General features: G+C 43.4%; 4 protein-coding genes across 4 annotated transcripts in view; 2 read left to right on the top strand and 2 right to left on the bottom strand.

Moving 5' to 3' along the window:
• kdr (kinase insert domain receptor (a type III receptor tyrosine kinase)) overlaps positions 1 to 15881 on the bottom strand; it is a 20411-nt gene extending 4530 nt beyond the window's left edge. The window contains exons 1-19 of the mRNA XM_083646999.1: positions 15766 to 15881; positions 14553 to 14646; positions 14259 to 14461; positions 13226 to 13347; positions 12568 to 12736; positions 11674 to 11813; positions 10994 to 11159; positions 9170 to 9293; positions 8783 to 8952; positions 8078 to 8234; positions 5700 to 5820; positions 5412 to 5523; positions 4957 to 5301; positions 4361 to 4507; positions 4114 to 4251; positions 2912 to 3018; positions 1014 to 1149; positions 580 to 684; positions 1 to 63 (exon numbers count right to left, since the gene is read on the bottom strand). The exon at positions 1 to 63 is cut by the window's left edge and continues 51 nt beyond it. Coding sequence (XP_083503125.1) covers positions 1 to 63; positions 580 to 684; positions 1014 to 1149; positions 2912 to 3018; positions 4114 to 4251; positions 4361 to 4507; positions 4957 to 5301; positions 5412 to 5523; positions 5700 to 5820; positions 8078 to 8234; positions 8783 to 8952; positions 9170 to 9293; positions 10994 to 11159; positions 11674 to 11813; positions 12568 to 12736; positions 13226 to 13347; positions 14259 to 14461; positions 14553 to 14646; positions 15766 to 15835 — 2689 coding nt within the window. The 5' untranslated portion in view covers positions 15836 to 15881. The remainder of the gene's footprint in view (positions 64 to 579; positions 685 to 1013; positions 1150 to 2911; positions 3019 to 4113; positions 4252 to 4360; positions 4508 to 4956; positions 5302 to 5411; positions 5524 to 5699; positions 5821 to 8077; positions 8235 to 8782; positions 8953 to 9169; positions 9294 to 10993; positions 11160 to 11673; positions 11814 to 12567; positions 12737 to 13225; positions 13348 to 14258; positions 14462 to 14552; positions 14647 to 15765) is intronic.
• Positions 15882 to 28597: 12716 nt separating this feature from the next.
• On the top strand, positions 28598 to 31588 carry srd5a3 (steroid 5 alpha-reductase 3). Its single transcript, XM_083648405.1, has 4 exons — positions 28598 to 28713; positions 28807 to 28998; positions 29079 to 29204; positions 30144 to 31588. Exons 2-4 carry the CDS (start codon positions 28908 to 28910, stop codon positions 30401 to 30403), a joined length of 477 nt encoding a protein of 158 aa, XP_083504531.1. The 5' UTR covers positions 28598 to 28713; positions 28807 to 28907; the 3' UTR covers positions 30404 to 31588.
• Positions 31589 to 33979: 2391 nt separating this feature from the next.
• Positions 33980 to 39408, top strand: tmem165 (transmembrane protein 165). The gene is made up of 6 exons (XM_083646984.1): positions 33980 to 34300; positions 35722 to 35947; positions 36041 to 36216; positions 37383 to 37565; positions 37839 to 37944; positions 38189 to 39408. Exons 1-6 carry the CDS (start codon positions 34139 to 34141, stop codon positions 38263 to 38265), a joined length of 930 nt encoding a protein of 309 aa, XP_083503110.1. The 5' UTR covers positions 33980 to 34138; the 3' UTR covers positions 38266 to 39408.
• Positions 39409 to 45971: 6563 nt separating this feature from the next.
• Positions 45972 to 60308, bottom strand: clocka (clock circadian regulator a). Its single transcript, XM_083648377.1, has 21 exons — positions 60202 to 60308; positions 59989 to 60080; positions 56262 to 56321; positions 55651 to 55799; positions 55424 to 55515; positions 55252 to 55341; positions 54512 to 54632; positions 54223 to 54336; positions 54016 to 54134; positions 53786 to 53868; positions 53309 to 53415; positions 52635 to 52782; positions 51306 to 51381; positions 51018 to 51162; positions 49948 to 50060; positions 49480 to 49815; positions 47658 to 47816; positions 47231 to 47434; positions 46861 to 47048; positions 46329 to 46590; positions 45972 to 46208 (listed from the first exon to the last, which is right to left on the bottom strand). Exons 2-21 carry the CDS (start codon positions 60006 to 60008, stop codon positions 46005 to 46007), a joined length of 2790 nt encoding a protein of 929 aa, XP_083504503.1. The 5' UTR covers positions 60009 to 60080; positions 60202 to 60308; the 3' UTR covers positions 45972 to 46004.
• Between the last annotated feature and the right edge of the window lie 11414 nt (positions 60309 to 71722).

The raw sequence follows: 71722 nt of genomic DNA, 5'->3' as shown, positions 1-71722 counted from the left end.
CGATGTGGATGAGGATTTTCAGCTCGGACATCAAGGCACGGAACTCGCTAGATGTGCCACCCTCTGAAACAGACAGAGACAAATTTAAAAACTTAATTCTATGGGTACAGTGTGTGTGTGTGTGTGTGTGTGTGTGTGTGTGTGTGTGTGTGTGTGTGTGTGTGTGTGTGTGTGTGTGTGTGTGTGTGTGTGTGTGTGTGTCTTTACACTACCAGTCAAAAGTTTGGGCACACCACATTTTTCTTTATTTTTATTATTACCGTTTTCCACATTTTAGAATTTTAGATAAATAGTAAAAACTCTGAAATAACACAAATGGAATTACCGTATGCAACTGGGGGGATGTCAGGCATTTAAGCATAAGCCTTTAGATCATAATCAATCAATCAATCAATTTGATATTTATATAGCGCCAAATCACAACAAGAGTTATCTCAAGGCAATTAATAGCTTTAAAATAACAAAAAACATACGGCATTCAATCAAAATGCATCCAAACTTTTGAATGGTACTATTGTTATACAGTATAGTAGTTGCATTTATGTGTTTAGAGAAACAGAAACAAGAGAGAATACTAACCCTTGAGCATCTTGACTGCGACAGTAGTACATGTGGTGGCTTTCTCAATGCCGAAGGCGGCTGCCTCTACCACTTGACCAAATGCTCCTCGTCCCAATGGGTCGCCTTTGAGACAGAACATTAGCCATCACTATAAAGCTTGAGTTTCACCTTCTCGCAGCTGATAACTTCATTGCCGATATTTTCGTCTCAGATTGTCTATTGTATGTCAACTCTGTGTCCATTCTAACGTAATGTGATATATTGGGAGATTCTCTTCGCTTGCCCAAGGAGGTCAGAGTCAGGGTTCAGCTATAGAACAGGGATTCAACATCTCATTCAAGGACATTTCACCAGAGCAGATGCTTGCTTACATTGGCTGAGCAGTCCACCACCCTGCTGCCAATTCCCGGTATTTCATAAGATTCATATCAGCGATCTTTTTGACACCTCACCTAGCTTCAGGCGGTCGCGAGGGAACTCCCACTTGTTAGCATCATAGGTGAGCCTTTCGCACTGCTCATCCATGGGCATGTCCTCCGAGTCCAGGATCATGGACAGGTAGCCAGCTGTCTTCAAGTCATTACTTGGCTGAAGCAGAGAGAGAGTATGAGAGACAAGGAGAGATCTGATGTGTGGATTAATGACATGTTATGTGTCTCTATGGCAGTGCTGTCCTTTCCCTATAATGTAACTGTCTATATCCCTACAATGTAACTGTCTATCCCTACATTCATTGTAACTGTCTATCTCTACAATGTAACTGTCTATCCCTACAATGTAACTGAATATTCAAGATTCAAGATTATTTGATTGATCCTAAGGGAAATGTGTCTTGGACATACAGGCTGCCACATACAGTACAGCAGAAGAACAAAGAAGAACAACAAGAACAAGTAGTGCATAGCACAAGTGCCGACATGCAAACATACAGATAAAGTGCGTTCATTCATTCAATCAACATTGCTTATGACCTGAGTTTAGGAGACTAACTGATAATGGGATTAAAGGAGTTTTTGTATCTGTTGATACAAAAACAATGTAACCGTATATCCCTACAATGTAACCGTATATCCCTACAATGCAGACCTGGGCAAAAGGCGGCCCGCGGGTCACATGCGGCCCGCGAGCGCCCCCTGTGTGGCCCGCGCTGGAATTGAATTTTTTTTTTTTTTTTTTTTTTACAGTGCACCTGAATGCAACATGCAAGGTACCCGCTGAATAAGTGTCCAAATGTTCATGTTATTCTGGGCAATACTCCACTTCTGTTATAACATTTCAGTGTGGTATGGAATATCTTTCAGTAATCTTTATGACTAAAAGGCTAAAAGTAATCTAATGTGTAAGAAATGACTGTTCTACATTGAAGTAAAAATGGAAATAATTAACTTGTTGGTTTTGGATTTATTTAGCTTCAAGAGTGGATTTTTGTTTGTGTGACCCTCAACACAGGCTTTGAGAATCCCGGGCCACTTACTGATACTTATGCTTAAATTAACACTCATATTCTGGTTTATTTAAAGAAAAACATTTTGGCTAGTGGAAATTCTAATTGGCTGGTAACTTTAAAATATAGCAGCCATATTGGCAGGTGGTCAAAAAAGTTAATGACATAGGAGTGAGTGAGAAAAGGATCAAATATTGGTGTTTAAGACTGAATAATGACATCACAACTGTTAATTTAAAATGAGGTATTCCTCTAAACCTGACTTCAAATGCCCCCAAAAAATTTGCGCCGGCGCCATTCGGCCCCCAACGCTCAGCAAAATCTGGCCCTCTGGTAGCGAGGACATTTTTTTGTAGCCCTCTCTATCATCAAAGTTCCTGGGGTACGGCATGACAATATTTGTTCGGCCCCCGGCAACAATCTGGGTTTCTCATGTGGCCCCCTATGAAAAATAATTGCCCACCCCTGCTACAATGTAACTTTCTATGAGTTTTTCCAGTGACTCCGGTGGCCCTTGTGGTAAAAGGGGCCATGTCTGTCTTGTGGGTGTACGTGACTTATGAGAGCAGAAAGTGGCCCTGTTGTTCCTGGATACAAAGGAGCCCGGTCAGAGAGAGCCAGGCCAGTCAGCTCCAATCAGTCAGACAGATCCAGTGTGTGTGCCTGTGTGCTTAAAGGGTGTGTGTGTGTGTGTGTGTGTGTGTGTGTGTGTGTGTGTGTGTGTGTGTGTGTGTGTGTGTGTGTGTGTGGGTGTGTGTGTGTGTGTGTGTGTGTGTGTGCGTGCGTGTGCATGTGCGTGCACACACACGTACGTGGATTGTTCTTTTTTATTCAATATAACTTCATTATAAAGCCACATTAAAATAACAACCCCATCACATAAAAACAAGATGAGGAAGTTCTTACTCTCTTTCTTCCGCGGATGACAAAGACGATCAGTAACCAGAAAAACATGGCGATGACCACTGACCCAATAGGAACAATCAGCTCCACATTGGTCTTTTCCTCTGCACCTAGAATGAGCACAGCAATATCATTTGAAAGAGTTCTTCACAGCCCACTTGGGTCTTCCGCCTGTAGAATTATGAAAGTATCAAATAACTAGATTATTCAACTGATACAAATTTGGGGGCACATTTGTTAGGAAAAAGCTGGAATAGTCACACTGAAATGTGGAATAATATGATGTTCAGTGATGTGCCTTGGCAGCACACAGCTCAGACAGGTTGGTCTTCTTTGGCGTCTGTATTGTACATCTGTGTGTCTGTGTTTGGGTTGGAGGAAGGAGGCATTTGGAATTTGAACTGTAAGCAGACTGATATTTTATCTAGTCATAACAAATGTTCACAAGTCAGCAGGAATAAGTGCTGCCAAAGCCAACTTGGAAAAGGGCTGCCACACGATACAGATCCTTACCCATTAGTTACAGTAGGACCGTCTCTCCCTCCTCTCTCCTTTCTGACATTCTAACACTCATTTTGACTCCCCAGTTCTTCCCCCATATGCGGGGAGCTCCTCGTTAGAGTGGCTCTGTCCTCTGCCCTCCCTTGTTAACAGGGCTATCTGGCGCCTGGGAGCTAACAGGCGGTGGGAGGGGGTTGGGGGGGGGGGGGGGTTTGGGGACAGGCTGGTGGCAGGGAACAGGTCACGTAGGCCTCGGCTCCAGTTAGCACATTTGTTTGTTTGTGGCTGTTGTGTTCAGGACAGAACAGGGCGGAGAGGGGGAGCGAGGCCGGGGCAGGGCTGTGTCCTGCCCTCTCCTCATTGTTTTGGATGGAGGATGTGTGTTAACAGGTCCAGCTTCCTGCCACGCGGAACTTCACTTATTCTTGCGCTTCATCTTTGATATCAGAAGTGTGGTATGTGTGATGTGAATCAGGGAAACCTTGAGGGCAGATATAAATACCTGGTCTTTGTAAAAGTATGCGTGTACACTGAGGGGTTAAGGGTAAACTCTGGGTAAAAATAATGGATTTATTATATTCTTTATAATACCAGCAACCCGGAAAAATTATATCATTCCACACTACAGCATTTCGGTTGAATAATTATAGTTTCCTGCTTGGCACAAATAGCCTATCTAGTTTTGTGGGACGGGCGGGGCTAACCTTCAGTAGTCAAATAGGCCTGCGAGGCGTCACAGCCGCGGCTGTTGCAGGCAGTGCAGATGTACAGACCGTTGTCCTCTTTCTTGACTCGCTGAATCGTCAAAATCGATGATCCGGGACGGTGGCTGGGAATCACGCCTGGTGGGGACGGGACGGGACAACGACACATTATACAGTAGTTTAGCAGCTGTCCCAGAGTAGCAACTTATGAAGTGAATGGATTTTCAGTGAAAAGCCACACGCTCACCTGAACCCTGCTGCACCGTGTGGTTGTCTTTGGTCCACACCACAGTTGGGCTGGGCGTACCGGTGACATTACAGACGAGCCGGGTCGTTTCACTCACGTTTACCTTTTGGTCAGTTAAATTATTCAGGATCCTTGCTGCTTCGAGACCTAAAACAAAGTCAAATGTTATTAATTGGAAATAAATAAAAATAAATAAATATATATATATATACTGTATATTCAAGTAATTTAGTACTGATTTAGCGTATTTCTCTTAAAACAAGGGGGAGGGGATCTGTCAAACTGGAATGATTTTACAAATCATCTGGCTTGAAGAATTTCCTTCACTCAACTGATCTAGTGTAGATTCTTGAGTAATCTGCCATATTATTCTGCTTTGTTTTAAGATACCTTTTCTAGAAAATTCCTGAAACAAGCAGAATTAGCTCACCCATCAGGCCGAATGTTTTATTTGTTTTAAGAAAAATAGGATGTTGAGACTGAATAAGACACTAAATGACCCCTTAAGGTGTGAGAGGTATGTCATGTATACAGTCATTACAGTCGACAAAGTTAACGCCAAGAGTGAGCGTTTTTTTCTCCAGCTGTGGTTGTACCTCTGAGAGAGAGGTGGCGCAGCAGGCATGTCCTGTCCCCAGTTTTGATGTTCTCCACCTGACAAGCATACAGCCCCTCATCCTGACGGGACGCGTTGGGCAGCGGCAGCTCCAGGGTCACGTTAGCTCCCTGCAGGCCGGACAGCACAGCCTGGGGCAGAGGGTGCTGAGGCAGGGACAGCGAGCGGCAGGGCTGCACCAGCGCCACCCGCTCAGAGGCTGAGATGTTGGACAAACGGAACCAGGCGAGGTTCTCATAGATCAGCCTGTCCGCCTTGCACCTCAGAACCACATGGTCCTCCTCCAGGGGCTCACTGGACGGAGACACACTCAGCTCAAGGCCACCTGAGAGGGGAGAGATGAACACACAAGTGAGAATCACAATTGCCTAATTAATAGAAATGGCCATGCAGGAATGATGAGAAAAAAGAAACAAAGGAGAGTGCTGTGCTTACGTGTCACATGGAAAAGGATGATGCGTGAATCCTCTCCTGCTTTGTTGGCAGCCAGGCATCTGTAGAGGCTGTGGACCTGAGCTTTCTGAATCTTCAGAGAACTTACTGTTTTCTATGGAAACACATTTAACCTTGTTAATCGTAATTATTAATTTGAATTGAATTTAACGCAGTCCAACAAAAAAAACATACCAAATAACTGCTAGGTAGTTTTTGGGATTAGCATAGAGGGGAGATTGGGTTGTGCTCTGTGTGTAGATGGTTGTGTTGTGGTCAAGAGGAATTTACCTTTTGTGCATGATCGGTATCAGTGATGATTGGCTCAATAGGGTTCTGACCAGTGCTATTGCTGATGTCTCTCCATTTAGTACACTCCTCCAGCCTGACCTCAGACTTCCTCGACCCCGACCTGTCCAAATGAAGAGAAATACAAACACTTCAGTTGACACGTTACTGTAGGTGCAGTACCATACTACTCTCACTCACACATACACATACAAATCACACCCAGGTGCTGAAGTAAGCAGTGCAGGTTGCGCAGGTCGGCCCCTTCTTCCCTGCCCCCCTCTCCATAATGCATAGGCTACTCTCATGCTGCAAATGATCATCGTGCTGCAAACCGACACCGGTTTCCCAAGCCCCGCACCTTCCTTGCCGCACTACCACCACCACCACCACCCACATCCACCTAGCCACTCCCCCTAGCCACCCCTCGGATGTCTTTCTATCAACCTTCCAATCACTAGCTATGGCCCCTCTTCCCGCTTCCCTAGCCCCGCCCCCTATTCTCATGCTACAAACATCTCATGCTACGAACTGACATCTCCTGATACTGTACAAACAGACGGACTGACACCGATGTTACATATAGAAGCGGCTGCACCGCTTCAAATAAAAAGTAAAATGCGAATTCAATGTATATAGAGAACTACGACTTTTGTGATGGCAAACTACTGTATTATAGATTCACAATCACGAAGACTTGACTTTCAAAGCTAAATGATTTATTAACAAGCTGGCTGACAAGTTGGCACCATCTCAAGAAAGACAGAGTCAAAATGTGTGTCCCAACAAAGATTTACACCCAAGTTACAGTATACATGTTAACCACAGAGCAACCACCACACCTGCTGTCTTTCTTTACCTCCTCCAGAGGTGAACCGGAGGTGACACCCGCAGGTGTTCCAACCCCAAATGACAGTTGCGAGCGGCCCTGTCAGCTGGAAGGTCTCATCTTAAATGTCAAACTGCCTCTATATATATATATATATATATATATATATATATATATATATATATATATATATTGTAATTAAAATCTAACAATTATTTGTGATTTTGAAACCCCTTCACAGCCCTCACAAGAAGCATCACAACTGTCTTTCAAAATTAGGGTAATGTATTGGTTTTCCCCCAAAGCGGAAAGCATATATTTGCTGGGTTATGCAATTTATTTCTTTTGAATTGGTTGTGTGTGTGTGTGTGTGTGTGTGTGTGTTTGTGTGCACACACGCGCCACGCGTGTGCATGTGTGTGTGGTGGGGGGAGCATGTCCACACGCACACACAGACTGCTGTCAATCCAGATTACAACCGTAATGATAGAAACACTTCTCTAGAATACAACCTACAGGATGATTGAGGGAACAGCATCCATGAAAAAAAGCAAAGAGAATGTGTATGATTGGGTGCATGATAATGAGTGCAGGAAGGCATACAAGCAGAGAGGCAGCTCTGACGGGAAGAAGCCCTTTTTGAGAGAGAGCACAACCAGAACAACAGGAAACATAGTGCAGGACTGAGGAAGTGCTCTGATGTGCAGGCTGGAGATAAGACTCCGCTGATGTCTGCTCTGGTCAAAGCCTACCCTTTCTATCAACAATCTACAAATCACTGCATACCTGAGGAGGTTATTGTGTAATCAATGTTGCCAATGGCCTCCTATATGCCCCACTCCTTGTTGCATGTGCCAATAATATCTTATGGTTCATATGGAGAGGTATTTAGTAACTGCATTCTGAATCGGAATAATTCATGTTTGAGGGCATCCGGGTAGTGTAGCGGTAGATTCCCTGCCTAGCAACACGAGGGTTGCGGGTTCGCGCCGGATTGAGGGTATTTTCCCTGGTCGCTGCAATAGCACCTCCTCTGGTCGGTCGGGGCGCCTGTTTGGGGTGGAAGGGAACTGGTGGGAATAGCATGATCCTCCCACGTGCAACGTCCTGCCGGTGAAGCTCCCCGCTGTCAGGTGAAAAGAAGCGGCTGGCAACTGCGCATGTGTTAGAGGAAGCATGGTGCTCGTCTACGGCGCTCCCCAAATCTGCAGAGGGGGTGGAGCAGCGCCCAGGGTAGCAGGGGGAAATTGGCCAAGTACAAATAGGGAGAAAATGGGGGAAAAGAATAATTCACATTTGCCTAAAAATGGACAATGTGAAGAACATGAATCACATCCGCTGATTTGCATCGGGTCACAGTTTGTTCTCATTGTCTCTTCTTTTTTTTTTTTTTATCAACATCACGAAAGCTGCTAGTCCTCCACTAAATCAACAACCTGTTGACAATGAGTGTTTGGGAGGTTCTCTCTCTCACACACACACACACACACACACACACACACACACACACACACACACACACACACACACACACAGAAGAGCGGTGACTTACAGGAAGGCATCTGGACAGTCCTCTTTTGACATCCACTGCCACTGGATACGTGCAGGTGTGGGGATTCCACGGGCGGTGCAGCGTAGGGTGGGGCTGCTGTCGTAGGTGTAGACATCAGTGTCCATAGCCACCTCCTTCTCAATGATGTGGGGAGGCACTGCAGGAGAAGACATCCAGAGTTAAACAAGGTGGGCGCTTGCTGCCATAGGGTGCTTACAGATGAAGGAGGGTCTCGTAATCACCTGCCTTGGGGAAATAGGCCAACCCCTCGCTCAATAGTCCCTTTTCACGGGGACCATTTTGTGTGGAAAAGGCAGAATAAACACAGGTGCAAGCAAAACACTAATGCGGGTTTCCAAACTCCAATCATGGAAGTTGGAAACCCTCATTAGTGTTTTGCTTGCACCTGTGTTTACCCTGCCTTTTCAACACAAAATGGCCCCCATAGGCGGCTCGATTGACCAGAGGAGGCACTAGTGCAGCGACCAGAACACATACCCTTAATCTGGCTTCCCACCCGCAGACACGGCCAATTGTGCCTGTATGGACACCCGACCAAGGTAACACTGGGGCGCAAACCTGTGACCCTCGTGTTGGTAGGCAGGGAATCTACCGCTACACTACCCGGACACCCAAGATGCCCTGATGTTGACCAACAGGGTCAGGGAGCTCCAGAAGGAACAGGAAAGAGCAGAGGATACTTGCCGTTGACCAACAGTTGCAGAGAGCGTTTCTGTTCCTGCTTGGTAATCTTATTGGTTAAGACTACTGTGTAATTCCCTGCATCCTTCTCTGTGATGCCGCGGATCATGAGGGCATCGCTCCTCGGTCTTATTCTGTAATCGTCCTTACGAATCAGATGGTCATTCTTAAACCTGGACAAGACAGAGGAGGGTCACGCCATAAAATAATCCGTAATACATCTGGGGAATGACAGATTTTATGAACGACCTGGTATCGATATAAGAAGACCGCAGTCAGTGGATAAGTCATTTCTGTGTTTGCCCGGGCAAGAAGCTACATGTTTATGTTTAACAGTCAGATAAAGTATGACTACTACCGCTGCAACAACTACTTCTACTGTGAACATACCATCTTACAATCGGCTCAGGGTAGGCTGAGTACCTCACAGGAATCAGGGACTCAGATGTTTGATCACCCACATTTATCTCCAAAACCTTCATCCATGGCTCCTTCATCTCAATGAAAGGTTTTTCTGGGAACAGGAGAAAAATCACAAAATACATAGACCATCATCCTGGTCCACATCAGCATTACGGATGCCCTCAAAGGGCCGGTTGTAAATGTAACATAAATGTATCTAGCCTACTTGTTATCATATTACATAATTGTCTCTGATTCAATTATTATTGGTTTTTAGTAATACATTTATCATTAATGACTAACTCTGAAAGTAGAAGTATAGGAAAAATAATGGCAAACAGACAAATTAGCCCACAACTATTACAACTAATTAGAATTAGCCTGATCCCGGCAGCCATAGCTGCTCTGAACAGCAGGCCCCGCTGACGTGTTGTCTGTCTTGCCACATTGTTATTGTCTCTGTTGATGTCATGTATGTTGCTGTTTTTGTTATGTCCTCTCTGCACACTGGCGTAAGAATTTTCTCCTTACAATGTACAGGACAGTGAAAATGAATTTCCCTTCCGGGACAAATAAAAATAAGTCTAATAAGTCTAAGTCTTAGAATTGTATTGTGCAAATTGTATTCTTTGCTAGCTCTCGCGGGCCACATAAAATGAGGTGTCAGGCCAGATTTGGCCCCCGGGTCTTGAGTTTGACACATGTGGCCCCAAAACTAACACATTATAATATATAGATTCTATATATTCTAGGTTTGTTAGTTTTGGGGCCAAAGGTCTCACTCATCTCTACAGAGTTGTCATTGCCCCTGAGAAGATTGTTGACACCTGTGGTATGTCTTCAGTGTTTGCCCAATTACTGCAAGGAAAATAGTACAGTACTAAATTACATAAACAGGACCATGTGGGGGTTTTCATTGGTAGCCCTGGATGTGCATGTAGACTGTTTCCTGCAGTGCTTTGAAGACTCACATGACACATCCATCCAGAGGAGGAGGGGGGGGGGGGGGGGGGGGCAGAAATAAACCATGTTCATGTTTATCAGAAAAAGAGGTCAAACTGAATGGAAGGTTTGTACCTTGACTGGTTATGGAAAAATGATATAAAATACCTGGTATGAGTGAATGCAGCATGCAAAGCATTTAAAGACTGGAGCAACTTCTTGCCGACCTGCTTACAGCAGTCAGCTTGAACCACAATTGTCAAACATGGCAACGTCCTCTACATGTGTATGTGAGTGAAACAGCATAGAGGCCTACTGTAGAACAAGAATCTCTAATCCAAGCTGAGGCTCAGTGAATGGAAGTGAAAAAATATTACATTAGTTATCAAAAGGAGATCACATATATTAATAATAGCCTAAATGTGTGTGATTTGGTTAAAGAGATAGTTCAGAGATACAGTAGTTTTTGTGGAATTTTACTGTTTCCCCCACTTTTGTATGTATTTGGTGTAGTCTGAAGTATGTCAAACAGCAATATCAGGCTATCTTGGCACAATTGTTGAGTTTCTGTGGGACCAAATAACATAATCATGATCCCATAGGCATCCAGGAATTGAGTGAGGGGGGCTCCTTTTTCCAACCTTTGTCTGGGGACAGTCTCAGACTTTGAAAACCCCCTGCTCTAATCTATCCTTTAAAGAAAGTTAAATCATCGTTATTAAGGCATGACATATTCCATGGAAGTTCAAATCACCAAAATATTCAGGGTTTCAGGAAGGGAGGAAAATGTTTGTCAAAATTTGACAAACATTTGTTTGCCAAACCTACTGTGCGCTGTGTGCTATTACAGTATTATTTCGGTGTACCTACCATAAACCTTGAGAACTGCGGAGGTGCTTTTTTCCATCTGACCACTAGAGGCCGTGCAGGTGTATTCTCCGGTGTGATTGACAGTCACATTATTCACTATGAGTGTGTTGGTCAGTACTAGAGAGTTCCACAGCTTCGTCTTGTGGGAGGTCGTGTTCACTGAAGTCTGACAGTAGAGGAGACATGTGAGGAATGCATTGTATATTTATACATGTTAAAAAAGTACAATTCATAGCTCATGTGGACATTTCATAGTAATTGTGAAAATTCCGAGGGGCGCGCACGCGCACGCATGCACGCACACGCACACACACACACACACACACACACACACACACACACACACACACACACACACACACACACACACACACACACACACACACACACACACACACACACACACACACACACAGAGTCATGTAAGCTACAGAGTCTATGCAACCAGAACATAAAAGACATCTGGTCAACCTTGCACTTTCACCTGGTGCGGAGATAAGTTGAAGGATTCCGGTGAGCAAGGAATATTTGCAAGGAGAAATGGAAGGAAAAGATATGGCCTTTCTGGTATCTCTTCCCTGAATTTACAGTATCACGTCTAAATGGATTGTTTCACTATCAGATAAACCTCTGTGGCATATTTCACAGAAGCAAACAGCAGAACAGGCTTGGGCACTGACCAGGGCCTGAGCAGAGTGCGTCCAGTTGAATTCGATGGCCACGTTGAGCTCGGTGGAGGCGGTGCAGCTGAACACCAGCCGCTCCCCCACAGACAGCCTGACTTGCGCGGGGGTCAGGGTGAGGTCATGGATCTTGTATCCTGCGGAAAAGGGAGGGAAGACACGGCGAGTGAGTCCACGGCCTATTGTTCTCACCAGACTACTGACTCTCTCTCTCTCTCTCTCCCTGCTTCTCTCTCTCACTCGCTCAGTAACTCTGTCTCCCTTGATCCATTTTTTTTATTCAATTTAATCTTTATTGGCATGATAAAGCATAGAGGGGGAATAGATACAGAAAAACATCTGGTAATGACAATAAAAGAAAAGTACCAAGTGACCATCAAAAATTAAATCTGATCAAATGATTCAATACACAGATCTCTCTCTCTTAGAGACACACACACACACACACACACACACACACACAATGAAGGCTCCAGAGATGGTCCTTCTATACTATGTAGATACACATTCAGTACAAACACACACACACACACACACACACACACACACACACACACACACACACACACACACACACACACACACACACACACACACACACACACACACACACACACACACACACACACACACACACACAATGAAGGCTCCAGAGATGGTCCTTTTATACTATGTAGATACACATTCAGTACAAACACACACACACACACACACACACACACACACACGCACACACACACACACACACACACACACACACACACACACACACACACAATGAAGGCTCCAGACATGGTCCTTCTATACTATCTAGATACACATTCAGTACACACACACACACACTACAGTCTCTGTTAGATATCGACTAACAAAAATCATTTTCCGCCTTACCAACAACAGCAACTATGTAGAGAGGGGACTTGAACGTCTCATTGCCTATTTGAGTCTGGCAGAACACGACTCCAGCATAGCTGATCAGATGACTGGGGACAGTAAAGCCCGTCTTGGCGTCCCACAGAGAATCCTTCCCGTCTGGATACAGTTCCTTCTTTGGATAATTCTGACAGACACAGAAAATTAGAAATGTGTCATATAATTGGGTCTCATGTTTACATTTTTACTTGTCAATTCTTGAGACAATTTCTATTATGCACTTTCCATGTCACCTAGAATTAAAAATCAGAATCCATCAGAATCTTGTTGTTTATGAACAGCCTGTATCTGGTTTACTATTGATTGCATTACTATTCAAAACACCACATTATGTAAACGAGCTCAATAAGACTGCTATTGACTGTAATGCCACAGTTACTGACAATAATAATCTTGAGTATGTAGTATGTATATTTCAGTGTGTTACCTGGGGTGAAATAAAATGTACCCCATCTCTTATGAGACAATGAAACCAAAGTTGTTGTCTGCTGGTATGCCTTTAGTTTCATCCTGCAAAAACCTTCTGATTACACAATATGTCTCTATTGTCAAGTTAGCCTCATGAAGGAGAACGTTAAGGGAACAGAAATACAATTCCAACACAGTTCTTCCTTACAGTGTGGAGCGTAACGTTGAGATTCTCCACGGAGCCACGGCACGGTATGACGACCCACTCTCCTTCCCTGATAAACACCACTTCATATTCTTTCTCAGATGGCACAAATGGCACCTTGTAATCTAAAATCAAAAACACATGTAAGTTAGAAGACAGTAACAACACACCACATGATAACACAACACAACAAGCAAACAACAACAAACACAAGACATAAACTGGTGCATTCCAGACAGTGCTGAGCCCATTTCTTTACACTCTACACACACAAATGTGTGGCAAAGCCCATCTCCCACTACCATCTAGGGTCAAATGCAGATGACTCTCTCTCTGCCTACCAGCACTGCACCTCCTACTTCAGCACAGTGTGACAATGGCATCTCAGAAACTACAGCTCATAAGCCCTCCTGCAACACTCTACTATATACCCCCAGTCACACCATGAGTAAGGGGGTTGAGGCATTTGATTCAAACTTGGAATCACATTGTTGATTCCAAGCCAATACCGGCCACATTAGGCAAGTAGAGCTGTCTGCTGAGTGTGCAGAACAGGTTTCACGAGCAAAAATGTAAAAAACAACAGGAGAAACACATAAAATGCTTCCATATTGCTCATCTGGCTAATCCAAGTCTCCACAAGCCCTGAGATGCCAAGTTGACTTGAAAATACATAATTTACACCCTGTTTTAGCTCAAATATAGCCATGTGCATCTGGAACTGCACTTTCACTTTTTCTTGGAGCACCTTGGCTACAGTGCAGATTTCAGTTAAAAACAAGTCAACTTGGCATCTCAAATCTTGTGGAGACTTGGATTACGCCAGGTGAGCAGGATGGAAGCCTTACGCTTTTGCTCGTGACCCTGTTCTCACTCAGCAGACAGCTCTACTTGCCTGACACGGCTGGTCTCCATTTCTCCAAACTGGGACTGCGCCGGCTGCTTTCTACTGCATGTAGTACACCGACTGCTGGCAAGTACCTCATACAACCCCACATCAAAAAAATCTGAACTGTCTCTTTAAGATGTGCTATACCGTGGACAAACACAAAGACAGCCGCTGAAGTCTTGCCATCCTCAACCTGGAGGTCTTTGTAGGAACACTGATACTGTCCCGTTTCATTGGCAGTCGCATTGTTGATCCGCAGTGTTGTGCAGAAGAGTCCTGATCCGCTGCAGTCAACTGTGGAGAAGCGACTGCTTGTAGAAGGAGTGGTCCACCTCAGGTACTGCCGACCACTGCCAGATCAACAAAAAAATAATGATATACTGTGCGTAGGCCTATAGATGAATGGCTGGATGAAAAGTATTGAAGTATTAAAGATTTCACCTGCAGGTGAGCTCCAGGTTGTCCGATTTATTCATCCTCTGGATGCCATGGATGTTCAGCGTTGGGGGATCAGGTATAAATCGCAGTTCTATGGCTGGAAGAATCATCAACAGTCAAGTCAAACATCCTAAAGACTGACTGAATGCAACAAACACAATCAACAGTGATGACATTATTCAACGTATGGCCCTAACACAGGCCACTTCCATAGAGGGTTCAGAGGTCAAATCACTATTGTCTCCTATGGTCTTTTAATGCAAATCAAATCAATTAAATTGTATATACCCTACTACTACCAAGATCCCTGTAATGATAGAAACTGTAAGTGAAATATGTTAGGTTGGCAAAAGAAAAGAGCAAAAAAAAGGAGTTGTTGCTTCTCAAAGCCTCCAGCATGGAAAGTGGACTCAGGGATGAATGTTTTGTAGAGTAGGAACTGGCTCTCTGGCTACTCGGAGCCATTTTTCCACTGCTGCAGCAAATGGCGGAGCCGTGTCAAAACAGGAAGCTGGGGAAGATGGGCCGGGTCAGGCTCAATAGCCCGGCACTGTATCGCCTAGGTGGGGTTCCTGTTTCTGAGGATACCACCGCCTCCCTGTGAGGCCCCACCGCACATAGGCTATGGAAAAGCCCAACATGTCATGCTGAACAATGAAGTATTTAAAGACACCATTAAATAATGTGTATTTGGTTTAACATCATGTAGCTAATCATTTATGTTACCAAAGCTAATTTAGAATTATGAAATAGCTGCCACTACTCCAGCCTTCAAATGGGCACTGATTTATTTTAACTTCTCATATTCCCCCGTACAAAAGAGAACAGAATTTTACATATAATATTACATTATAATTTTACTTTATAGCTTAGGCCTACTGTTCAAATTTAACCTAATGCACATACTTATTTAGTTTTTTTTATTAGGCCTATCCATCATGCTCTGGCTGAATTGCCAAGGCAAATACAGTAATTGAGCCATCAAAGCCACAGTTGAAATCTAGCCTACATGAAAGTAGTAGAAGTGTAGGCTAGTAAAGCAGTAGTAGTGTGTAGAACATCATTTACATATCTGGTCTGAAGAATGGGTTTTCATTGAAGACAGTGGGCCATAGACATCTGAATCTATTAGGCTATTCAACTAATTAATAGTTAATTAAACGTTAATAGTTTAGCTATGTGAGTTTATTTGTAAGTAATGATTTTATGCTCTCACCAACGACGACACAGATGATTTCCAAAATAATGCCAAGGAGTGGAATGACGGAGATTGCCTTGGCCATCATCCGACAAAAAAGGTGGACAGTTCCCACATGAATATCCAATAAAAAGTCCCTCCAGCAATAATCCTACACGCTCATTACTTGTCCATTGAGCAGCGGTGCTTTATATTCCCTTCAACAACGAATGAGTCTATGAAAGTTACAGCCGCGCAACAAAATTAGAAAAAAAACTTCCCAAGGAGAAATAGCAAAGCCTCGTCAGTGCGCAGTGATCCGCAGCGTGTAAAGTGTCGCTCTGGTCCCCATGGAGCTGTTGAGGTGCTGAGGATGGAGAGAGAGCGCGGCGGCAGCAGGGAGGAGCGAGCGTCACTCTGGCGCATTCAAAATAGTAAACTTTGACCAAAGACTTGTGAAGAAATCAAAATGACTCCAACTAGTTTGTTTGCTTTAAATATCCTATTGCCAAACTTCCAAACGCAACTGTCCTTGCAGCACACTGATCCTGCCGTTCTGCCTTGAAAAGTATTCGCTTTAGCGACGTACAGTATAGCTTACACAGGCTACTGCACATACAGTATACTGTAGCCTACTTGGTAGCGTTTCTAAAAGTGCCATAGCATACCCTATCAATTAAGTAGCATAGGCCAGTGATTCTCAAACCTTTTCACATCATGGATCCCTAAACTGGCACAAATTAGACCACAGACCCCCATTTGATAAGATTTTGTCCCAGCTGGGTCCCCATCTGATACGATTCTTGCTTTTAGATGTTCTATTACAGAAAGTGTATGAAACCCATGACCAAAATAGTTATAGGTCTACATCCTGTCATTGCATTACTTGCTAAATTATGACAATAAAGTATCCTCCTTTTTGATGGGGACCCCCTGGAACCCCCTCAAGGACCCCTGGGGGTCCCCGGACCCCACTTAGAGAACCACTGGCCTAGGCTATAACAGATAGGCTAGGCCTACTCAATGGCCTATAGTCAAAATGAGTTTCATCTAAAAAATGAGACATCCACCATTTGAAAACATTGAATGACACATCCTCTAACACAGTGATTCCCAACCAGGGGTATGTGTACTCCTAGGGGTACTTGAGCAGCTTGCAGGGGGTACTTGGAAAGATTGGGGATTACAATTGATTTCCAAAATGATAAAAACAAAAATATTCCAAGTAATTTCATAGGCCCAAGAGGAGTCATTCTGATTTCCATTCACTCAGATGTGTTTAGAGATGCCTACTAAAAGTTTAATATGAGTTTAATAGAACAAAGTTAGGAGAATCATTGAGACGTGTTTGATAGCTTACTGTAAAGTCCACCATGACAACTACCGGTATTCATGTTAGGAGTCATCCTAAGACCTTTAAAAACAGTTAACTTTCTGAGGGTTGAATGATGTGACTAAATACTGGCTGATGGCATTTTGGAATTAAACCATATTTTATGCAGTCTTCTGGAGGCGGGGGGGGGGGGGTATAAGCCTAAAAACAGGTATTTTGTTTACAAGGTCCCAAACGGAAAATCCAGTGTGTCAATCACTGACAAAGTTTTATATTTTATTTTCCAAGCCTGACTTTTAGCCTGGAGATGATGGATGCGTTTCAGCTGGAGAGGAGCTGCCTTAGGTTTTGATGTTGGCACGGGTTCTGGAGGGACTGGGTTGAATGTTCTGTGTCATCTCCACATGTTTCCTGTCCTGGTCACTTCTACAGGGACTCTCTTCCCACTAAACCGCCTACCCTTCTCCAAAGCTCTGCTTCCTGCAGGGCACTCTGATACCAACTGTGTGTTTGGAAAAGCTGGAGACACAAATTGTTTCCATTTTCTATCTACTTTCATTTTCCAGATTCACAACATGGAGTGATTGCTTTGAACTCTGGCCCACTCAGAGACAAAGAGCAACACAAAACCAAAGTATTTGGGGTAAAGAATGAGGAGAAAAGAGCAGGGAATTTTTTTCAAGTGGGACCTTTAGCAAAAGAGGTAGAAGATAATGATCTTTGAGCTCTGCAGGGTTTCACAAAGGTTACACAAACAAGAGTATGTGTGTTATATGTGTGGGGGGTTATGTTGTGAGTGGATCTGTTTGTGTATGTACTTTGTATTTTGTGTGCTTATTCGAACGTTTGTGGTTCTTATGTTTTTCTTCCTTTATGTAAAAAAATGTAATCAATAAAAATTTGATTAAAAAAAACATGAGGAAGAATGTGGGGGAAAAAGAAGTCCCATTACTGATACAAGAAAGCACAGTCACAAAGCCACGACCAATGAGTGTGATAAAAGACGAGCTGGTAAGCTGCTGCTCTTTACTCAGAATATGCGAGCTAGGGATGCATCGATATATTCGGCCGTATATCGGTATCGGCCGAAATTGGCCATGTTGACTGCAATCGGCCTATCGGCAAAAAAGGTGGCGTTCACCGATTGCAGTGGCCGATATTTAGCCATCATTATCAGTTGGGTCACGTACTGTAATTTCTGCCTGGCTACCGTACTCGCGCACATATAAGTACTGAAAAAATCTTATTGAGTAGGTAGGGAAACGACTTTAAAACAGTTTAGTTATTTGTTTATAACGAAGATTTCTTTGTTTCACTGTCACAAAAGGGGTAATAAAAAAAATTCGGTATCGGCCAAATTGTTATTTTAAACATCGTATGGCTCAGAATTTTGCAAGCGGTGCATCCCTAACATCAGATCAGATCAGATCAGAAAGTCTATATCCACGCTCCTTTTTTGAAAACACATTGCTAAAGCTATTTAATCTCATAGACATAAAGTATGCATTAAAATTAGACCGCAACTGAAGATCTCCTAAATGAAGCCTATATACTCTTTACAAGTGGAAATCAGTGGATGTATTAGCGTTTGGCTTTATGCTCTATAGGCTCACATGAGGGGTTTGCACTGGGGCATGGCTGAGAGAGACTGAGCTAGAGAGAGGGACTGAGTGTGTGTGCATCCAATGCAGTTACTCTTTTTTAAAGCAGCAAATCTCAGACACACACACACACACACACACACACACACACACACACACACACACACACACACACACACGCACACACACACACACACACACACACACACACACACACACACACACACACACACACACACAGATACAGCAACATATGCATCAATCAACAAACACTTGTGTGAACTTGAACAGCCTGTTTATCTGTTTATGTAACAAGTGATTATACAAGTGATTATAAAGCAATTAGTCTAGACTAGTTATTCTCCCTTAGTTTTTTAGTCACTGTAATTCATTGTTTTTAACTTTGACTTTGGTGTAGGACGGACTCCCCTCATTTGTTACTTCCTTGAGCCAGGTTGTAAGGGGAGTCAATACACCAAAGTAAAAGTTAACACAATCATTTATAGACTGTTTGAACTCAACATACAGTAAACATTCTAAATTGCCCCCAACTTATTTCCTGTTGCGGTGTTTGCTAGAACAATGACTGACAGGACATAAGCTAGGTTCCAAACTGTTCCCTGGCAACACAACTCAACTAAAACTAAAGGCAAATAACTAGTCAACACAAACTAGATTAAACAAATGAACAGAACAAAAGGTGTGTTGGTGAGGAGGGAGAGAGACTGAATAGACCCTTTCCACAGCCGCCATTTTGTGTCTAAAAGGCAGGATAAACACAGGTACAATCAACTCACTAATTAGCGCCCCAGCACTGGAACACCTAAATTGGCTGCAAGTTGGAAACCCTAATTAATGTTTTGGTACACCTGTGTTTATCCTGCCTTGTAGACACAAAATGACCACCGTGAAAAGGGTATATTCTCTCTCTTAAAGCCCAATGAGTGCACCCAATCAGCCTAACGACCCCAACAGCAGGCTCCTGCAGGACCAGGGGGGTGGGAGGGTCATTACACTTTTAGATGTTATAAGTGTATGAAACCCATGAACAAACTAGTCATACATTCTGTCATTGTCGATCATATGCTCCAGTGTGTAAGAAACAAAGGGGAGTACTCTCTCATACATTTGTGCCACCAACCAATCCACCAACACCCTCTGTCCGCTGGTATTTGGGTCCCCCAAAAAGCTTATCTTATACTACCGTGTCTGTGGAGCACAAATTGATTGTAAGAAGAAAATGATCTGCCAAACAGGCTCCTCTTGGCACGGTAAAGAAGAGAGGAGGGACGCAGGAGGACAGGCAGGGGAGGGAGGCAGGAAACAGTCCTTCCTCAGACAGGAAACTGTGCTCCTCTAAGAGGCATCCTGGAATCAAATGCCTCAAAGGCGTTACTGTGTATTCCACACAAACACAGTGCATGCCTTTGACACATTATAGCATTGTATGCAGGGGGAACACTTAACCATAGAGGGACACATTTTTTCACTTTTGAACAGAATGGCGAAAAGATGAGCGAACTGTGGAGGCTGTGAACATGGTCTAATGTCACACTAACCTTCAGAACAATCTAGTCAAAGTCAAGTCAAGTCAAATTTTATTTATATAGCACCTTTCATACACAAAGGCAATTCAAGGTGCTTTACAAAAAAATAATCGAAAAAACAAGCAGCAAAGCAATGCACATATAAAAAAACACATAAAAAACACAGCCGACAGTTTTAGTTAAAATATATACTCAAATTAACAAACATGAAACATTATTTCTGTTTTAAATAAGTTACAAGGCATTCTTCAGTATTATTATTACATGCACAGTCCATTTGTTGGAAATGTACAGGAATCTTTTTTTTTAAATTACAGGCCGAGAGAGGCAGTAGTTTAGTAGCAGTTAAAAGCAAGAGTAAACATAAAGGTCTTTAGCTTGGATTTAAAAATAGGCAGAGTAGGGGCAGATCTAATGTGTTCAGGGAGTTTGTTCCAGTTATGAGAGGCATAGTGGGAGAACGCGGCTTCACCATGTTTTGATTTGGTCCTCGGGACAATTAGTAGACCAGTGCCTGAAGATCTCAGGGATCTGGATGGTTCATAGTGTAGAAGCATTTCAGAGATGTAGTGTGGGCCTGACCCGTTGAGAGATTTGTAAACTATTAGCAGAATTTTAAAGTCTATTCTAAGATTTACTGGCAGCCAATGCAGGGATTTGAGAACTGGTGTAATGTGTTCAGCTTTCTTGGTTCTTGTTAGAACTCTAGCAGCCGCATTCTGAATGAGCTGTAGTTGTTTAATAGCTTTTTTGGGAAGACCATTGAAAAGACTGTTGCAGTAGTCTAGCCTGCTAGAAATGAAAGCATGAATTAGTTTTTCAAGATCTTGTTTGGACATATAGCCTCTAATCCTTGCTATATTTTTTAGATGATAGAAGGCAGATTTTCTTATAAGCTTGATGTGGGAGTTGAAATTTAGATCAGAGTCAATAATAATGCCAAGATTTTTTACCTGGTCCTTTGGCTTCAAAGATAGGGATTCGAGGTGAGCAGTAACTTTGAGCCTATCTTCTTTTTTGCCGAAGACAATTATCTCTGTTTTGTCTTTATTAAGTTGGAGAAAATTCTGGCACATCCAATCATTAATTTGCGCAAGGCACTGACACAGTGTCTCTATGGGGGCATAGTCATCCGATGAGAGGGCTATGTAGAGTTGGGTGTCATCTGCATAGCTATGATAAGCTATTTTGTTTTTTTGCATAATTAGGCCCAGAGAGAGCATATAAAGGTTAAACAGGACAGGACCTAAAATTGATCCTTGGGGTACCCCACATGTCATTTTGGTTTGTTCAGATGTGTAGTTGCCAATGGAGACAAAGTAGTTCCTGTCTTGCAGATAAGATCTGCAAGACATCTGCAGAATCTAAGATAAACTGATGCAGATTTTGAATCCAGACTTAAACAATCAATCAATCAATCAATCAATCACACACACATAACAGGCCTACACCTACAAGTATGCCCTGAATACACATTTTTGCCAGTGTCAATCATTCTACCCAGTGTCCTGCAGTGACCCAGCCAATTCTGTTGCAGAAAAAATGTAGGGGGAGGAAAGGTTATACTTTGGTCGTAGGCTACATTTCGGCGGCAAGTAGGTTATTTCAAGAAATTCTCAAATAGTGCAAAGTGAATCATTGTCTCAAAACTTAAAAAAAAAACATCCTATGCCTACATTTACATTTCTCATTTTTGATGGCCAGGAAAATACTCTAGATAGGACTGCAAAAACAGTAAAGACAAAATGTTATCTACATCGTGAAAAAGAAAAGTAATGCCCTTCTCTGTTGGAATCAATTGTGACATACAGTACCTGTGTGTTTATGGTTTGCATGTGGGCACAATGAATCCACTGGTTGAACCAGATCAGGTGCTGCCATCTGCTGTACCCTTAACTGAAGCTGTCTACATTCTTATTTGAAAGCTCCTATTTTAACCCTGAACCCTACCCAAGACATTGCATTGTATGCATTTCACACAAAGAACTGTTAATTATTTACCAAATGTTTACATTTAATTACCTAATTGACATTTCCTGTTGCCGCGTATCCCCCGGAACTTTTGCACAGACAGTTTTCCAGCGGACCCTTTTCCATGTTGCACAAAACAATGTAAGAAAATGATGGGATGGAGTGCCGTTGATGTTCTGTGGTTATTTCTCTCTATTTTCTTTCGGCTTTTGCCTTCACAAAATCTCACTTCGCTTGCCGACGAGATTTTGAAGTCTTGCGTTCATCACATCTACTGCATACTGCTGGACCCTCTTCAGATTAGCCTCAAGCAGCTTCTCCTGAGTGTCTCCTTCAGGCTCAGCTGAGCCTCAGCTCTTCTCACATTCTCCTCCAGCTGAGCCACAGCTCTCCTCACAGTCCCATCAGATCGGTGAAGACCCGCACACTGTCTGCCATCTCTCTGTCTGCTTCTTCCCTGCTGAGCTCTACTGACCGTTTAATCTCCTGAATCTTCAGCTGTCTCTCTTGGATCTTCTGCTGAATTTCATCCTGCATCTTCCCCAGCTCAGCTTTCTTTCCTTCATATTCTACTTTCAGAGGGACAACCTGATGTCACAAAACAGGTGTAAAACAGGACAGACACACAAACATCTGGTCCGTCTTGCAGAACAGCTTCAGCGGTCTGTCATGGTTCTTACACATCCTGTCTTCCAGGTTCGCCACAGGATTAATCAGTATGTGTGTTAGGAAGTTTGTGTGAAGTTTGCTGGATCTTAGGTAAGAGCTCACGGGCAGTGATCGATTAGAACCACAGAGATGTCTTTCAGGAATTTATTTAGCAGATAGATAGCTTACAGATCGCAGAAAGGGAACATAGATATCATAACAGAACAACACCTTTATACCCCCCACATTCAAGGTATGACATCATTGGTGATGTCACAACGTCCCGGGAGGTATGACATCATCGATGACCTCACAAAGTCACGTCTGCCATCACAGTATGGAGACAGCCTAGACCGTCTGACATCGCTGATGACCTCACAGGGGAAACTCTGACATCACCGATGACCTCACAAGGTGAACTCTGACATCATCACCGATGATGTCACGGTGACATCATCATTGCGTCGTGGGCTCCTTGGTTCGTGGGTGTCAATTGCCCCAAGAACAGGCCTGATGGTGGGCCATTTCGGAGCATTTTCTACAGGCGCCTCAGATTCCTGTGGGGAATCTGTATTATGGCCCTCCAGTCCCACCAGGTGTAGGCAGGGCTCGGTTGATTAGTCTGGCAGTGAGGGGAGCTGAATACGCTTGGCCACCGGCCGGGTGTAGGTACGGGTCCCCACCTTTACGTCAGCAGACCTCACTTTGTTGTCCAGTCCAGGGGAAAGTTTGGTGACTGTCCCCATCGGCCAAAGTGTGCGCAGGAGCTGGGGGTCTATGATCATCCTGACACCTCAATGAGGGATGTCCTGAGCACCTCCTGCGTAACCAGTGGTGCACCAAGGCCTGCTTCACTGAGCAAATCTCTCGCTCCCAGCAACCGCCGAAGTGAGGGGTATCTGGTGGCTTGAATTTCCAGTTGAGGAAACTCAGCTGCGTGAGGTCAGCGAGGAAGCAGTCGTGCTGCACTCGTTGGAGGAGGGAAGCCTCGGCCTTACTCTAGTCTCCAACCGGTAGTGCCTCGTTGGCCGCCCCGTGGAACGCCGGCGTGGTATCCTCGATAAAGGCACCGAAGGCCGTAAACTCGTCCAGCATGGGGGGAGCCGACATGAGGCCACAGTAGGTTGGCTTCCTCAACTCCTCGCTATGATCCGAGGTTGTGTGGAGTTGGGGTGTCTCTGGCCAGCGATCTGGGCTGAGCAGAAGCCAACGGCTGGTGGTGAGTGCGGGTAGGGGCTTTCCCCGCGTAATGTCGTCCGCTGGGTTCTGGGCGGTGTCCACATAGCGCCAGTCGTTGTCCGCCATGGGCTCCTGGATCTCCGTCACTCTAGTGCCCACGGACACCTTGTAGCGGCATGATGGCTGCAGCCAGATGAGGACGGTGGTTGAGTCGGTCCATAATAGTCTGCTGGATGGGGAGTGTCAACTCCGTCTTGAGTGCCTTGGCTCCTTGCGCTCCTGTCAAGGTGGCGCACAGCGCTAGACGTGGGATAGACTGTTGTTTCTTTGGAGCAACTCTAGACCGCGCCATGAGGAAGGCTATCTCCCCTTTTTCGCCGAGACCCTCAGTCCTGAGATACGCCACCGCACCACATATGCCTGCTCGGATGCCTTGCAGAACACGTGGACCTCCTGTCTGCCGATGGGGGAGTCCAGGTCAGGGCTGGGATGGCCAGCGATCTGGGCTGAGAAGAAGGAAGGGGGGTCCGCCGCCCCAACGGCTGGTGGTGAGTGCGGGAAGGGGCTTTCCCCGCGTAATGTCGTCCGCCGGATCCTGGGCGGTATCCACATAGCGCCAGGTAGAGCATAGACGAGCCTTGCTACCTTGACAAGTCATGTTCTCAATTTGCCAAACACCGTTGTCTATCCAACCGCTGTGCGAGTGCCTAGCTGCCTTGAGGGATTCTTGTTGGCACCGTTGGGCCTCATCGGCTTGGTCGTCTAGCTGTTTACTCTATTCTAGATCTGCTTTGACTCGGCCTCAATCTCATGGCGGAGCTCTTCAAGCTCCAACTGCTTCATTCGCTCCTGCAGTATAACAAATTTGGCCTCGGAGAGACGCAGGTCTGCTTAGGAGAGGTGGTTCAGATGACCATCGTCATGCTCCTTGTCCGGGGAAAGTGCCGCTATCCTGCTTGAAGGAGCAATTTGTTGAGAAGATTCGTAGGACCTGAGATACCCTGGGCGAGTGCTCGGTACCCACAACAACCTGTGAGGTCCTTTACAGATTACAGAATTCCGTAGTCGTGTGATTTTAAATAAAAAAAGGATGGAAAAGCAGGAATCCATGGAATGTGGACACTTTACATCTCCCATAGCAGCCATTCATGGTTTGCCCTGCAGGGAGCTCCAGGTACACTTCGTCTCCCTGCAGCAGCTCCAGCACCACGGTGTTGCTGAAGGTGCTGATGTATTGGCCTTCCCTTCTCCCATTGGTGTCGGCCTGTGTGTTAAACATAATCTCCACGGCGTTCTTGAAGAGCTTCACTCCGGTGCAAGTGGTTTTGGTGAGGTAGCTGGTCACAGTGAATCCAAAATAGTATGTGCCTCTCACCGGTGCATGAAAGAAGCCTGTTCTACGATCGTACCCTCCTCCGGTGTTGGTGATGACATCATGAAAGATCAGTGTTTGTTCTTGGGAGAACGGTCCCACTGTCTCACGACGGCCCAGGGCGGTGAAAAACACTACGTGGTGCCGAGTCAGCTGGGTTCTCATAGCAGTTGGTATGTGTTTTTGAATGCACATGTTGGTGTGTGTTTTTGAATGCACATATACAACACACAATGGCACACACACCACAACCAGACAGACACACACCACAACAAAGAGCTTGAATTTCTTCTTCTTCTTTGAGTGCAGACTGCAGAGAATTTCAGATCCTGCTGAAGCTCTCTGATCGCTCTGCAGTAAGAAAGACTCACACAGGTTCTTCAACAACATGTCTGGCCTGTCAGAGCACCAATCATCCCTTTTATCCTCAGCATGGAAGGATTTATGACATCACTGATCACTGATGACATCACATGATGACATCACAATTCAGACATCACTGATGATGTCAGAATATGACAATAGGGTATGACATAATTAGTGATGATGTCACAGATGCGTTATGGATCCAATGATGGATCCAGACATCATGTCTGGCCCAATGATGTCTGGTGTGGTTCGTGGGCGTCAATTGCCCCAAGAACAGGCCTGATGGTGGGCCATTACGGAGCATTTTCTACAATGTGTCTTTTCAGGCCCATCACTCTCTGATGAGGCTCCAGGTGATTCTCACAGTAGGAGGCCATACACACCAGGCAGGACTTCTGGGCCTTCTGTTTGGACCCAGTGCATATGTCACAGGGAACCTCTCCTGGTTTGGCACATTGTTGGTCTGGGCAGCCGCTGGCTTTCATCTGAGCTGACTTTCTGAACTGAGCAGACATCTCAGAAAGTATTGACATGTAGCTCAGGTCTTCTCTTGAAACGCTTATTGCAGTTGGGACACTTGAACCAGTTATTAACATACCAGTGCTGAGTGATGCAGTTCTTGCAGAAGTTGTGTCCACATGGTATGGAGACTGGATCAGTGAATACATGCAGACAGATGGAGCACAGGAACTCCTCTTCCGATAGGAGACAGCTGGCGGCGGACATAGCTAGACACTGAGACCTAAAGTGAAAGTATGAAATAACATTGTTAAACAGGATTATCTTACTGAATAATAGCTTAAACAAATATTTAAGTTGCATTACATAAAATAAAATAAAATCTAGCTGCATAGCCCTTTTTCGAGTTATATATATATATATATTAGCTATAAAAGGCTTCAGCATTGGTTGTGGTTGCAGGTGGACAAACCCACTGAAAAAAGATTGACACCCGACCCAAAATTGTCCCAAAAATCCAGAAATGATAAAAATCCAGACAGAAGGCAGCAGGCTCTCTGCAGACTACAATGGGCCTAGATGTCTGTTTTTACGGCTTAGTTGAGATTCAACAAACATGCATGCTGCTAGCCTGCTCCATACATGTTGGCTAATCTTCCTGTTGGTTTAGACATGCGATAAACACTTTTTAAATGACTGGAAATTCCTTAGCTCTACTACTCTTTTTCACTAGAGTGCCTGAAACATCATTAGAACACGGCTCTCTTGAATACTCGATTCTGATTGGTCAATCAACAATATTCACCGGTCATTATTTCTCGACAACCGACCGCTGCTCTGCCACACCTGGATTAATCAGTTGATAAGAGCTTTTTGTCAGCAAGACACTACTAATTAGGCCAACCAGTTGCAGCTGTGGTGTCTTGTGTGCCAATTACGAATGAAACCGCTTTGTCGTTGAAAACGCTATTAAAATATCTATTTGAATAATTATTTTTGTCAGATTATTGAATGATTTAGTTGTAGGCCGTGTTCTAAGCGGGATAATGTATATTGAGGCGGTGATTACTGGGAAATAATGACCTTCAGGTGAACGATTAAGCCCTCCGCTGGCGCGTCGGGCTCAATCCACCTGTCGGTCATTATTTCCCCCGTAATCACCGCCTCAATATACATTATCCCTTACATATACCCTTTTCACGGGGGCCATTTTGTGTCGAAAAGGCATGATAAACACAGGTGCAAGGAAAACACTAATGAGGGTTTACAACTTCCATGATTGGAAGTGGCATGATTGGAATGGTCCCTGTGAAAAGGGTTTGTTGTTCCTCTTTTTGGAATTATTTTTCTCTACTGGCCACGGTGCTAATGGCGGGGAAATAATTTGAACAAAGTTAAGCTTCATTGAAATCTTGCCTGATACAAACTGAACACGGGAAATGTTCAAGTTTGTTATCACTCTCAGTTAAACACAGTAGAGTAGAGGTGATCTGCTATACTCACCTCAGCCTCCAGTGCTCCAGGTCTATATTTTCTTTGAAGAGAAACAGAGAACATGTTGCCAAAAACCGATTCACTGACAAAAACTGATTTGGCTCCGCGGGCGGGACCGCGCGCGCGCTGTCTGTATCGCTGTACGCGGGAGCGCGGTACAGCCTGTTCATGGTTCAGGGGCAAAGTCAATCAGCTAGTAGCAACAATAAGACTTTCGGTTGCCTTCAAAATAAACGACGTAATGTATGTTTTTAAAAGACACTGAAAAAGTGTTAGTTTCCACATTAAAACAATTCGCCTCAGGCTCGGTCTTTTTTCTTTGGAGAGAAATCGGATTAAAAAAAGGTATTGTCAAGGTCTCGCGAGAACGGCGCTACTAACGTGACGTCTCTCCCGGAACTTTTGCACGGACAGTTGTCCACCAGCGGACCCCTTTCCATGTTGCACAAAACAATGTAGGGATGATGGGATGGGGTGCTGTTGATGTTTTGTGGTTATTTCTGTCTCTGTGTTTTCTTTCGGCTTTTTGTGTTCACAAAATCACACTTCGCTTGCCGACGAGATTTGAAAAGTCTTGCGTTAATCTGTTGTTTCAGGATCTTATTCGATACGGGAAAACGAAACAAAACTTACGAGACAACCAGCTGCGTGTCTTTGATGTACCGAAAAGGTGACTGTTCGTTTAGGGCACAACCTGCAAACCTCTAGTAAAGGAACAATAAACGATGTAACGCTAGTTAACAGAGCTGCATTGTTTAATTTTGCTGTTTACCCCCCTCAAACCTTTAAAATCTCACTAGTGATTGATTGGCCGATCACGATTGAGTCATAGTAATGCTGCTTTTGTTTTTGTCCCAATCAGATGGTTCTGGCACTTCTATGCAGTCTCTGTAGGCTGGAATGGTCTTCTTCTGCTCCTGTCCCTTAACTTTACATTACAGAATCAGCCGTACCCATCATGGTTGACTGGCATATTGGGATTTTTGACAGGAGTGCCAAGGACTGACAGTCAAGGTAGGCTACACTCCCTGACCGTGCCTCTGCTCCATGGTGTTGAAGCTCAGTCCAATTCGAGCATGCTTTGGTCTATAATGTTCTTGCCTGTAGCTCCACAGGTGTCTGTGCTGCTGGTGCAGCTGCTGCTCTGGATCCACTCCCTCAGGAGGCTGTTGGAGTGTCTGCTTGTCAGTGTTTTCTCTGATGGGGCCATGCATATGGTCCAGTATGTTTTCGGCTTGGGATATTATGTCGTACTGGGGTTGACGGTCCTCTGCTCGGATCATCTAGGTGTTGGAAAAGGTGAGACTGAAATTAGTCCTCTCTGAATGTGTCTGGTGGTTATCTCTCTGTGGTGTTCATGTGTGTGCTGCTCTTTTCAGAGACTGGCACACTCCTGTCCCAGCTGGACTGGTTGCATGTGGCCAGCAGTGCGCTTTTCATCTGGGCCTCTCTGCTGCAGCACCGCTCCATTGTCCTGCTCGCCAGGCTGCGAACTGGAGATTCAGGTAAGGTTGTGCAGCTTGTCTCAGCTCAAATAAACACATACTAATACATACTAATCATGTGAACAGTAACATAAACCACTGCTGCAGAATAAAATGTAATGTCGCAATTAATTTTTCTGCCCCACAATAAGTATTGTGACATTTTCATATCAGGCTATATTGCATTTCAACATTTATCCCATCCCTATGGTGAAGTACCATACCATTTTTATTGTTATTTTTTTAACTTTGTTGGTCTGCTTATCTTTGTTCTTTTGTGGATATGATTATTGCTTTGGCTCTGTTCCTTGACTTTTATTTTGCAATCTAACATGCTGAACAAATAGCAAATATTCTCTCTAACCAATAGGGGTGGGAATCACCAGATGCCCACGATACAATACTAAAACGATACTTGAACCACGATACGATAGTATTGCGATATGCTAGTATTGCGATATATTGAATATTGCGATATTTCGATATATTGTCACTCCTAACTCCTTTTCCTACCTTTTCCTTGACCTCACCAGAAGTAAAACATGCAGTGCTGTTTTGTTTTTGCCCCACATGTAGGTTACATTATAAGATAAGATAAGATACTTTATTAATGCCACACAACAATCTTGGTGGTAATTGTTAGGTACAGCATGGTAGCTCAGCTTCAGTGCAAGAAGTAGACAAACAGACACAACACCATAAACATTACAGCACGCACAGAGAAACATCTTTGGACTCAATACGCCACTGCAGGCGAGGACTGCACCATCGGGCGCTTCGGGCAGATGCCCGGTGGCCTGGCATGGCCTGCATTTTTATTTATTTTTGGTGCAATATCGATACTTGGCATCCAAATATCGATACAATATCATCAGGCAAAATATCGCGATACTATGGTGTATGGATTTTTTCCCCCACCCCTACTAACCAACCATGTATCGTGTTGTTGGTGTGTTGCAGGAGCAGTGGAGACGCTGGCTCACAGAGTGCCACAGGGTGGCTGGTTCCAGCTGGTGTCATGCCCCCATTACTTTGCTGAGCTGCTCATCTACATCTCTCTGAGCTTGGTATTTGGAGGCCTTTCTCTCACCTGGTGGCTTGTGGTCATTTATGTGTTCTTCAACCAGGCGCTGGCCGCTCAGCTCTGCCATGAGTTTTACATCAGCAAATATGAATCGTACCCAAGGCATCGCAATGCATTTATACCTTTTCTACTGTGACTTATTCCTGTCTTTGGTGTCTCCGGTTATGCATTCCTAGTGGGAAAAGGCATACTGCTAACCAATTGTTAGAGTAGTGGGCTTGGGACCTGAAGGTGTAGCAGCAAATCCCCATGTGTGTAAAACTCCCCCCTTCCTCAACATCTACTGTCAAGGTGCTCTGTTGCATTGGATCTGCTCAGTGGCTGATTTGCAACCCTCTCATTCGATACTCATGTCAGCTCCATCGTTAAGACCATGTTTTTCCCTCTCTGTAACATAGCCAAAATCAGACAGTGCCTCTCTCCCCCCGCTGCTGAATCCCACATCCATGCCTTCATCTTCTCCCGCCTAGATTACTGCAATTCCATCCTCACCGGCATCAGCTCTTGCTCCATCCATAGACTCCAGATGGTTCAAAACTCAGCCGCCCGTCTGCTCACAAACATCCGGTCCCGGTACCACATCACACCTGTCCTCCATTCTCTCCACTGGCTTCACATCAAACAACGCATCAACTTAAAATTGGCCCTCCTCATCTTCACAGCCCTCCATAAACTGGCACCTCCCTACCTGACTGACCTCCTCCTTCCTCTGCAGCTTTCGGCAATCAAGCCTTCTCCAGAGCAACCCCCTCCCCCAGCCCGTCTGAGACTCACCCTGATTCACCATTTTCAAATCGTGCCTAAAAACCTACCTGTTCTCCCAGTCATACAACCTCCCCTACCCATAACCACATCTACCGCCAATCTCTGCTCCCTCTCTCCTCTCCCCTTTTGCCTGCCCGGCCTGTCTCCCTCCCACCCCCCCTATGTATCCATGTATCCCTGCTTACTTTCACTATATGGTTCTATCTGTTGTTCCCTCTTACTCATTTCTCATTGTTTGTTTTATGTCGACTCATATTGTCAGTGTCTTTGGGTCATTGAAAAGCTCTTTATAAGTTACATGAATTACTATTTATTATTATTATTATTACAAGACTGATTGTACTGGATGGGTCCCAGGTGTGAACCTGCATGAATGTGATGCACATATGTGCTGCTCAACAACACTCTTGCCAGCTTAAATATATGTTTGAAAGTGATTGCTCAGGAATTGCTGTGAGGATACGGGGAGGAAAGTAACTGCAAATATCTTATTCATATTGCAGACAACCTCCATTCATTTTCCCTCTGACAAATACAAATTAATCTGTCATGAATAACTAACTGCATTAACTACAACATATCACAGTTGTTGTAATTAAATATTACAATTACATCCAATAAAGGAAGATTGTCTGGAATACCTTTTGTGTTTAATTACTGTCTATATACACTATAATAACATTTTCTTTAAAATTTCCTGAGCTTTTAACACAATCACCAGAGAGCGAAATAAAGTGAAATGTTGCGTTAATTGTAATGATATCCATTATGCATTGTTCCATGTTGAAATGTAACTGACATGCAGTAATTATAATAATTATATATTTGAATGTAATTTGTTTCATATACATAGGCTATTAATTGTAAAATTGCCACTACAAATTATTCTAGAGTTGACACGTGTCAGAGGGCACACTATCTCATGCCTTTTGGTTCTGCCCTTCATTAATGGGATTTTGGGCCAGAATATTTGACTGATAGGGTTAGGGTTAGGGAGGCAGAACTCGCCATCTTCGGCTGCTCAGAGACCTCTCTGAATTTCCCTACAGCTGTGCAACAATCACTGACACTTGGGACAACTGTCACCATAAGACTCATTCTGAAGGAATGGAAGTCCTCTTCACCTTCTTTTCAGGTGTGGCTGATGGACATGATTACAGATGGAGAGACTCGCGTCCCTGAGAACCGACTCGCTTAAAAGGTTCTCAACGATCTGGTACCCATTTTTGGCCTACTTTGACAACATTAAGAATGACAAGTGACTGAGGTTAGGGGCGATGGATGGCTTGCCCGGCTGGTGTCTCATTTACCCTGCTAGCCGGGCGCTTCTCGCTCATACTGAGCATTAGCGCCCGGGGAACCCACGGCGCATTTCCAATCAAACCGCTGCACCGCTCTCGTGTCTAGGTATTAAAACCAACCCTTACCTGAGCCAGAAACTTGAAGTGAAGACGCTATCCGATGCCCAACATCCTCTTCTTTTAAATAAATATAGTTGCCGCTTCCAAATTGTTGCATAAAATCCACTTTTCTGTCTTTGAAAAACCAAAAATCATTAATCTGGAGCAAGCCGGAAATACGACTCACTGTTTACTCACTAATGCCCCCCACACTTCCGAAATGGTTTTGCAACTTGCTTGGCCCAAACGCAGAAATGTAGTTGCAATACCATTTCGGAAGTGTGGGGGGCCTTAGTGAGTAAACAGTGAACTCGTATTTCCGGGTTGCTCCAGGTGAATGATTTTTGGTAGAAAAGTGGATTTTATGCAACAATTTGGAAGCGGCAACTGTATTTATTTAGAAGAAGAGGAGGTTTGATTGGAAATGCGTCGTGGGTCCCCGGGCGCTAATGCTCAGTATGAGCGAGAAGCGCCCGGCTACTAGGGCTAGCACTGCAGAGTAAGTGTCTCGCTGGCCAGCCTCCTCTCCTTTCCGTCCGAGGAGTCTGGCGCTGCAGGTCTCCATAGTGGGATTGCGATGGGCGGCGCTTAGCGGCAGTGCCCTTGGAAAATAGTTTCAAACAATCCAACTTGCCGTTTTCAGCATGTAGCAACGAGCTAGTGTAGGTTTCTGCCGTTAGCTTTCTAGCTAGTTAGCGTTGTTGTTTTCACTGCGGCGGCAGGGCACTATTTAGAGCGACACACAGGGAGGAGGGAGCGGAAGCCGCTCTGATTGACATGGTCGGAGCCAATGACAGAGCTTGTAATAAGCCGGGAGTGGACATCCGGCTGCCACCGAAACAGTCGCTCAAATGGGAGAGCAGAGTAGAGCAGGGGAGGGTTTATCCCAGTTATGGAGACCTGCGGCGCCAGACTCCTCGGGCGGAAGGGAGAGGAGGCTGGCCAGCGAGACTCGTGTCTCATGGACCCCTTGTGAGGGAGCCCATGCACTTATAATCTATTACAAACATATAAGCACCTTATGCGGCTGATGGCACCATGTTGTAATGTTGAATGCTGATGTATGTCTTTCTTTCATTCTTTTCCTGTGTCTCAGCTTGTTTGTCTTGTTCGTATAGTCTATAAAAAAATAAATATTGGAAAAAAAAAATCTAGAGTTGAGAAAGTGTATTGCAAATATTGAGTAGCCAAAGTACAATTGCACTTTACAGTAGTGAGTAGTGACAGACTGGATTGGACTTTGAGCCCTTTTATCTTGAAATTAAATACTAGTAAAAACCACCCACCCGAACCGTGTCGTGTGGCTTATCATGTGATAACTTGACTGTTCATTAGTGGATGTTTCCCTTGTTTCTGCACGTCTTTCAAGCATGATAACAGTTCCATTACATTTATTATTGATAGCGAGACTAGCCAATCACTATAATGTACAGTCTATACGTCAGCGTACGAAATCCACGTAATTCTTTCGACGAGCCAATCACTTCGCTGGTTTGCTCCTCATTGAGGAAGCAAGTTTCCACCTTCCATTGAGTTTGGATCGGGGACACAACAGCTCCTGGAATTGTGCAGATTGCTAATATGAAGTTAGCCAAAATGTTCTGCTAATGAGATCAAGTAAATCGCGGGTCCGGGACACAGTTTCAATTGGCACGTAAACTGCGTCCCTTCAGTGTTCTGAAAGCGTCTCGTCTCGCTGTGTTGAAATGCCTCTCATTGTCGGCGGAGGAGATTCACGGGCTGATAGGAAAGTGATGTGTGTTCTGTTCCCCCTCGCTGCCGTGTTGTGTTTGTCGCTCGGAGTTGCGGGCATCCCAGAGGAACACAAAGCGGTCCAGGAGCAGCCCCCACAAGAGCTACAACAAGCGGTGAGTGGGTTAACACCGGTGTGGCTTGCATCCTTGTCGGTACAAATATATTTTTGACTTTGCTGACTAGCGCTTCCTCCTGACCTAAGCTAGCAACACATGCTAAGTGAAGATGTGTCGTGTTCCGGGGTTGACCCCGAGTCTGCGGGAGTAGACGGTCCTTTAAAAAGCCAAATATTTGAAGGAATGTTAACACATTCCCTGCCAACAACGTATGAACACGTTTTCAGAATCCAGCTGTTCCCTGCCAACAACGTGTTTACACGTTTTTGGCATCGATTTTTTTTTTTTGACGGTGGGTTGTGCATCTAAGCCTTTTACATCTCTTATATAATTATTGGAGCCACCGAACGTTTACAACCCATTCCACCGACCCACTAAGTGGCAACAGTGCTCTCCTCGCTAGAGAAAGGAAAGCATTTTTTTAACTTGTCAAGCCATTCTCAGCCCAGCCATTCTCCTTTTCGCGCTGATTGCTGGCGATGCGGGATTGCAAATTTACATAATAGATTCAGCCGATCTACTATGATCGGGTGATAGATAACAGGTGGAGGAACACACTTTGAAACACGCAGCATAAATATGACCAGAATCGCAAAAGCTTCTCTCAACCAAAACTCCAAACGAGCGAGTCCACCCCGACTTCCTCAAACAGCGGCCGTGCAGACAGGCCAGACAGGCACAGGAGAGCAGCAAAGCACTGACTGGTGACAAGCTTGTCCGCCCACGGAGGGCGGAGTTGAAGCAACTCGAGAGGATGGAGAGAGAGAGAGAGAGAGAGAGAGAGAGAGAGAGAGAGAGAGGGAGGGAGAGCGAGAGGGAGGGAGAGAGAGAGAGAGAGCGAGAGGGGGAGGGAGAGAGAGAGAGAGAGAGCCAAAAATGAATGGTTAAAGTGACAGTTCCATCCAATTTCACAAAAAGCCGTTTATCTCTGAATATTCTTTTTCACGCTAAAACCATGCTGTATTCAACTGCTAATGCTTACATAACTACTAACTCTACAAACTAACTCTTTTAGACAGAGAAAGTACACATTCTATTAGTACTTTTGAGATATTGTATGTTCACAAACTCCAAGCTGAAACGAATCCTCGGCTCTTATAAAATGAGCCATAATCCTCAAAAAACGGCTTGGCAGAAGCTATCTACAGCAAAAAAAAACGTCTGGCAGTCAATGTGTTAAGAGGGTATATATAACACGCGTTCAGGTGTTTCCACCAACTAGTGAACTCTGCACGTTGACGTCCTAGGATTTGTTGACATATCACGTTAAGTGTGCAAGCAAGTGGTGTTCTTTATGTCTTGTTCTTAAATAAACTCTTTGGAACCGGTGGTAATGCTCAACTGTACCTCACCCATAACACGTTTCATTCAAATCAATTAATAAAACAAACTAAGTTATACTCTGTTTTTCTTCACAGAAAGTGCCAAGTCCCCATCCCATTGGGCCAGTAGTTAGTGAAGATGACTCCAGCAAAGGAAACCTGGGCTTCATCCATGCCTTTGTGGCTGCTATCTCTGTCATCATTGTCTCCGAGTTGGGAGACAAGACGTTCTTCATTGCAGCCATCATGGCTATGCGTTACAACCGTTTCACCGTGCTGGCAGGAGCTATCCTGGCACTGGGCCTCATGACGTGCCTCTCTGGTTGGTAGAGATAAGTGTTTGGTCCAGTACATGTCTATTATATGAAGTTGCCCCTCCCTCTCTTGCTGAAGTTGTCATTGCTGTTTCTTCCAGTGTTGTTTGGCTATGCCACCACCATCATCCCCAGAATCTACACGTACTACGTGTCGACCGCTCTGTTTGCCATCTTTGGTGTGCGCATGCTGAGAGAGGGGCTGCGAATGAGTGCAGATGAGGGCCAGGAGGAGCTGGAGGAGGTGCAGGCGGAGATCAAGAAGAAGGACGAAGAGGTACAGATTGGTGCTAAAGGAGAGACGTTAAATTTTTAGACCTACTTGTATTGTCCTGTCACAGCTGCAGAGAACCATGAAGCCTGTGCATTTTTTGTATGCTAAAATGTCATGTTAACTTCCTTAATCTGGGTTCTCTTCCTGACAAAGCTTGCACGACTTCTTTTTTGTTTGCGCCCAACACTGAGTCAAGTCAAGTCAAGTCAAGTTTATTTGTATAGCACATTTCATACACAGAGGCAATTCAAAGTGCTTCACACAAAATGGTTGACAGGAAAATAAAAGAAAAGAAGAGAGTAAGATGGACATTTAAAAGCATGAGTGTCATAAACAGAGTCCTAGCAGTTTATAACTGTATAACCAGTTTATAAAAGTATGCTGCTGTGCAGGTTCAGGATAGTCTTAACTGACGTTGACCTTGTAGAATGCATCTCGATAAAGTTAAGTTAAGTTATCCTTTATTTATCCCCATGGGGAAATTCATCCTCTGCATTTGACCCATCCTCTACTAGGAACCTTCCTAGAACTAGGAGCAGTGGGCAGCCGCAGCGCAGCGCCCGGGGACCAACCCCAGCTCTTTCGCCACTGCCTTGGTCAGGTGCACCGGCAGGAGTATCAACCCTAACATACATGTCTTTTGATGGTGGGAGGAAACCGGAGCACCCGGAGAAAACCCACACAAACATGGGGAGAACATGCAAACTCCACACAGAAAGGACCTGGGACGGACCGGGGGGTGTCAGCATGATTTAAAACGTGAAATGTAAAATTGAATGGACTCAGAGTTCATACAATACTACTACATACTTAAATTGTTGAAATTTCTTTCCCAGGCTGTTGTCGTTCCATCAAGGCAAAGGGAGGCTACTTTAACAAATCTAAAATATAAGATATTTTTCGTGTGTCTTGTATCATAGTTTTGATGTCTTTACTATTATTCTAAAATATGGAAAGTAGTACAAATGTGGTGTGTCTACTTGTTTGACTTGTAGTGTAGCTATGGAAATATTCCAAAAGTTCCCACACCTAAATTATTCATACACAGACATCAAGCAACCTTTATTGATCTAACCTATTACTTGATACTAACAATGTCACATCACTACATCAAGAGATTTTTGTCCACAGTTTTAGTCAAATCGCTCTGTCTCGGGCCCTCTGTGCAGCGCCAGCGATCTAAACTGGCTAACGGGACTCCGGATGTGGAGGATGGATTGGGGACGACCTTGCCTCAGGCAAAGTGGCACAACTTCATCTCACCCATCTTCCTCCAAGCCCTCACCCTGACCTTCGTCGCAGAGTGGGGGGACCGCTCCCAGCTGACCACCATTATTCTGGCCGCCCGGGAGGTTTGTCAGGCATTTCCATAGGTTACAAGACATATCATGTAATTTTATAGTACACTGAGTACCCCCTCGCCCCAGACTTTTTAATACACTGATAAATAAATCAACATGCAAGGCAATATTTCACATGTGCATTTTGTTTGGCACTGATATAGAAAATGTATACGAGTACATTAAATTATTGTTTGTCTGAATAAAGAGGCTAATGTGATTAAAATGTTCTATATCAGGCACCAACAATAAAATATTTTGTTTTATTTTTTTGTTTATTCCCAGGATCCATTTGGAGTTGCAGTGGGTGGTACACTTGGACACTGTCTCTGTACAGGACTGGCTGTGGTTGGAGGAAGAATGATTGCCCAGAAAATATCTGTCAGAACTGGTAAGATGTTTATTTATTGAACAGATCTATTTGAGCGATTCCATAAAATGTTATACATTCTGGTTGTATTTCTTGTAGCAGCAGGCAACTTCGAAAGAACTCTGAACTCTCCAAAGATCCTCTGAGAAGACTTGCTTAAACCTCCCTAGATCTTTAAAAATAATGGTTATGTCTTACAAATCAACCCATAATTTCTATACAAATGTGCTCAATTGTGAATTTTTGTTTTGTTTTGTTTCCTTAGTTACAATCGTTGGAGGGATTGTTTTCCTGGCGTTTGCCTTCTCCGCCCTTTTCATCAAGCCAGATGCTGGATTTTAATTGGATGAAAGACTTTCAGGTTCATTTTGTACATAACTGTAAAGTTCCATTTAGTTTCTGTATAGAGGCTGTAGTTTTGACTCCATATGTGTGCAAAGGAAACATGTGTTCTCCTCACAAGGTGTGTGAGAGAGAGAAGACTGGAGTGTTTCTGATTATTGCCCTCTTTCCCCACAAGCATAAATACTGCATGTCAGAATAGTCTGACATACTTCCCTCATACTCAGCCCTAGCAGTAAGGTACTGGATCAGTTTAGATGTATTTTCTATGCCTTTATTGTTGTTTTTTATGTTGATTGGTTTATTTTGCCTATTTAGCATGAGCCCAGGTGCGGTGAGGTGACTGCCTTGAATCCTGCCCAGGAAAGGGAAGCTACTGTAGCTGAGCTCGCCTGGGTAAACCCAGCCTCCACGTGACCTCAGCCATGTAGAAACTTACACTACAGACATAGTCTGTGACGTCACGTTGAAGGCTGGGTTCACCCAGGCTATAGCTGAGCTACTACCAGCTGCCACAGTTTTCTCAGAATATATACAACACTTGTGGCTGGTATTATTTAGTTATCTATTTCACCATGCTCTTTCTGATGACCCTTACACTATCCAAATTTTCTGGGAAAAGGAAATGTGACTTTGTGTTATGAATTTAAAATCTCACAAGATCTAAATAATTTACCATACTCCAGATGTACGAGATGATATCACGTGTATTTCCTGCTGTGAGGAAACCACTATAGATTGTGCCAGTTATCACAATTACGGGGATCTGAAAACAATAGGAATCCCTGCAGAAGTAATTGAAATCATTCTTTATGTTAATCCTGTTTCATTGCCGACACACAGGCAGTCTTTTAATTGAGACCTGGACCACTAAGTCACGCCTTTATTTAAAGTGGTTTGTATTTATTTACAGAGTTAGAGCATTTTTGTTTTGTTTGTTTTTCAGCATAAGTACTGTAGACAAAGAAAGGGTGGTAAAGGTCACTATAAACAAGGAATGCGAATATTTTTTAAGTAAACAGGGTGATGCTACATTGTCAATATTTGACAGGCTGTGCCCAGCTGTGAAACACATCTGAATTCTGTTTGTGATACAGATGTTCATTTGTTGAAATGCATAACTAAAATGCTCAATAAAACATGTTTCATGTGTTATGATTGCTAAGCCGATTACTTGTTCTCAAAAACCATGTTTGGACATCCTACTAACCAAAATCAAGTACGCGATTTAACAGCACACCTCAGACATTTCATAGTTTTATTTTTGAATTTAGGGGGAGCAAATGAGGATACATTTGCTTGAAAAGGTTCTGTTATGTTTAATTCATAAATGGTCTGGCTCAAAAAATAAATGGATGACTGCACACTTCTTGCAGTGACATGCACCTGTGAGTGAAGGGCCTCTAGTGTTTTTATGCTGTTCCTTCTTGAATTAGTATTGGGCTTGGTTTATTAAACAATTTTAACAAACATACTCCAAGACCAGTTGGCCTATTTCACATTTGTACAAATGGAATGTTTGTTTTTAGTTCAATTTCTGATTGACAGCGGAGTATAATTCTGTTCGGTTGGGCGAACTTGGTAAATGGTAAAATGGCCTGCGTTTATATAGCGCTTTTATCCAAAGCGCTTTACAGTCAGTAGGTACATTCACCCATTAACACACCGATGGCGGCAGGCTACCACGCAGGGTGCTGGCACACCAACGGGAGCAATTTAGGGTTCAGTGTCTTGCCCAAGGACACTCCGACATGCAGACTGGAGGAGCCGGGAATCGAACCACCGACCTCTTTTATCCAAAGCGATTAGTGGATGACCCGCTCGACCTCCTGAGCTACAGCCGCCCCAACTTCAAAGCGCAGGAGCCTTACAATGTGTTTATCCTTCAAGTAAACAGCAGGTGGCAGTAGCTGGTGTGAAGAATGTGATTTTAGCCCTTATATGCTTCCCTTGACATTTAACAATGTCAGGTGCTTCTGCTGCCAAGTGTGCTGTGTTGATCAATTTCATGAGCCAAACAAGAACGCCACACAAATATTAAATGAAAGTGGAGAGAACACCAATAGACATTCAGAGTTTCTAGTGTGTACATCAGAACTACAGAACATTTAACATAATTTACCATGTCCCTCCACTATGGCATTCAATCTGGAGTTTACCCTCTGGTTGGATACAAAACATTCTCCCTCGTCTTTTTTCTGACATGTTTTTGTGAGTTGGAAATTATTGACTGGATACACAACTTCTGAAAGCCAAAACTGACAGTTTGTGTCCTTACCAAAATGATCAAAATGAACATTGCGTGGTCTTTTAATAGTGTCAACCAATTTTCTTTGCCAGCATGAATTCAAATGGCTTAATTTGCAAGTAAAGAATTGATACCGATTTTAACACTGAATCACAACTCAGAAAAATAGTATATAACCATTGAATTTAACACAAAGTCAGTGCGTCTTTGCAGAAGCCCATATGATAACCATCTTTATCTGGGGGAAATTATTTCAATGGACTTTGTGTGTGTGTCACAGTTTGTTTGGATCCTTCATTTGTAGTTAGAGCATTATGGTCTTTGCACATTAAACAGTGGTGCAATTACAGTGTTTGACGTCATACATATCTATATGAGCTAAATGAGGTCTATTTTGACCATAGAAAAATAAGATTCTATTATTTACTTTGATATCCTATCATACATTGTGCAAAGTCCTCCACAGCTATATGTCTCTTCATGCAAAGTACTTAGGTTATTGATATTAATATTTAATTACATTCATTTAGGTATTGCACTACCTATCCCACTCCAGAATATGCTCTGTGTGCAGCACAGATTCATTTGATACAGGAGGACCACTCAACAAGTCAGTGCCACATTGATCGTTAAAGTACAAGTAAAGGGATGTATGACTATGGTGCCTTATGTAAGTGTTGATATGCATTGTAGCACCACAACACATTTGAAATGAGAGGTTGCGTAAGAGCTCCAGATTAGATCCAACGCACCACAGCTACCCGACCAGCAGGAGACACCATTTGCTTAACAAACCAGAGATAGCAAGTAGTGAGTGATGGAAATTTGAACAATGGGTGAATGAGCTGGCTTTGCTCCAACATATTGTAACATTGACACTGGTTATGCTGTGTGTCCAACTGTAGGCTGACAACAGACAGAACTACATTTACCATAGTGCTATATTTTGTGCAACCAACAATTTGATATGGATACATGAACAACTTCCACCAACAGGACTCACAACTCAAGGCAACATGCAAACCACTTTTAACAAAAATAACAATAATCCAATTACATTTTTAGTATGTGCTGCCACCTAATGCAATTGATTGTCAATACATTTATATTTAGTGGGAATGGGATTAATCTCCTCTTTAACCGGTAAAGTGACCATCACACTAAATCAACATTCCATATCAAAAGTGCAATTCTACAGTGAACTGCATATTGAGACAATTAGTGGAGAGGTCTCTTGCTTCACCAAAACATTTGTCTCATCATATAACCAGCCAACCAAGTGGCAGTCCATTGACAAATGCAAGGGAAGTGCATGCTGTATAATCCAAGGAATAGCTGTGATGAACCACATGTAGACTTCACTCTTACATCAAAGCAACAGAGCCAATTAGTTGAGAGAATTGAATCAAAAGTAAACCCATTTTCTACATATTAAAGCACATAGCTAGTATCTCTGCTTGGGGCATATCACATAAAGGAAACAGCAGCTGTTACATGTGATACTGTAGATAACTTGTCTTCTGACAGACCCAAATGGAGCCACATTCACACATCAGAAAGGCTATTTGTGTGTGCAAACTATTGGGCCCACTATCCCCAAAGCAGTAAGCACCAAGCACCAAGCAAAGAGTTATAATTAGCATTGCTCCAGTGCTTCACAAGGCTGACAACTTATAAGACCACAGACTCCGTCCAAATCTGACACACATTAGCAGACTGAAAGAAGACAATCTATAACTGATTACAACAAAGAATGAACCTAAGTTACAGTTACAGCTGCTTCCTCTGGGAACATGTCCAAATTATATCCTTCCATCCAAGAAGGTAACCTTTCCATTTTTACAGAGCAGACATGACTGAAGATCAGATTTATGAATATTGGACTAACAGATTTGTAACACATTTTCCAAAGACAAGCAGCAGTAAATACACCATTGCCATGGTTTTTGGTAACTGGTTGTCTTGAGCATGGTACAAAGGGCCCGGGGGTTGGTGTGGGAGGGTTGACAATGACGGCGTGAGAAGTTGCAAGGTACCAGATATTGCATATTGCATAACTAGATACAGTATACAGTACGCATGTGGGCTCACCTCCTTAAGTGTTGGCTCTGGAGCCAAACTCCTTGACAGGGGGTAGTCTCTCCCCTACTCTTAGGAGTTGTCCACATTAAGAGGCACAAGGCGGGTGTGTGACTCAAATCCCTGGCTGGATGCCGTACATCTGGGCATTTCTCCCAGTCCCAGTGGATGAAAGGGTTGCCGTAGCACTTTCAAAGAGGAAAACTGACTGCTGTTTGTGCATACACCTAACAGCAGTAAAGAGTATGCAGCCTTCTTTGATATGGTGAGGATATGGGTGCTGGAGAAGACTCCATCAGCCTACTGGGAGACTTTATTACTCACATTGGCAACAACCAACTGGGATACTTTGAAGGGTGTAATTGGAAGGAATGGCTTCCCTGATCTAAAGCAGAGTGCTGTATTATTGGGCTCGTCATGGATTTCCCATGAATGAAAAGCATGTTGAAACATGAGGAGGTGCATGAGTGTACATGGTACCAGAGCACCTTGCAACAAAGGCTGATGGCGACGCTTTATTGTCATTTCAGAGGCCATTATGTTCACTCAGGTGACGAGAGTGGTTGAGCTGTCAATTGATGAGCATCTGGTGGTGAGTTGGATCAGATGGCAGGAGAGGCTGCCGGATATGCCTGGTGAGCCTGATGCAACTCAAAGCGGGAAGCATCAAAAATAGAGTGGGAAGGTATTTTTAGCAGATAGCCGCTTCTGGACTGCGCCGGGTCTGGTGGAAAAACAAGCATTCACTAGACTGGCTGTGACCAGCTCCAGCGGCCGCCTGGCGGCCGTAACGCAACACAGATGTTCCCGGTGGAATCTGCCCATAAGGGTAGTGAGGGTTTGCTGGGAATGCCTGGTGGAGGATTCTGCCCAGAAAGATTTAAACTTTCACTTCTGAGCAAGCTTCTCCTGTATCCTGGTGGAGGAGGGACATGGAGTCAGAATGGACACTATTAAAACCCTGTGTCATGGAAACTGCTGCAAGGAGCTGTGAGTGGCCAGAGGGTGGGGTCAGTGCATTTCATAGTGGCTGGTGAGGGGGGCTGTCAAGCAGGAGGGGGTGATTTTCTGGGCCTGGATGGCACATGGGACACAGGTGCCATCCAGCCCATCTCCTTGGCAGAGTTCACTAGGGGAGTTAGAAAGCTCCTCAGTGGCAAAGTGATGGGGTGTGGACAAGGTCTGTCTTGAAATGCTGAAGGCTCTGGATATTTGTGAGCAGTTATGGTTGACTTGACACATCACTTTAATGTTGGATTCTGGGAACAGTTCCTTTGTATTGGAAGGGATGGGTGGTGTGTTCAAACTATCAATGGATCACACTGCTCAGCAACTCTGGTAAAGCCTATGACAGGGTGCTAGAAAGGAGACTGGCCGATTGACGAACTTCAGATTCAGGAGAAACAACGGCGATTCTGTCCTGATCATGGAACAGCGGACAAGCTGTACTGTCTCACAGATAATCGGGGGTCATGAAAATTTGATAATCCTCTTTACGTGTTTTGGGAATTTGGAAAATGCTTACCAACCATGTTCCCCAAGGCATCCTGTGAGAGTGCTGCGGGAGTGTGGGGTGCTGGGGTTGCAGTTGCAAGGCCTTTTGGTCCCGATACACTTGGAGCAAGAGCCGACAAGAGACTGACAAGGATGCTCTTCATCCCCTCTGCTCTTTGTGATATTCGTGGATAGGTCAAGACATGGACAGGATATCAAGGCACAGTCAAGGTCTGGAGACTATCTAGTGACCTTAAGATGGCAGCTCCTGTTTAAGGACGATGCTCTCCTGGCTTTTCCCATCCAGGCGAAGGGTTAGTCCAGGGATCTTATTCACAATTGTGAGATTGACTGCTGGTTAGGTGTATTAGCTGCAGTAATACAGTAATGTGGCTGTTGCATCAGACCATGGTAGTGAACAGTGCTGAGCCCCGAAGCAAAGTGCTCAATTTACCGGTCATCTTCGTTCTGACCCTCATCTATGGCCACAAGATCTGGGTAGTTACAGATAGACCAAGATCACAGATACAAGCAGCTGAAATGATGTATCCGCAGAGTGGCTGGCCTCACTCTTCACAATAGAACTTCAGCGAAATGAGAGGACATTGGAGCTGCTGCTCCACTACATTGAGAGGAGACACTTGAGATGGTTTGAGATGCTTTAGTTTAGCCAAGATGCGATGGAGGGACTACATCTTCCAACTGGTGTGGGAGCACCTAGCACCTAGCACCTACACTTCAATACATTAATTTAAGGGATAAATTATTATATTTCGACTAAAGCCTGTACCGATACCATGCATGCATTATGGATGGCTCTGAAGTGTAGGGATCTCAGCAGAAGATTCAGAAAATAAGGATATGAAAGGATTGCGGGCTAACAAATCCTATCATGGGGTACATTTAGCCTAACCTTGGTCATCTTTATTTCATTCACAATAATTGACTCTGTGTTAATTTAGAGTCTTTATTGTGCTGCGTTGAAGCACATATTATAAAGCTTATAAATATTCTAACTTTAAAACATTTGTGTATCATTTTTGACAATTTTATGAAATTGTATGAAAATACGGGGTAAGGATCAAACAAACTGTGACACAACCAGCAGCATTTGCATTATCTGCTATGCAGACACACACAAACATATCACCCCTTAGGAGAAAGAAAGTCTGTGAAAATATCAGCCATTGAGCATAATAGGTTCTTTTTTTCTTAGAATACTAGAAAAAAAGCATATTCAAAGCTACAAATAACAGACTATGCTTTTCATTTCATGCATCATATAAAATATTAGTTCTCTGTCTTTTTTCCATATATTTACATATTATATTACACACGATGTTCTGTACAGTAAAAGTTCAATCTACATGACATTCTTAAAAATATGTTCTGACCCATAATTACTTTGACATGAAAAACAATAATAGGAGAAAACACCTATAACAAACGTGCCATTGGCTGTTCTGCAGGACTTCTTTGAAGCTTGGATACAAGCTCCACTGCATTAACTGGACAGCTCTGCATAAATGAATCCTGTGAGGGTGACTGGAGCACACACTGAACACACAAGGGCCAGGGGAGGAGGGGATGAGCTCAGTCCATTACAGGGATCTTGGCCCCCTGTTGGCTTGGAGAAAAGGCCTCAATCCAGAGAGTTTTGACCCATAGCCCCATGCCAGGGCTATGGTGAGCCCAGCCTTGGGTTGTTTGTAGCACTCTGCGCTCCGGAGTTAAGTGCAAGCAGCAAAAGATTCTGGGGAGGTCAAACATATGAGACCATTCCCATCACTCCTCTTTCTCTGAGGCATGGTCTCAGTACTGCATTGTCAGCAGAGCTCTTCATTAGACCCCCCCCCCCCATCACAAAGGCACCCACACCTGGGTTTGGCTCACTCCGCTTCTGATTGGCTTCAGCCAGCTACTGTGGCTGTGTAGAGGAGCGGTCAGATAGGCTGTCTGCCCTGTGAGAGCCTAGTTGCTGCTGTTGAAGTTGTTGCTGCTGTTGCTGCTGCTTCTGCTGCTGCTGTTGGGTTGTGGCAGTGAAGGTGCCCTGCTGCTGCAATGGGAACGCTGCCTGCAGGATCAACTGGGTGGACTGGTTTCCATGAAGTAGCCGAGGAGCCTTAAGCATTAAGCAAAATGTTAAGGTTACTGGGGTTGTGACTACGTCGAGGGATTTATATGCCCGTAAACGTGAACACGCTATGTGCAGGTTTAAAGTTAATTTAAATCTGGTTGTTACCGGTAGGAACTGTGTTTGCTGTTGGGTCAGCTGAGACTGCCCTGGTTGCATGGCTGCAGCGTGTGACTGTCGCTGGCCCGGCTGCTGCTCCTGCTGTTGCTGCAGTGGCTGCTGGGAAATGCTGATGGTCTGGGTCTGGCCCTGCTGAGGAGCGAAGGCCGTCACCACTTGGCCCATGAACATGGTTGTGGGGACCATGACTGCCCCACAGGCCATTGGACCTGTCACCAGCTTGGTAAGCAGCTGAGGACCAGCAGGAAACCTGGCAGAGACAGAAGAAGACCAGGACAGTAGATTAGGTAAGGAGATTTCCCTTAGTTCTAACCCTTGCACTAGTGGAATTAGATTGTTGAAACACTTGTACTACACCAAATAAAAGTGATGAGCAGTGGGGTGGCATATGGATTGTAGTGGGTGTGAGACATGTGTAATATTTGTGGTCTTCATAATGTATTTTACTAGACAACACATTCACCTTTTGTGAGAAAATAAAATGTAAACAAAAAATAAAATTATGGTAGTCTTTGCAAACCTAATCTGTGTGCCACGGTCCTGGGCAAATGTTGCCACAGCAGGAGTGTTGGGGCCACTATTCTGGGCGAGGCTAGTGGCAATCTGGACCACGTTGGCTGGGCTTTGCTGAGAGATCATCATTGTGTTGTAGAGAGAGGCAGGCAGCGAATTTTGTTGAGGCTGCAGTGTGAGAGATGGCCGCCGAGACTGAAATACACAGAACCAGAAATAATAACAAGATCTATAGTATATCGTAACATAAGTGATGTATCAGGTATATAGGTAACAAACAAACCAGGGCATGATTAAACTTGGTCATTGAGTGTTGCTGTTAGTTCTAGCAAATACATGGGAAGGCAAAATGCAGAGAGCTATTTAGTGTAGCTGACCTGTGAGAGTGATGTGCTCTGTTCACATAGGAGGGTTTGTTGCTGGGGCTGGACAGGATGTTGTTGCTGTATGCTGGTCTGTAGAGTCCCTGCAGAGACCACCTGGCCCTGTATGCTGAGGGCGCCCCCTGGTTGCACAGCATTCCCCTGGGCCATTTGAACAGAGCTGAGATTTAGTCCTCCAGCTCCTTGCTGCAGGAACATCTGTAACATAGAGTTCAGAGGAAAACTCCTTCTGTCTTTATCGCAAACCAACTATAACAGCAATAAAACCATCCAAACACACATCTAATCATCATATATGCATAAAAAACTATCCTTTTCACCACATAAAAAACAGAAGACTGCCAATACAATTGTGGCCCATATCTTCACCCACTTTGGGACCTTTTGCCACACACTCATTAGCAGTGCTGCCAAGTCTAACCTGTATGTTGTGTCCCTGCACCCTCTGCAGGTCGTCCTGGATCTGCCGGAGCTCGTCCTGCTGCCGCTGGATGTTGGTCTCGATCATCCTTGTCCTCTGCTCTAGCTGGTCTTTCAGGAGTTGCATGGCTTCCAACTGGCTGGAGAACTGCACCATTGGCTGTCAAAGGGCATTGGCACAGGCACACAGCCAGTAAGTAAAGTAAAGTGGCAAAAAGAAACACTTGTATTTGGTGTGACTTGAGTTGAGACAAGCAGTTGATTCAAAAGAATGGTTCAGTCAGTGGTGTTTTCATCCAATAAGTGTACGTACACTGATTCAGACTGCAAAAGGTCTTATGCAGACTGAGATCTGCTGTTCCTATTCAGACCGGAGCTATTTAGTGTGTGAGTATTTTGGGGATGCTTTCACTTGTGCACAGGTTGATCTGGGTTTGAGGGAACACTGGGCCATGGACTTTTCTCCTTTTTAATATGTTTCAGGTGAGGCATTACTTTTAAATACCATGTGCACTTAATTCAGTTTTAAGATGACATCAGATGAATATATACTAGGCATCATGAACTCAGGACATTCACAGTATAAAATAAAATGTAAAATTATGAATAATAATAATAATGTATGTACATTGTTTGGTGCAGATATTGACAGATATTGACACAACATCACACATCACCCTCTCACTTGCCGCCAAGATGGAAAGGGCAAGTTACCTGGAGTAACATGGGAGGGATGGCTTCAATGATTGAGCCCCAATCCATAAGCAAACACTGGATGCACTGGCCGTCTGTTAAACTCAGCACAATTGGTGGTGCCGTCTACTTCCATGATCATTGAAAACCCGAGCACATGGTAGGACACACCTTGATTACTTATTTGTGAAAAGTTGTCCAATTGCTTTAAATACAATTCCAGAGACCAATCAGGAGCATTAACTTCCTTCAAGTTTCTGTGATTGGACAATTCATATCCTATTTGATATATCTGTTGTTTATTAGTTTGCAGACTTTGTATTTTACACCAGGAAACTGATGCCAGACAATAGTGCAGGGTTTCAGAAGCAATCCCCATATCATAATATGAAGTACATGCCTTGATTTACATATTCAATATGTGAAGTGCCTATCTTGTCAGAGGCTGCATATCCCTGCCAGGAACTCCAGGGTTGATACAAACTGGCTGTATGGCACTTAAAGGGACAGCTCATCCAATCCAAATCCAAAATACATATTTTTCTTCTCACCTCTAGTGCTATTTATCCATCTATATCATTTTGGGATAGATGCCTGAGTTTTGGAGATATCGGCCGGCCGCCGAGTTTCTGCTTTCTCTCCAATAGAATGGAACTAGATGGCACTCGGCTTGTAGTGCTCGAAGCACAAAAAAAATACATTTGAAAAACTCAACAGCATTGTCTCTTTCCAGAAATCATGACCCGGTTACTCAAGATAATGCACAGACTTTGTTGTGAGCAGTTTCATGTAGGAACTATTTTCTTTTGCAGTCTCATGTAGGAACTAGCTAGCAGCTAGCAGGTGTAGTTTGGTCAAAAGAAAATTGAGACATTGCCGTTGAGTTTTTCAAATGTATTTCTTTGGCACTTTGAGCACCACAAGCCGAGTGCCATCCAGTTCCATTGTATTGGAGAGAAGGCAGAAACTATGCGGCCAATATCTCCAAAACTCACGCAACTAACACAAAACGATATAGATGGATAAATAGCACTACAGGTGAGAAGGAATATATGTATTTTGGATTTTAGGGTGAGCTGTTCCTTTAAGGTTCGACTCAAACCCTAAAATGAATTCTATGAATATCTTACTTGGATACTGGGCTGAATCTGTGGTTGTTGCTGTTGCTGTTGTTGTTGTTGTTGCAGCTGCTGTTGTTGTTGTAGTTGCTGTTGTTGTTGTTGCTGTTGTTGTTGTTGTTGCAGCTGCTGTTGTTGTTGTAGTTGCTGTTGTTGTTGTTGTTGCTGTTGTTGTTGTTGCTGCTGTTGTTGCTGCTGTTGTTGTTGTTGCTGTTGTTGTTGTTGTTGCTGCTGCTGTTGTTGTTGCTGTTGTTGTTGCTGTTGCTGTTGTTGTTGTTGTTGCTGCTGTTGTTGTTGCTGTTGTTGTGAAACCATGGGTAGTACTGTATTCTGGGAGGTCATGGATTGCTGATGAAAAGAAAAGAGAGGATGAGTTCAGAGTTCTTTGAATCAGTTTCAGTAATGTGATCCATCATTACCCATTGCACAATTAGTCAGATCTTAACTTAAACCAAGCATCTTTTCTCCGCCCAGACTGACCTGACTACTGATTGATGACCTTCGTTGTGATGTCATCTCAACAGCAGAAACAGATTGGCGTCCTGGCAATGCTGGCATACTCTGTCTCCTTCCTTGAAGCTTAGTCTGTGTTGCTGAGGGGGGAAACACAGATATGGTGCTCAGATGAAACAAGCACAGATCCTGTACAGACACATTGACATGGCGTGTGTTCAATTCTATGCACTGAAGCACTGCGACAAGGTTAAATGACCTAATTCCACTAACGTTACTTAAAGGGATAGTTCAGATTTTTTTATGTGGGGTTGTATGAGGTACTTGATGACAGTCATTGTGCTACGTACATCCAGTAGAATGGATAAATGGAGACCAGCTGTGTCATGCAAGTAAAGCTGTCTGCCGAGTGTGAAAAGGGTCACGAGCAAAAACGTAAAAGCAACAGAAAAACACAAACTGTTTCCATCCTGCTCACCTGGCATAATCCAAGTCTCCACAAGCCAAGTGGACTTGAAAAGCCTTCATTTAGGTCTCCATTTCTCCATTCTACTGTGGCAGTACACGGACTGTCAACAAGTACCTCATACAACCCCACATCAAAAAAATCTGAACTATCCCTTTAAATACCACAAGGTGAGGTCACCTACTGTTAAAGTTTGTATGGCAGTAAAGTTTTAGAGTTACTGTCTGCATATCCCTGTTACTGACTGTGGAATGTCAAGTTTCACTTTATTTCTACACCGGGAGACTCTGTGCATTGGGTTCAGTGCTGCTGGTGTGCTGTCTGTACAGCTTCAAATTACAAACATGACATGATGCGACATCAGGCACATTAGGGATAGATTTTGATCGATATCTAAACACTGACCAACTTTTGATTTTGTGCTCCTGTATGAGAAACACTGCATCACACAGTCAAAAATACCCTCTATCTGACGAAGTGTATCATTTCACTAAGCGTTACTGACTGACTTTTGGAAAAACAGGAATGCTTGGCATAAATGGTTACAAAATAGCTGTCACAGTCATGGAGAGATCATGTTGAGGTGTCAGTGTGCTGGGTTACTGAAAAGCAGTTTGTTGTGAATGCTTACAGGCTGCCTCAGACACAGCGGTGTGTGAGGACTTGCGTGAGCTGCGAGAGGAGGCGGAGGGCGTACGGCTCCGGTCAAAGCGCTCTAGAGCCTCCTTCAGGCTGCAGGTGTTGACTTGTGACTCTGACCCAGAATCCTGGGACTGCTGTCAGGTGGGGGACAAAGTGACAGCAGTCAGTGTGGTGTGGGAAAAGCTCATTGGATCTGGATTCCCTTAAGTAGGATAGTTATGGATAATATGCTATGGATGCGGCATCATGAATAAAATGAAATAAAAAATAGACTCACCTTGTCTGCTGTGATTTCAGGTGGTAACTCTTCAATCCCAAGCTCTCTGCGCTGCTCTGCTCTTACCTCAGCATAACTGTAAAGATAGGAAATAAAATAGAAATAAAAGTAATACAAGAATAAAAGAAATAAAAAGTACACATCCTGACCAAAGTAGAAGTACATTTGGGGAAGGGGGGGGTTTGTCTTGTGGTAGGTCATATCCCATGATTATAAAACTGAGCAGAATAACAAAAGCTGAATGCATGCAAGAGGAAATATACACTCTATAGGAAATCCCTAAAATGTAGAACAGAGGGAAATTAAAATAGGTAGAAGAAATATAAAAATAAACTGATAAGCATTATGAGATGTACGGTAATAAGGAGAAATATAAAAATAAACTGATAAGCATTATGAGATGTAATAAGGAGAAATGTAAAAATAAATTGATAAGTATTATGAGCTGTAATAAGGAGTATTATCATAAACTGTAACCGAATAGTCAGGGAACATGGATAACGATCAACAACAGCATAAAAGGTAAGCAGATTACCCTAGTTATATTTTGTTAAAAATCTAAATGTAACTATGAATAACATAAAAGAGGTTGCTGATGAATTTAGTGACTATTTGTAAAAGGCTGACCTATGCTTAATGCTTTGTTAAGTATTAAGGGTAGGCACAATAAGCTTCAAGCTTATAATGTTTGATTTTGGACATAATTATTATTTATTATTATTATATTATGTTATTATATATTATATTATTATATTATGTATTATTTAAACCAGTTTTATGGCTGTATTTGTTATTTGTTATCATCATCATATCATCATCATCATCATAACTAAAGGGAGCATGTGGGCTGTGCAATTTTTGTCCCATCATGGAAGTGATGTCACTCAACTGGAAGTGATGTCATCAGTGATGTCACTTGAGCAATTGTGCATTGTGACATCACTGATGATGTCATAGGCATTCTAACATAATCAGTGATGTCATTGGCATTGTGCCATCATCAGTGATGTCATAAGAGCAATTGTGATATCAGTGATGCAAAGTTTTGACATCATCAGTGATGTCATAAGAGCAAGTGAGCCCGCACAGCGGTCGAGGGAGCAAGTGAGCCCACGCAGAGCTGCAGGGCCAGCTCGGCAAGCTGCAGGGCGGGAATCGAGCGCGCGTAGCACACGAGATGCCTAGTTGTGTATAATCGACCAGATAAATAAATAAATAAACTAACTAACTAACTAACTTAATTAATATCTAGGCTTCTAAGTTGTATGTTGCCCCATGATACATGTGTTTTTTATTTCTATGTCTACAAAGGTTAAATCTTTCCCATACCTTACAACAGTGTGTGTGCAGACAATGAACTCTGGTCTGGAGTTCCACTGGTGGTAGGTGATGTAGTAGTGGGTCTGAAGCCAAATCCACTGCTGCCCTTTGGTGAGGAACCTGTAGTAGCACGACTTTCCCTTGCCATATTGCATTACTACACAGACACACAGAGAGGGACCTGACTGACATTCACAGTTTAGAACAGAAGGGAAACTCAAGAAGAACCTGATAATGGTCAACTCACTTAACTTAATAGAGAGCCAAAGTGAAACGTCACTTCCTGCTTCAGCACTGTACCAGAGATTTTCATCCGCTATTTATTTCCCCATTTCGTAAAATGCTTATAAAATAGTTTTACTTTGTCAAACCAAACGGTTCAGATATATTTAGAAACAGGAGAGACCACATAACATTTCACTCAGACCAAAACGTTAAAAAAATGCGGATTTAAAGAAAATATTTTTTCGATGTTTTTTGGTCTGAGTGAAATGTTTTATGGTCTCTCCCGATTCTAAATATATCTGAACCATTTGGTTTGACCAAGTAAAACTATTTTTATAAGCATTTTACGAAATGTCTATGGGAAAATAAATGGCGGATGAAAATCTCTGGTACAGTGCTGAAGCAGGAAGTGACGTTCACTTTGCCTCTCTATTGATGATAGATGGAACCGTACTTACAGTGTTCATGGCATTTGGCCAGTGTCTCCAGGTCATCCACATGGTAGTAGTCATATCCTGACGTACCCAGTACCTCAAACGGCAGGTAACCTATGATGGGTGGAGCTCTGGACATAAACAAATAATGACAATGTTGACATTACATCACTTGCACACCATTGTTTAATAAGACTTCACTATCATGGAGTTTCCACAGTAGTAGGACAGGACTAAATGCTCTAGTATTGTGTCCAAAGGGTTGACAGCACCCTCCTCCAGGGAGCCCTGACTCAGGCAGCACTGAATGAAAAATACTATCAAAAAGGTCTGTTGCAAGTAGCTTCTAGTGAGTTAATGGTTGATCCTAGCACTGGCAATGACTTAAAATCCCCAAAACATAGTATACACTAACAATAGACCAAAATATATTGGCACACAATGACATGAAAAAGTAATGCTGAATTATTTGTCGGGTTCATTCACAAACAGAGACTGTACCTGTGGTCCAAGAAGAGAAACTTCCATTCTAAACTATGTCTGGAGGTGAACTCCTCATTAGGCTCGTCTACAGTGCACATCTCCTGTGGGGGACAGAGGTGAGGTGAGGGCTGTAGTAAGTCATTTCCAAATCTCCAAAGATAAGTTATTTAAACCCCTTAAGCATGACATCGAATGTGTGTCAAGTAGGCAAAATGTAGGCCAGTGGAGTAGCAGCTTTTGATTCTTACCTTGATAAACTGTGGTTTATCTAGCCTCACAGTTGCTATGAAACAGACTCTGTCTTCAAAGGCAGAGTGAAGTGATCGCTGGATCACTCCTTCAAAACCATTTCGGGTACAATTAGGCACTAGGGGGAAACGGAAACAAAAGACAAATGAAAGCTTACAGCCAGCGAGCCAGGAAAACCTAACTCAAGGCACAGACATCTAACTCACCATTAGTCAGGGACTTGAAGTTTCCAATGAACTTAACATATTCGTACACAGGGGGCTCTTTTGGGTCTATCGTCCCTCGGAGCATGTGGCAACAAAATTCTAGCTGATTTTTTGCTGGAAACAGACAAAAACAGTGTTACAAACAAATTAAGACCTAACTTTAAGAATAATGCACCAAGGGCCATCAGCGTATAGTGTCAATAAACTCAGGATGAGTCAGTAAATATAATGGTGAATTAAAGAAATAAGATATAACAGAAGATCCCAGTGAAAAAGCTGCAGCACTTACTTCTCAGAAATTCAGGCGTCAGTGTCTCTCCCTCCAGTATATGAGAGGACAGAGCCTTGTACACATCTGAATGCTCTCCCATGGGCAAAAAGTTCAACAGATTCTGATCCACAAGATCAGACTGCAACACATAAATCATCTTTTAACTCTACTGAGTTTATGAGCAGTTGTAGCTACATTAATTATACAGCTGACATGTATTGTTATTATAGACCATTCAGTCTTCAAAGACATAATCTAAGCGGTATTTCACATATCTTGAGAACCATTCATTGGATTGACTTCAAAATCAGGGAGTGTGCTTAGGGGAACCCGACAGAGTGCAATGCAGAATTTTGTGAAAGTGGGACATAGTCAGTCATAGCGTCACCTACCGGCGACACAAAAAGCGGTTTATCTCGAGAACAGTTTGCCCGATCAACTTCAAACTTGGGGAATGCGCTGCTGGGAACCCAGCAGAGGGCAGTGCCAAAATGTCATGCAATTCCAATCAGAACATGGCATTCACGTATCTCAAGTACCTTTCATCCAATTAACTTCAAACTTGGCCTGTGTGCTGCTGGGGACCCGAGAAAGCATGAATTGGGGGAAGAGCGGTGCAAGCAGGGGGAGGATGGGGTGGGGGGGGGGGGTGAAGAGTGGGAAGTGGGAGAGCATGTGTGAATGCGGGGAAGGGGAGGGAGGGGAACAGGCACTGCACTAGTCATCATTAATTCACAATTTGAGCACATTATACTCACAGGTAAGTGCTCTAGTAGGGACGTCACACTCTCAGAGACGTAGATTATATTCCCATCGGTCATAATTGCGAGGAAGAATCCATCTAATGCCTGATGGAAACCAAAACTCTTTCACTTGACACATATTCTTGAATATGCAAGCAAATGAGATGTTAGTGTGCCACCGACTCACCTCCAACATCAACTGAGTGAACTCTTCATTACTAAGAAAAGGAGGTTTCCAGTCTTGTCTGATCTCGGTTGACTCTGACTGAGCAGCGATTTCTGATAGAGATAAAACATGAGATAAAACATGCCAGGATCCTTAGACAGAAAAATGGGTCAGATGAACAGTATGCAACTCCCGCTCCGTAAATCTGTCTTATGAACAGATTGCAGGCAGTCTTCACATTTCCTTACCCTTGTGTTTGCGCAGGAAGTCAATGCTCTTCTGTAAGATAGTGGATTTGTCAATCTTCCGGGTGTTGCCCGGCAACATGGTACCCAGCTCCTTGATAAGGACATTGAACTGGTCTCTGCGTTTCTTTTCAGACTTGTTACGGGACACACTGTGGGTTTAAACACAAGGGGAATGACAACTTGTATTCTATAGGCCTTGATGGTACCATTTGTCAATGACAAATGGTAGCCAGAAGTAACTACTTTGAGGGCTTCGATACCCACAAATCCCTTATGTGACATCAGCAAGCCGCATGTCTTCTTCTTAGTGGCTGGTGAGTTTTATGTTTCGTTCTTAACTGTCAATTCATCACTACCTGTGTGCAGATAAGTTTTCCACCTAGCAACCATACCAGAACTTAGTTTGAGCAAACAGGAAGAATCTTCAGGCCCACTTTGGGATTTAGACTGATTGAGGCAGGTGTACTTTTCCATAGAAACCTTGTCTATGCAGTTTTAATAATATACACAATACATAATTACAAATATCCAACTACTGTCCTGTAACAACTAAACTTGTGGTATCACAAAGAATCTTCGTGATGTCCGAGCACAAGCCACAGGGATCTCACCGTTTTGCTTTGTCCTTCTCATCTTCTTCCATTAACCCATCAAAGATACTGCTGTCATCCCTGCAGAGCAAACACACCATAAATTGGACCAGATCATCCCATTCTCCACTCCAACAATCACTCTAATGATAAGCCAATTGTGCAGGTTAAAAAATACTTAGGACAATTGTTTGATGAAGCCATCCAAAAGCAAATTCAGTCCTGTCAAAGGGCAATTAGAGTAGGTTTGATATGTACGTATCCATCCCCAAGTATTTACAAGAAACTTCTAAGAAACATCTATAAGAGGATACTTCTCCATGTTTAAATCAAATAAATAAATAAATAAATACATAAATAAATAGAATAAAATTGGATAGAGTATAACAGAACAGAATAAAATAATAAAAACACAAAAGCACAGCCCCATGCTGCAGCTAACACTATGACAGCCAGTCTTCATCCAGATTGGACTTCTTGCTCACTGACTCAACTTACAGGTATTCTGGAAAACGGGGATGAGTCTTCCATCTCACAGCACAGAACATTTTGATTACTGTCTCAACTTGCAATTATATCCGATTTGGGCATCAAATAATGACTGAAACTTTGAGAGCCCACAAGGCATACATTGTCTCATGCATCAATGAAAAAGTAAAGATAATAGTGCAGTCAGGATAGATATGAACACATGCAGCCAAGGTCTCCTGTTTGAGCATCTGTACTGTGAGCACACATGGACGGAGAGCATTATGATGATGTGTGTGTTCAGTGTTTCCTTAGTGAAGCAGTAGTGACGTCACCATCACCTTTCAGCTATGTATGATAATAACACAGGAGTGTCATTAGTCATCAATCAGACCAAAGTCTTGGCCACTCATTCATAGATGCACAAAACAAGCTTTTACAGCTCGGAGTCAATCTCAAACATCTAACAACTGAACTTTGCCATATAACGGGGGAAGGGGGGTTGGTTGATGAGACCATCCTTCAAAATGGATAACCCAGGATCGAGCCACGTCAGCAAGCATCCACCCAGCTGAAGTACCCTTGAGCAAGTAACTCAATCCCTACCAGCTCCAGCAATGTTGTGCAACTGACCCTGTACTCTGATCTCCCTGGAGGGGAGCAAGTGAAAAGATGTTTTTATCCTTTATTTAACTAGGCGAGTCCCACTGAGTTCAAAATCTCTTTCAATGGAGGCCTGGGGCAAGTCAAAAGCAGCAGCCAGCTTTCTCTTCAGAGATCAACAGAATATCACATTATTACATTATTAGTCTGTCATGAAGATGGGTTTCTTTTATTATTATTGCATGGGCCAAATGTAATTTAGTAATGAATCTGAACACTACAAATAAAGCAAGTGCCACAGTTCAAACAACACACACAGTAATTACTGTAAGTACATACTGTGGGTGTGGGGGCATTCTATCCATACCCATACAGTGTTTTGGAGTACAGTGTATTCTAGTCTGGCTAATAATTATCACTAATGGTGTTTGTGCTCGTAAAAAAAAGTGAGTGTGCATTAACTAATGGAGAGACGCCAACCATTGAGTTTTCATTTTACATAAACACACGGCTTCCTTTTGTCAACTTAACCATGAAACAGCCACATGGTCAATGGGACTATTGAGCTCACTTGAGCTTTGTATACTGTATCTTAACAACAGACAGCTCTCACCTCTGCCTTACTCAAGATGGACTCACATGGCACTCAAAGTCTCCATGTGGGTGTGGCTGACCGTGTTTTTTCCTCTGAGACAGACAATGGTCAGAGGAGTTCACCCATAAACTGGGCGGGGTATTTTGAGGCCTGCTACCAACCCCTTCCATTCCACTACTACGCCAAGAGAACTCCCTTTATATGAGGTCATGTTCCTTTCTTTTCTGGCCACTGCTGTAGTGCAGCTCTAAAGACAGCAGAGGGTGGATGGCCTCGAGCCCCTGGGCCTCTCAGTCACATGAGAGGGCACACACAGTGAGGAGCAGAACACCTGGGCCTCTCAGTCACATGAGAGGGCACACACAGTGAGGAGCAGAACACCTCTCAGTCACATGAGAGGGCACACACAGTGAGGAGCAGAACACCTCTCAGTCACATGAGAGGGCACACACAGTGAGGAGCAGAACACCTCTCAGTCACATGAGAGGGCACACACAGTGAGGAGCAGAACACCTGGGCCTCTCAGTCACATGAGAGGGCACACACAGTGAGGAGCAGAACACCTCTCAGTCACATGAGAGGGCACACACAGTGAGGAGCAGAACACCTCTCAGTCACATGAGAGGGCACACACAGTGAGGAGCAGAACACCTCTCAGTCACATGAGAGGGCACACACAGTGAGGAGCAGAACACCTCTCAGTCACATGAGAGGGCACACACAGTGAGGAGCAGAACACCTGGGCCTCTCAGTCACATGAGAGGGCACACACAGTGAGGAGCAGAACACCTCACACTCCAAATGGAGGTGGTCTCTGCTGCTTGATCATCTAAGGACGAGGGTGGGAGATTCTGGCTGGTTGGAGAAACTAACACATTCCAACTGTCACTCATCCCGACTAGAAAAATAAGACATCACTAACCACTACATAAGTGAGCCAACATAAGCATCATGATAAGGCGGCTTATCATTCATGAGAAGGGAGTTTGAGCCAAGCAATCTGATTGGTCAAGAACATGTTTGAACCGTGCTGATGAATTCTATGCAGCAGCAGCAGGGATAGCAATGCCATTTTCTCCTGCTTTTAATCTGTACAAGACTTTGTAGAACACTCTTCAGATGATATAAACGCAGACATATCCATAGTCATTTAGAAAAGCCAATGGTATAGCCTTGGTACTTAGCTGTGTGTTGTACCCATAACTGTAATCACTGTAAAGAGTACCCCTGTCAGGTATTATGTAGTCTCTCAAGTCAGTCTGTCTCTTCCACAATCTTCCAATGCTCCAGAGACAGTCTGTACTTTAGCCCATTCAAATTTGGCAAAAGGGGGGAAAAAGCTTCAGACCGGAGGAGGTTCGATGATATTCGATCAATCACAACACAGGTAAACAAAACTGAGACAGGTCATTGGAGAAATTAGCGGATGTGCCCGCCTTCAACGGATGTACCCGCCTTATATCCATTGTGAACTATTGGACTCTGATTGGACTAATGAGCGGATGTTGCCACCATTTTGGTTCGTCAGTGGAAAAGTCTATGGGGTTTTAGAATGGGGATTTCACTTAAATGCATAAAATAAGGTCTGTGGTTAACAAAAATGTATGGGAACGTGAATTTGGGTTCAGCATGATACTCTTCGCAAATGTGAATAACTTGTATGCCTTTTGAAGCGTTTCCTAAAACATTCCAAAAGTCATAGAAAACCTGCGGTTCTCTATTATGGCTATAACACAAGTTACCTTGTTACCATGCCCAGTAAGAGCTACTATAAATATACAGTATACATACTATATGTATATAAAACACATGCCCAATCAGGGACTTTAAGATCCATGATTATGCACTTTAATTTACTGTGAACCTTAAGCATTTGTAGTGAAGCTCCATGTGAATACAGAAGCAAAGAGAACCCCCTCCCCTCTTTTTGGAGGTCCAAAAACACCCTATTGGCAGAGCATAGAAAAGGGATCTGTCTTTATGGAGATTAACTGGTATGGAGACAAACAATAATAATTTTGAAATTGGTTCCTCCAAAAGAATCCAATTGTCCTTATGTCATGGCCAGCTAAGCTAACTTACCGGTCGATGCTAGAGGTCATTTTGTATCCTGTTCAGGGTCGCAGTGGTCGAGAGGGGCCTTTTAATCGTGAGGTAGACATTTGTGAATGAACCTTTGAAAGAGAAAATGACAACTTACAACACCTTCATCACTACTAGTAATGCAAAACATTTGACATTGGCAAATCAGACAGACATGACAGGCTAGGCTGTCAGAACACAATCTGGCCTTACCTAGTGTACAGCCAGTCCTATGAGAGGATGAGGAAGGTTGTGTGGGATGAAGGTAGAGTCTGAGTGAAGACACTGTGGTGATTCGTGAGCCTCGGGGGCAAGTCACTGAAAGAGGCCTGGGTCAGAGGGTAGAAAGTTCCCAAAAGTTCTTCACCGAGTTGAGTTTTTCTTCTGCTTCGGATGTGGCACATGGCAGCAACATTTGAGTCTACAAGAGGTTAAAGAAAAAGGTGAAACATTGCTGCAAGCAGCCATGAGCGGGTTCCAGCTAAGGCAATGGGCCAAACACACACAGATTCCCAAGATATTACAATTTGCAAATGTGTCCGCTCAACAAATCTACAGAACACACTTTGGAACCCCTTCACATATGTACAGTATGTGCTCTAGCATTAAAGCAGCTAGAAGGAACTTTTAACTGGTTATGAAACAGTCTAAAAGTCTACTGACATCTTCTACATCAGCAAATGAGACCATCAGCGAGGAGATCGGCGATTTCGATAAAGCAGTGGTTCCCAACCTTTTCTGACTCAAAAGCTAAAGAATGCTCATAGCCCACATCCGACCGTAAACAGTACGGAGGCCAAATAATGCGTTCTCTGAGCACTTTTTATTTTAACGTTAAAAAGAGCTGTCCAAAAGTTGGGATGGGAGAAACAGCAAAAAAGTTGTATTGAATAAAATTTGAAATAGCAAAAAACCACCAGGGCAGAATTGAAACCAGTATGTGAAATGGATTCATGTTGAGTTTAGGCATGTGAAGGGGAAAACACATTGTACCGCAATTGCCCGGCCAATCCCAGAGCATGGATAGACAATTCGAAGAAGTGGAGTTGAAATTAAATTGGCGACACAGTTATTTACAAGGCTGGATCCAGGCAGGGGAATTGCACTTACCAGTTACATAGTCATTGTGAAGCCACAATGTCATTGAAGTGCTGGAGAACAGTCTTCTTTTCCATTTGAACCTAATGCAGAACACAAGGACATAAATGTAGATATTAGTTGTTTCATGCCATTTGCATGAATGATGGTGTTTTTGCACATTTTAGCCCATTTACTGCAGTTAAAGGGATACGCCAACATTTTGGGAGATTCGCCTATTTGCCATACGAGGCAGATTCCTAGGCCTGCGCAGCCGCTCGCCCGCCCGCCCTGCGACAGTGACCCCCACCAGGGTTTATTTCAAAGTTAATCTATTTGGTCTGTTGCCTTGGCAGAGGACCAATGCTGTATGCAATATCACAAGCCTGATTTTGCTGAGACCTAACAGGAGTGTAGTGCTTATGTAAGCCATGGGGGGAAAGTAGGTAACCTTGTGCAGCAGCTGGATTTCTCACACAACTGCGATTGTTGTAGAAATCCATCTTGCCGCACTCCAAGCTATTGGTTTAACTCCGTCCAAGCAGTGCACTAGTGACTAGACCAATCAGCGGCCAGCGGCAGCTAAGGGCAGGATTTAGTGGGTGACGAGAGCAAGAAGCGAGCCTATGAATGGTTCATCCAATCACCTGCCAGGTGTTTTTTGAACACACCTGCCCTTTTCCAAACGGTTTCCAAAGACGAGGTCCCAGATGGTTCTGACACTGTGTAACAAAGCATCTGGCAGCGTCAGGTTAGAAAGTAGGTGCAGAATCGGCACTAACAAATATACAGCACCTCCAAATATGCCGCCAAGGGCAGATGGCGTTAAATGAGCTTGGGAGGAGAGAACACATTTGGTTCATGTGTTGCTCTTGTCCTATAGGGCAACTGTTGCTCCATGTAGGACATGGTTCAGTGATATTAGGTGAAGAGCCAAACAGAAGTTGGCAGTGGAGCACAATGACAGTTTGGCTACAGGAGGGGGGGATTCACCAGCCAATCCCTGCAATCTACAGAGGATGCAGCCGCCAACAAGCCCTGCTGAAACTGTGGAAGGTTTAAGGGGGATGGATGCTGGTGTTAGAGCATTTTTTGTTGTTGTTATCAGTATTAGTATTTCTAATAGAATTAGTATTTGGAAATTTATGTTGGGGATACGTTCACAGCTTAAATAATTTACACACTGTATAAGTGATGGTACCTGCTATGCTTACCATTTTCTATCATTAGTCTTCCCTGCTGCTCTGTCATGTGCATTGTGACTGCAGGAGACAGGATTATGACTGTATGCAGTGGGCACATGTGTGGACCCAGTGAAACGGGGGAAGAGATCAATTATTTTTGACCCATTTTCTGCTTTCTTTTTGTTTAGCTTTCTTTATTATTATTATTGCTCCATTTCGGGATGGAAAATGTTTTGTTTTGTAAGCTAAGCTTGGAACTGCATGGTCAAGTGTTTGGAAGCAATTCAGCAAGATGAGTCAGAAATGACTCATTGGGCTTAAAAAGACCTTCAGACCATTCAGTCTCCCACCCTCCCTCCTCACTAATGTAGTTTGTGTGTTGTCTAGTTATTTTCCTTCGTTTTCGTTAATAAATTATTGTTTCAACTTTTACTTGATGTATGTATGTATGTATACCGGTATGTATGTATGACTCCCCTCATATGTTACAACCTGGCTCAAGTAAATCATAAGTTCATGACCAGTTGCCAAAATACCAAACAGCCACAGGCTAAAAAGAAACCTGAGCCCGCCGAACAAGATTAAAGAGTCTTTACCGCCCCACGACGTTGAATGTTGTGGAACCTTATGGCTGTATTTCCCTGCCGAGAATCAAAATATATTCCGCAATCTAACTCCCTGCGACACACTTTCACCCACATGACCAAAAGTGATGAACAAAAAGTGATGAACAGAGGGACCGACCGACCGACAAAGCCATCCATGGAGCGCTTGCTGTCGTGGGGCTAAAGATGCCACTTCGCCGGCACAAAGCTCCGCAATCCACCATCATGAAAATACAGACATAAGGTTCTTGATTATGTACTGTATATAGGTTACCTTCTATTATATTCTATTTTTATTGTTGTGTGTTTTTTGGTCTATTATACTGTATGCTTCCTATAATGTCTCGTCTGTGTTTATATGTTTATATTCTTCCCTATCTGAGTGTGAGCAACTGTAGCATCAGCTAATTTCCCCCCGGGGATCAATAACGTTATTCTGAGTCTGATTAGTTGGAGTTTTGCTCCTTTTTAATAGCACCTTGATTTCCATTTCAAAATGGCCATTTTCTCACATAAGTGTCACAACCTTTTAAAAATAATGGGGGAAAAAAGAAAAAAGGACAGACTTTCAGAATTAGAACTGGCCAGTGGCCACATCAGTATGGCAACTAATTTACCAAGCACCACTTCAGGCCAGTTTTTGGTAACACTCAGCAGATGCTTGAGGGAAACCCCAGTCATCATCACTCATGTTGTTGCTATAACTGAAAACCCTATTTGGGTTGAGGTTCAAATTAACTTGAAATGCCCAGTGCACAATTCATTTCCTGCAGTGTGGTCCTTTGAATCAAAACAAGGATGAGGTCTGCAGTATGAAAACAGGTCTCTCTATGGGCATGTACAGAGACAAGTTCAGTCAGTGTTTCCCACACATAGACTTTACTTGGCCCAGGTATATTAAAGGCTGCCCACTGTGCGCATGTGAAATAAATGAACAGAAACACATGAACAGAGAAAATTTGTAATCCAAGTATCTCAAGTTACTCAAACCAAACAGTTCAGCTGTAGCTTTTATTACTTTATTTTATTATTTTATTTATTTATTTGTGGGGCATTTCACCTTTATTTAATTTTATATAGGACAGCACTAGGCAGACCGGAAAGGTGGGGAGAAAGAGGGGATGACATGCGGCAGGTTGGATTCGAACCTGGGTCGGCCGCACGAAGGGCCGAGCCGTCGTGGTATGCGTGCTACCAGGTGAGGACGCACATTACTTTATTATTATTGAATTAATAGTCTGACCTGTCCAAGGAGCATCAAGGCAACATATAGACTGGGAAGTGGGGACACTCAACTTATGAGAGGGGGTAGACTAGACTGAATCATGGCCAATTGACTTGCAGCTATGCATGTAATTTTACTGATCACTGCATGTGATTCATTTAACACAAACAATCATACTGTTTACACAAGAGGCCATCTACTTGACTAGCCTAACAGTAGGCTAATGCTGTATCTAGACTCCAAAACCTATTAAAAACAGAGGCAGATAGCGTTAGCATTTCTGCTCTACATCATCAGATAGTAAGGCTAACTGGAGTGCTGATCAAGGACAAAATAGGCAAAAAGCAACAGTGGTGGTTAGAGAATTCAATAAAGACATCACTGATCAAATAAGGCAGCAAGGGAAGCCAGGGGAGGAAAAGGTTAGCCACGGAGCCTCCTGTAGCAGCAGGTTGCAGCAGGAGCAGGCGGGGGTTGTGTAAGTGGGAGAGCAGGGGTTGTATAAGTGTGGGACGTCATCCGTGCTTCACTGGCCTGGTGACCCAATGACCTACTTTTTCCTCCTCCTCCAATCTAACTTCACCACAGCTCCACAGGCAGCACCGTCCTGCCAATAACACGGCATTCCAGGCAACCAAAAGCCAAACGTTTTGCACAAAGACTCCTAACAAAAGCGGTGAGCAACCAATCAAACTGCTTGCATAATATGGCAACATTTCCTCGCTTAATCGGTACAGTATGCAAATACCTCCTGGCGTTCCCTGAGCCGAAGGGGCAGGGACGTAAACACAACTCCCACACGCGGAAGCTCTCACAGTATTTTTAACCTGAAATGCTCCAGCTCACCAGATGAAAGCACAAAGACGGACACTTTATCACCATGGCAGTGGAGGAGTTGGATGCACCTTTCCAAAAAGAAACTCTTACTGTGGTGCTAAACCCAAAAACATATACGGTACTTCAAAAGACAACATCCAAGGATGTATACAGTGGGAAGCACTCACTAACTTGAAAAACAGACAGTGCTTCAGTTTCACCACTTTATCACCATTTCTCTCTTTTTCTCACATAGCATTGCTGGTGTGTGTGTGTGTGTGCATGCGTGTGCGCGCGCACACACACTCAGATGTAGGGCAGCAGAGCTCTGAGGATATGACTCACTCTGAACTGGATCCACGGCGCCGCTCGTGACGCACCCCTCCTCACATGCACTGAGACGCCAGCACAGCAACAGAACTGTGCCAACGGGCAAGACCATAGCAACCAGCCTTACCGTGCAGAGTGAAAATAGCCTCGCTGAATTCCTCCACAGCTGATACTCCTTCCATCATAGACTGAGAATTATTTAGACTAGGGTGTGAGTGACTCTCTTTGTCATGTCCTTAAGCTTCCCCTTATGTGAATGTAAACCACTGTTACAGGCAGTGTTGGGCAAGTTACTTTCAAAATGTAATATACTACATATTACTAGTTACTTTCATTTGAAAGTAATAAGTTACTTTGCAATATTACTGTCTGTGTAGAGTAACTTGTTACTTATTACACTACCTTTGCATTACCTTCACCAAAAATAACTGCAGTAGCAGAATGACATTGCCCCCCCGGAACCATCGCGGAAAATAATTTCAACCGTCTTGAAGTCAGTGTAAACTGTCCAAAATTCTAAATGCTATCCTTTTCCTTTGTTATTGTCATCTATAGTGGTTATTTGCATAAAAATTAGGAAATTATTGTATCTTTACTTAAATGTGTTTTGATTAAAAAAAACTTTTTTTTAACTCAATTTGTGACTTGTGTTACTTGACAAAGTAACTGGTATAATATTACTGAAATCCTATTGTAATAAGTTATATTACTGAATTACTGCTAAAAGTAATATATTACATGTAATATGTTACTTTTGTAATGAGTTACCCCCAACACTGGTTACAGGTACTGTAGATCTATTGCAGCACAACAATCAGAAATATGTCGTGTAAACATTATTGATTGTGCTTTTCCTTCATGGCCATCAGTCCATCATTTCAGCAAAAGGGCAAAAGAGCATAGGCGGGGTAGAAGGATCTCATTACAAGCAGTCCCTCCCTTCCTTATTCTATTATAAAGCAGCAGATTCTCTCAATCACCAAGAGTGCTTTTCCTATTCAAGCTGAGGACAGGGCAAACAGAGCAGGACAAAGATCTAAAAGGAAACAAGGACACAACACAGCAGAGTTAAATAGCTTGCCCTCAGGAATCAGCAAAGCTCTGAAATTACATTGACAGCTATATATATATATAATATATATACGAACAAATATATATATTTGTTTTTAGCAATACATACATACATACATATAAATATATATATATATATATATATATATATATATATATATATATATATATATATATATATATATATATATATAAAAGGGAGTGAGTGGACTCTGTTTCGTGGACTCTGTTTCAATTTTTGTCCCACTGATGATGTCACAATGTCTGTGATCATCAGTGATGTCATAATATTGACCAAATCATCTTATGACATCACTGATGATGGCATCGGCACTGATGATGGCATCGGCATTGTGACATCATCAGTGATGTCATAGGCATTGTGACATCATCAGTGACAGTGATGTCATCAGTAATGCGAAGTTGAGCGATCGTGCGCTGGCAGCGGCCGAGCTGCGTGGGGCGAACCCGCGCAGTTGAAAAATGAGAAGAACGTTCTATGCGTGCCCTCTCTTCTCGTGCACTGCTTCGCTTAACCAGCTGACCAGCCAATCAGGCGTCGGAAAAGCCGCGACGAGGGCGACTACTACAAACGGTGTGGGACAAAAACTAGGGTGACAGACGCTCACCGACGGTCCAGACATTGCCGACAGCCGACTATCGGTTTGGGTGTGTCTGGCCCCTAATAGCACAAACAGGCAAGCTGTGTTAAGATTTTGTCTTGTTGTAGTTCTTTAAAATCTAAATATCAGGATGCATCCCTCTTCATCTATTAATGCTAAACATACATGCTATTCTCAAAATGTAATACATCAAATGTATTAATTACGAGGGTCATGAAAAGGCTTGTTTGAATGCAAATGTTGGTGCTAAAGGCCTACGCTAAGGATGCTCCCACAACAGACTTGTAATTCAAAAGTATAGGCGATTTCTGTACGTTATGTTTGAAGTTGCTTTGCAATATTATGTGGTGTTATAATACTGTCTGGTATATCATTAGGTAAAACTGTGGTGCCATAGCAACCCTTGTGTTTTGTTTTCTTCATCATCTACGTCACGTTCTGACACCTGAGAGCAGGGGGATTTGTGAGCCATCTATTAGTGAAAAGCTCAAAGATCCTAGGTGTCACACGACAGACAAATGAGTCTATCGTTACCATAGTAACCCACCAGTTCTAGCAGACATCATTTTAAGCCGGCAATGGACCACCGGCAATGGATAGACATCAAACTCAGATTAGGAGCAAACAGATACAGTACATTTACTCAGTCACTCATCCTGCCTGAGGCAGCATCAGCTACTACACGTCTTGATATTGACATAGTAACTGAGGGTGTGATTCAGAATCCTCAATGAGTATGTCTACATGCCCACCAATACTTTGATTACTGGTAGTAGTAATCTAGTAAATTTAAGACTTTAAAAATTTAAAAAATGTAATATTTTGGTTACGTTTACATACGGTAGTTAATACTGTAACTAATTAACTCATTTAATAATCAGTCTATCGATTGCTGCCGTGTTTGTTTATTTTGTAAATACAACATCCAAGTTACTGTCTGGTGACTAGAGATGAAATATGAAAATTTCATATCACGTTTATCACCAAGGCTGTGCGTCTGGGACTGTTGCTAACTTTGGTTGATGATGGACTGTGCTTTTCAAAGCCCTGTAATCACAGTAACACGGTAATCACGGTAATAATATAACCCTAATGATAATGAAAATTTTAAACGGTGCGATTACAGTAAGGGGATTTGATCATTTATCGTTTCATCCCTACTAGTGATTGACATGCACAGCTTGAAAAAGCCAAAAGAAAATCACCAGAGTTCACATGCACTGATGATCAATCCAAATATTGAAGACAGCCGAAATCTAGGTGCAAAGTATTTTGCCTTAATCGAGCGAACATTGAATTATGAGTATGTATGTAAACATACTCAATGTGGCATAGTTGCATCCTGATTGGAATGGCTTCGACAGGGGTGGAAAGAGGCAACTGATGACTGTTTTAATAACCTCATGGTCATTTTGGCCTGTAAGGAACCAAATCCATAAGTGTGCCCCTCCACACTGGTGCCCCAGTCGAACTGAACTCAAATCTGGACAGCCAGCTGTGTTTCCACCCAATGCACATGCATCCACACTCCACAGGCACAGCAGCACAAAAGGAGTCTTTGTTGTGAATGTTCGCTCCACAGCCCACAGACAGGAAGGTTTCAGAGCCAGGCAGCAGTGGTTTCCACTGGCAGGCAGCAGCAGTGGCTGGCAGGGGCCCCCGTGCTGCTGCTGGCCTCCTATCCCAGAGGAACAGGAACTCAGCCAGGGGCCTCAAACTGGAGCCAAGTGGGGCACTGGAGTTCAGAAAAGGAGATTGCCAGCACAAGAGAAGCGACCCAGAATGGCCACAGCCCATAGCCCTGTAAGCAAAGTGTGGTTACCAACATTCTAGCTCGCAAACACAGCAACCAGCCATTGTTATGTATGCCAGAGGTGCTCACAAGTCATTTTTTGCAGGTCCAAGTCATGTCTCAAGTCTTTGAGGGGCAAGTTCAAGTCAAGTCTCAAGTCTTTGGTCACAGGTCCAAGTCAAGTCTCGGGCACGGAACGCAACATGATCAAATAAACCGGACCTGGGGCGAACCTGGGATCAGTTAGTTTCTAAAAGTCTTTAGATAAGAATAGATAAGAATCAGGGGAGACCATGTCCAAGTAAAATTTTACTTGCATTTTTTTTTTTTTTTAGGGGTGGGCGAATTTCGACTAAAGTCGACTTTGGCCCAGTACAGTTAGTTACCGTAGTTAGTTTTTTTTTATTTCCGTGTCATGCCATTTCTGGCCCATCCCACATGGGATTACAAGACACTATCACACCAAATTATATATAAACATAACATCCGGTTGTACCTCAATATACAAACAAAATAAACAAAGTATATAATATATACACATACGCATGTACATATACATATACACACTTACTGTACATACATACTTTTTTTTCTTTTCTTACATTGCCTTTTCCTGATAAAGAGCTTTTTTTCTCATGTCCTAGGCTTTTTCCAAATAACAAGCCAGTCCAAAAGTTTCATACGTAAACAACCAACTCAAATTATGTGCATCATCATTATTAAGAAAATCAAATCTGTTTTTATCTTACTGAACAAAGTACATTTCGAATAGTGTTTTTGCTAGAAATGCCCATTCCTAATTGATATGTCATGGTTCCAGTGTTCTGCTAGAAATTCATGGACAACGAGCTCTGATGTGTTAATATGATGTTAATGTTACTGTTAATGCTAGAAGCACTGGCCATCACACTTCAATGATCATCATTAAAATACGGACAGAAACTTAAGAGTGCAATGGTGGATGTTATGGAGCAGGTCAGACAACAAATAAAGGGGCATAAGGGTAACATGTCTGAACACATGTCTTCTTCTTCAAGAGATGCTTGTAGCCTACATACATAGGCAATACATAGGAATAAGTCAGGTTCAACAAAATTATTATTTATTTAATTCTACAAAAAAAGGTCTTTAGATGGCTGAAACTTTTTAATAATCCATGCTTCCAGTTTTCATTCATTCTGTATGTATCATACCCCCCCCCCCCACCCCCATCATGTCACTTTAAAGGACTTTATATTTTGCACTTTATAATTAGTGGCTGGCCACAGTGCATCAAAACGTTCAATTCTGCCCCCGTGTATAGCCTAATTGCCCTAATTACCTAGGCCAATTAGGTTGTATTTGTGATGTCATCAGTCACTCAAGCAATTGTGATGCCATCAGTGATGTCACTCGAGCAATTGTGATGTCATAATAGCTCAAAGCCTTGAGACTTGCCCGGCCACGACCCATTGCTGCGCAGCAGCTATAATTTATGATTGTTTTTCTGTATTGCTTCATCTTCTAACTGATTACTTACTGTGGCTATTAAAGTGAATCTTGAATCTTGGACCTGCTTGTCTAATGGAGTTGTGATGTCAGGCATCATGCAATCAAAACGTCACATTGTGGGGGCGACCGGGTGGCCAGTGTACCTGCAGTGTCCTGAGTTTGAATATGGTCTGGGACTTCTGTTATATGTGATAGCATTTTAGAATGAGCATTTATTTTTGAAATGTTCTGTGACTCAATCAACATCATTTCAATTCCAAATGAATTATGTTCAGAAGAAACTATGGTACATTGTACCTGAAAAACAGAAAACCTTTGAGTGCATGGTTAAAATCAGCCTATAACAGCTATTCATTAATTAGGATACAAATTCAAATTCCTTAATGGTAGTCCCTACTGTTCTCTCTTAATCCTAATTCTTTACTATCATAAAACCACCATCATCAAAGAGCAAACATTTCATTTTCAGACCATGAAGTTCTCTTACCTTTTGTGAGGATCAATAAGGTAAGCACTTCATCTGACGACTGACGACTGTTAACTCCCCACCTGATGAACAGAGAGCAAAAACTGAGAAACATTCCAAATGGGTTCAGTATGGAGCTATATAACTTCAGCTGCAAACTGAATAACGCTGCTGGGTATTTCTTTTATGAATATCTGAACCAGATGGGTCAGTTATCACTTATGAGAATGATCCAGTCATCAATGCTTTTCCATTCCAAGCAACTGTGTTGCTGCTGACAAAACAGTGTCTGATGGTGTTTGGTATGACTTGGGGATGAGGTTTAAAAGTGTTTTTGAAGAATAAGGCGGTGCCCTATGTTATTCTCAAAAAGTTGTTTTGGATCCGCCGACCTACTTGTCCCAGAATTTCAGATTAGAAATGAATCAGAACTAAAACATCTGGGTCATCGTGAGCCTCCCACAGCACTGCAGCAATAAAATAACAGTTCCGAACACACACACACACACACACACACACACACACACACACACACACACACACACACACACACACACACACACACACACACACACACACACACACACACACACACACACACACACACACACACACATACACAAACACACACTCGCATGCACGCACGGTGCCTCTTGGAAGCTCACTGGCAGCCATGACCCTGGCCATCAGCTGGAAAGGGGGTCTAGTTCCAGGCAATGCAAACATAACCATCTGCTCCTGGAAGCACATGAAAGTAAACCGGAGAGCCTGCTATTTTGTCTTCAGTGAGAAGTGGTGTGTGTGTGTCTGTCTGTGCGTGCGCGTGGTGGTGTGTGTCTATCTGTCTGTGCGTGTGTGCGTGTGTGCGTGTGGCTGCATGCATGGCTGAACTTAAGATACTTTATTGCCCACGGCCCTCATGATCAAGGAAGGACATGAGCATAATGTGGCCCAAGCAGTGTCGTATTGTAATATAGGCTACTTTTCATAATACATTAGCCTCATAATAATTGATCACTTAGCCTATTTGAAAGACACCAAACCAATCCCCATT

Source organism: Poromitra crassiceps (genome assembly GCF_964638095.1).
Source record: "Poromitra crassiceps genome assembly, chromosome: 12".
Lineage (NCBI taxonomy): Eukaryota > Metazoa > Chordata > Actinopteri > Beryciformes > Melamphaidae > Poromitra > Poromitra crassiceps.
This window is presented reverse-complemented; position numbering and strand designations above follow the sequence as displayed.

Coding starts and splice junctions, on each gene's coding strand:
- clocka (XM_083648377.1), bottom strand. CDS start 60,008: ATGACCTCTAGCATCGACCG. Junction 52,783..53,308: donor GGCCAAATGCCATGAACACT/GTAAGTACGGTT, acceptor GTGTCTGTGTAG/TAATGCAATATGGCAAGGGA. Junction 46,209..46,328: donor AGCAAACACAGTTCCTACCG/GTAACAACCAGA, acceptor TTAATGCTTAAG/GCTCCTCGGCTACTTCATGG.
- srd5a3 (XM_083648405.1), top strand. CDS start 28,908: ATGCATATGGTCCAGTATGTTTTCGGCTTGGGATATTATGTCGTACTG. Junction 28,999..29,078: donor TCATCTAGGTGTTGGAAAAG/GTGAGACTGAAA, acceptor TGCTCTTTTCAG/AGACTGGCACACTCCTGTCC. Junction 29,205..30,143: donor GCTGCGAACTGGAGATTCAG/GTAAGGTTGTGC, acceptor GGTGTGTTGCAG/GAGCAGTGGAGACGCTGGCT.
- tmem165 (XM_083646984.1), top strand. CDS start 34,139: ATGCCTCTCATTGTCGGCGGAGGAGATTCACGGGCTGATAGGAAAGTG. Junction 35,948..36,040: donor CCTCATGACGTGCCTCTCTG/GTTGGTAGAGAT, acceptor TGTTTCTTCCAG/TGTTGTTTGGCTATGCCACC. Junction 36,217..37,382: donor TCAAGAAGAAGGACGAAGAG/GTACAGATTGGT, acceptor CCCTCTGTGCAG/CGCCAGCGATCTAAACTGGC.